Consider the following 60,948-nt stretch of genomic DNA (forward strand, 5'->3'; position numbering starts at 1 on the left):
GTCCCTGAAGCGACCCGGGGCAGCCACTTGCCTGCCCTCGCCTACCCCACTTTGTCGCCGATCGTCTGTCTGCACACACGCATTTCGCCCATCATAAAAATTAAAGACCTTCCGCCCCCACTCCGGCCCCAAATGCTGCATCTCTTGACTCCATTTCATGGCACTGACGCCCGAAGGAGTTGGTCACACTCGCTGTCTCTGGTCTTTTCTCACTCTCCTCCACCCGTTGCCCCCCCAGTGATGCTGGAGCCAAGGTCAGCTATGGGCCGCACAGGGGATGTTGAACTTGACCTGGAAGGCGCAGCAGGGGACGCCCGGTCGCTCCCTCCTGCAGGACACTTCCCTTTGCCTGGCTTGTGGAGACTCACCTGCCTGCCCCGCTGGCCCGCGTCCTCCCTGTGCCTGGGTCCACACTCATCTCCTGGGCCACGTCTTGGGGCTCCAGGTTTCAAACCACCCAAAAGCTGATGCCCACCAATCATGACCCAACTCTAGACTCAGAAACCTGAATGTCCACTCGGAATCACCAAGCTGGGTATCTAGCAAGCATCTCAAGATCAACACATCCAAAACCAAACCCCCAACCTTCCCCAACCCGCTCCATGGCCCGGGCCCATCTCAGCTGATGACAACGCCATCCTCCAGTTGCTCGGACCAGACCCCCGGAGTCCCTTCTCCTCTCCTTCATCCGTTCCACTGCACATCCGTCTCGCAAATTCTGTCGACTGTACCCTCGACATCTCTGGCGTTATCACCGCCTGGCCTGAGCCGTATCTCCCCTTCCGAGTACTGTCACGCTGTCCCCACTGGTCGCCCGGCTGCCGCCCCTGCCTGCACTCTTGTTCCTACCTCTGCCGCTGTCTCCCTTCCCACCGGAATGTCAGCCTCACCAGGCACGGGCCGGGCCCCTCTGCTCCCGAGGTATTGGCAGTGCCTAGAATGCCATGGTAGGTACACGGGAGCCACCGAGCCGATGCGGACAGCGTGAGAGAGAGAACTGGCTCAATGGAAGGTCAGCAGGTCCACCGACCCAGTGACCGTGGCGGGTGGAAGCACAGGACCCGTCTGGTGGCCTGGCCTGTGACGGGAGCGAGGGAAGGACAGGCGTCCGGCTTGGTACCCGTGGGGCCCGAGGTGCTGCCATGAAGACACACCTCACGTGAGGACAGAGCTTGACTGGCACAGAGATGCGCACGCTGGCAGGCCGTGCTGGCAAAGGCCAAGACAGACCGCGGGGCTGCCGGGGGAAGGGGACAGCAGAGCCCCCAGGGCTGCGGCTGCCCATGAGGACGCCAGCCAGGGAGTTGCTCACCCGTAAAAGGGCAGCTCGTGGCTCTTGAGGAGGTAGGCGCGGTAGTGGGGGCTCAGGGAGGCCCCGTGCTCACTGTCGCTGCCGACCGCTTCCTTCACTTGGCCGTAGGCGTTCAGCAGGCCCTGCTCGCCTGTCCCCGCCTTGGCCCCTCGGCCCCGGAGGGCAGCAAAGAGCCCGTGGCCCCGCTTGCAGAGGTGGGCGGGGAGGAAGGAGTCCAGCTTCTCCCTGCGGAGGAAGGAAGATGGGTGCCCGGCATGAGGAGGGGCTCCAGTGCTGGGGGCCAGGCCAGAGAGGCCGAGGGCTTCAGGGGGTGGCACGCTCCCGGGCAAGGGCAGGCGAGGCCCCGGACCAGGACTGTGGGCCCAGCAGCATGCCTGGTGGGCGAGGGGCCTGAAAGGCAGGCCAGGAGACCAACAGGGGAGCCGCAGCTGGGCCCGGCTCCTGGCCAGCCCGTGGCCAGAGGGTTTCAGCGCGGCGCCCGTGTCACTGACTTGGGAAGGTCTGGATTTCCGAGCTAGTGGAACTCCTGACAACGGGAAAAGGGTGCAGCAAGTGACCTATACCTCTCCACATATTTTCTGCCAAAGAGGGATATATTGAAACACAAACAAAAACGAAAACAAAACCCACCACCGACCCACAATCCGTCAGCACAGGTTCGAGAAGGAAAGGTTTCCAATCACGCAACCGGGAAGCAGGCAGCCGGGGTACCGCGCTGCTCCCGGGCCGAGCGCAGCTGGGGCTCTGTCTCGGAGCGGCGAGCACCTGCTCAGAGGTCCCCGCGGATAAAACAAGGACGCTAACCGCTACTTGCGTGGAAGGGCGACGGCACGGGCCTGGCACCAATTGTCACTGAGGATGCCATTCTCACCTCGGAGGGGAGGGGCTTTTGCTGCCCGAACGCCCCAGGCCACCGGCAAAGGCGGCCCGGCCAGCAGCAGGGCTGAGGCGGGGACGGAACCCGTGCTGGCCCAAGGCCCAACCGCGGGGCGGTGTGAGGCGGGGTGTCTAGGGGGCTGTCACCCTTCTCGGGGCTGCCGTGGGCACCTTCGTGGCTTTGTGCCCCCACATGCCTTTTTCCAGCCACAACTGTCACTTGTCATCTGGAAATCCAGGCTTCCCCACTCCCATCCATGGGGGCTGTACGGGCTCAGGGCCCGCCTATCAGCGCCCTGGCCACGGTGTCCCCTTCGGGTGGACCTGAGGCTCCAGCCAGGGGAAGGGGACGTCGGTGTGAGTCGGGGGACTCTGGTGCGTAAGGGGAGAGCCCTCTCCCTGCCAATACGCAACTGCTGTGGCTACCCGGACTGCCTGAGTGTGAGCCGGCCCAGAGGACACGGGGCCGGGCCAGAAGAATGGGGACTGTCCGTTGCTCGGGCTGACAGAGTCCCTGGAGCATTAAACACTTTGGGCTGCGTTTGTTATCAGCTGCAACAGCAACAGACACGCCCCAGGGCTGGGCCTCCTATGGCCACCAGCCCAGCCGGGGAGCCCTGAGGCTCAACTGAGCGGGGCGGTCCGAGCGGGGCCCCGGCTGCTAGTCACCCTTCTGCGCATCGTCTCCTCCAACACACTGTGTCCCCTGCAGTGCTGGGGTGGGGCGTGGGGTCTAGGAGACGGCTGTGCTGAAGTTCATCTCCACCGGGGCTATCTCTGAACCTCAGGATCACGGTTCATGGAGGTGCGAGGATGGCCTGGTCTGCTTCCAGGGCAGACTGAACTGACACAGCGAGGAGTCGGGCCTCTTGAGGGCGGGGTGGGTGGGCAGCACAGAGCCAGGGTGCTGGGGTGTCTGAGGAACGGGGCCTCGTCCCTGGAGTTTGGGACAAAGCTGGGCTGTCACTGGTGATGGGGGGTCAGTATGTGGTCAGTCCCGGGCTGTGACCCCAGAAGAACGAGAAGAACAAGCTCAAGCCCCTCCTGACCTCAGGCGGGGGCTGGGCTCCACCCTCACACACACCTGGGGCTCCTCTCCCAGATGTCACTTCACCCAAATCTCCCAATTCTCAGGCCCCTCAGCCCAGTGCAGATGAGGGCAAGGAGGTTCAGAGAGGTGGGGTGACTTGCCCAAGGTCACACAGCATCAGGGCCAGCCCTAGGGCCAAGGCCTCCTGACTCCCAATCTTGGAAGATCACCTGGAAGTAGGATTCCGGGGCAGCCCTCCCCACCCCAGGCCCCTGCCCTGGGTCACACTGGCCCTCACCTCAGGGTGCAGGCAGTGGGCTGGCCCGGCTGGTAGGGCCCGAGCTGCACGCGGCACACCAGGGCACCCAGGGCCTCACAGTCCTCCACGTCACACGGGTACCGAGCGGCCAGCACGTTGCCTTTGGCCTCCTCGTAGAGCAGCCGCAGGACCTCCTCATCGTGGATCTGTGGGCCGGTGTGGTAGGGAGGGGCTGCTCAGCTGGGTCGGCGCACTGGTGACCAGGGGTCTAGGGACACAGGGCACCAGCGATGGGTGGTCCCACCCGGGGCTCACGGCCTCACCTGGAGCTCCCGCCGCTTTGGGAAAAACACGTTCCTTCGGAACTGCAGGGAAGGCTCATCTGAGGAGAGAGGCTGGGGTCACTGCCCGGCCCCCCTGCCCGGCCGGCCCTCACCCCCAACGACTGACAGAACCTGAGGGCTGTCCAGAGAGTGGGACACCTGGCTCATCTTGACGTGCTTGCTGTCCCCCCCTCTCCCTCCCCCTCCCCCCTGGCCACCCTCTCCTGGCTTCCCCTCAAGGAACCTGTAAAAGCTGGTAACTGAGGCCCAGGGGCCCGAGGGGCTGCCCTCCCCCCGCCGGGCCGCACAGGCGGTAGCACTAACCCATGGCCACGTGGTCAGCGGGGGCATCCGTGAAGCGCAGCAGCAGTTCGGGCCACTGGCGGCCCAGCTTGTAGGGCTGGTGCTTGGGCTTCAGCTGCACCTCTGCAGAACGACAGGGCAAGCGGCCTGTGTCTGCGGCCTCTGAGCAGCACGACTGCCACCCGCTGACACGGCAACAGGGATGGCAGTCGTGGCCGATAGTTTTTTCTTTTTAAGATTTATTTATCTATTATTTGAGAGACAGAGAGAGCGCGCGTGCGTGCCTGCACGTGCAGGGGGCGGGGGGGGGGGGGGGGAGGGACAGAGAGAGAGAATCTCAAGCAGATCCCCCGCTGAGTGCGGAGCCCCGGGGCTTGATCTCACGACCCTGAGGTCACGACCTGAGCCGACACCAAGAGTGGGTCGCTAACCGACTGAGCGCCCCCCACGCCGGGCGCCCTAGTCACGGCCAGTATTAACTGAGCAGGTATAAGGTTCCAGAAGCACTTCCAGTGGATGACATGCATCTGCCCCGTGACAACAGTATCACGCATATGGAGAAACGAGGCTCAGAGAGGTTAAGTGACTTGTCCAAAGTCACACAAGCGAGAGAGGGTCGGACCCCAGGCAGCACCGGCCTCTGACTATGGCACCGAGGGTGGGCTGGAGCGCAGGCTGTGGCTGGCAGAAAATGCCAGGGATGGTGGTACAGACGAACCTCACAGGGCCTCAGTAAGCAGAACCCAAAGCCGGTAACTGAGGCCCAGAGGCCCGAGGGGCTGCCCTCCCCTGCCCCTAACCCAGCCTGGGCCTCCCCTTCACCAGGCCTGACCTCCGGCTGACCTTCATTCCATGCCATCCAGCTCCCCCACCTCATTTCCTTCTCGTTTCCCTCTCCCACTCTGCTCCTGCCATACCGGCCTTCGCCTTCGATTGCTTGAACCTTCCCAGCCTGTCAGTGCCTCAGGGCCTTTGCACTTGCTGTTCCTCCTGCCTCAGGCACTCGCCCTCCCCAGACCCTCACACGGCTGGCTGGCTTGGGGCTTGGTTCTAGTGTCCCCTTCCCCAGACCCTTCGCTGAGGCAGCGCCCCCATCATCGTCTGCCTCGCCAACTGCACCCTCATTTGGTTGCCTTTACAGGATTTACCACCATCTGATGTCACCTCCCTGTCGATGCCCCACTAGCCAGTGAGTCCTCAGGTCACTCTGGCAAGAGTGGCTTTGTCCCATCCACTGCTGTACCCCTGGCCCACCACAGGCCCTCACAGAGGTGGGCAGAATGGCCACGTGCACCACTCACGCCCGGCCCCTTGACTCTGGGCAGCCAGCTGGTCCCGGGACTCAACACCCTGGGCCAGTAATGAAAAAGTGCTTTCACCTCATGTGCCGGTGACCATGGCCTTTGAGAAGTCAGAGGCCATTTCCAAGCCATCAGTGATGAATGAGTGCGGCTGCCGGGGGTAAAAGAGCAAGGAATGGTAACACCTATGCCATCGACTGACTTCCCCTGCCTTCTGACCTCGCTTCTGAGCCCTTATCTCCCTCCTTGACCCCCCAGAGGGCCCGGTGCCGTATCCCGCCAGCTTAAAGTCAAAGGTCCTCATCTCTGTTCTTTGGGCTTCCATCTGGCCCCTGATGCTAGCCAAAACAGTAGCCACAGCCCCCAAACTGGCCTCCCTCCTGCCTGCAGCCTCTCCCATCCACCCCTGTATTTGGCTTCCTCACACCCCTTCTCCTCCGACATTTCTCAGATTTAGATTTCCCAGCAGCTCCTCAGCCCTCATTTCCAACCTAGATCCTTGACCACACCCATCCGTCGCCACCCCTGCCTCACCACTCCCTAGGAGGGGGACTGGCCACGCACCCCCAACGATAGTGTCCTCTCCCCTCCAGGAGAGGCTCCCTTTGCAACCCCACCAACCCGGCCACTCAGCGGGGCCTCCGTGTGCTCTCTGCCTGGACACTCCTAGGATGCCAGAGCTAGAGGGCACAGAGACCACCCACGGAACAGGTGGAAAACGGAAGCCCAAAGAGGGACAGTGCCTGCCCAAGGCCGCCAAGAGTTAGTGGCTAAACCAGGATCCGAGCTCCTGTACTGCACTTTAGACAGCGAGGTCCCTGAGGGCAGGACACTTTCAGTCCTGCTTCCCACTGTGTCCCCAGCGTTTAGATCACCGGCCAGCAAGGGGGTGCTGGAGGTGGCTCTACCTGACGAGCTGGGACCCCTGGAGACACTGAGGAGGAGAGTGGACCCGGGACAATGGTGCCCCTCCTTCTGCCTACAGCCCAGTCCTGACCCCGAGTCCCAGCAGCTCAGAGGACTCCCATGATCACAGCCGGACCTTGACCCTGTGGTCCCACACACTTTCGGGTGGGGCCTTCCCCTGGAGGTTTTCACCCAATGAGACTGGTGGCCCCTGGAGCCTGCTCCACGCAGACTGACAAGGGCACTGAGGACAAACACTCCCCAAACAGCCAGCTTGCAAGGCGGCTCCAGCAGGCCGTGCCCCGTCCCTGCCTGATAGCCCTGGGGCATCTGTCAATGCTTAACCCACTCTGGGTCGGGGGCAGCCAAGGGTTCCGAGGGACCCGAGTCAGAGCTGAAATGGCCTCTCAGGCTTCCTGAAACCCAGCCTGGGAACCAAGTGGGCGCTGACTTCATGCTGGGGCCTCTAGCCACCCTCGTCCTGACAGGGCAGTGGCCCAGGGTGACCCTGCCGGCCACACAGGCAGCCCATTCATGTTTTTGCGAGGGGGGAGCAGGAATGTGATGAGAAGGGAGTGGGGGTGGAGGAAGCGGGAGGAGGAGACAAGGGGCCCAGCTGCAGGGACAGGGAGCCTGAGGCGGCACCGGGACCAGCCACCCCCCGCTTCCCAAAGATACAAACCAAGGGGCCCACAGTTCCGACCAATACCCGGAGGGTGATAAAGGGGCAGCCGAGCTGGGTGGGGAATGGGTGGAGGAGACGTGTTAGCAGGAAGAGGGTGGGCGAGAGCAGCAGCTGTACAGGAAGCTTCCATGGGGGCGGGGAATGGACAGGACGGAGACACATGGGAGGGGCACTCCCTCTCCTACTAGGCTGGCAGAGATGCCCCCTCTAGGGTAGAGGCACAAATCTCGCTGGCCTCTAGAAAAAGGTAACTGCTAGGGGCCCTGAGGGACCAGTCACCCCCTTCTTGCCCCTGTTTCTCTACAAGAAAGGAGAGTATATAAGCTCAGCAGACATGCCTGGCCCTGGCACCTCCTGGGGCCTCCTCGCCTTTGACCCTCTTCCTGTGTGAGCCAGCAGGCTGGAGGCCCTATTTGGAGGCCCCAGGGACCTCCTCTGCCCCCACTCCTGCTCCATCCCCGCCTTGCGATCTCAGCCTGAAAGGGCAGGACACAGATGGTCCTGGACCAGAAGCCAAGCAGGGTTGCAGAAAAGGCGGGTTCCCGCCTGTCCTGCCCTCACCTTCAGGGGTGGCTGCTTCCCGGGCCAGGCCCCACCTTCCTCCCTGCCCCCAAGGAGCAGGATGCAGTTCCTGCTTCCATTCTGTTCTGAGTCCTACTACTCACTGAACCCACCACTCCAAACTTCAACTTCTTCATCTGCAACACAGAGCTGGGCCACTAGGGTAAGAAGAAATTCCGCTCAAGAAACGCCAGCTCAGGTTGTGGCACAGACCACGTGCTCAGTGAATGTGGATCCCTTCCTTCCCTGTCCCCCAGTCCTGCTCCACCTGATGCCCCAGGCTCCAGCACCACTGAGGCTGAGGGGCAGGCTTGACCCTCCCTCTGCCACCAGCAGAAAGAAAGAAGGTGTGGGCAGAAGAGCCAGGAGTCCTCTCGGGGCTCTGGGGCTGAAAAATGGAGGCTAGCTCCCGGCCAAACACAAATCCCACCTTCTCCTGATGCACAGTGGCCAGAGGTTCCGGAAGTGGCGCCCTCCCCCGCCCCTGGTCACTGCCCTTCCAACCCTCCAGCCTGGGCTTCTCACTGCCAAGCCTTACCCAGCAGAGGGGACACAAGCCAGAGTGCGAAGGCATCCAGGGCGATGTCCGGGAGCTGCAGGACCTCACGGACAGCCCGGTGCAGCTCGTGGGCACTGAGCGACGGCAGGTTCTCCACGGCCAGGGGCACCACTGTGTCATCCGCCAGGTACACCAGCACATCAGCTGCTGCAACGGAGGCTGGGCGGGGTCAGCTGGGCCCGCTACCTAGGCATAGGAACCCTCTACCCCCCACTGGGGCTGGAGCCCCCACCCTACACCCCTTGAGGTGATCAAGGCTACACTCCAGAGACAGAGGCCCAGCAGCCCCAAAGGACCCTGTGAAAAGTGCTGTTAAGACTTACTCGAGATCCTCAAACCACCCAGAAACCCAGCAACTTTGGCCCAGGGACCAGCCTAGCCCCACTCTAACTCGCAAAGGTTCAAATTAGGCTGGCCACTGCACCCCCGCACACTCTCCTGGCAGTACCAAGGACGCTGCTGGGCTTCTTCCTTGACAGAGAACAATCCACAGGTGGGGATGGAGGCAGAGATAGGCCCAAACCATCCTGAGATTATAGGAGTTAGTATATCAGGCTGGCAGGCAGGAGAGCTGCCAACCCAGGTATCCTTAGGCAAGTAGATGTCTCTCTCTGGCTCAGGCTAAGACCGGAATAGAGAATTCCTCAAGCTGCCCCAGGGTAAAGCAATTTCCAGGGCTTAGCTTCCATAGGATTGATTCTTCAAGCCTCAGGACTCAATACCATGGCCTTTCAGGGCTGTCTAAACAGGCCAGGAGAAATACAACCTAAAAAGTTGAGTGTTTACTTGTGACAGCCCATGGCATTCTTATTTGGAGCTTGGTGCCAAAGGGAGACCCTTGGAAGAGCAGCCAGATTCAAATCCCCATCCCTGGAGCTGCAGGTGCCGTGGAGGAGACCGAGATTGGAGGCCGATATACTTGGGTCCCAATCCCAGCCTGGGCCCTGGCCAGCAGGCTGACCTCAGCAAGTGTGTCAGCTGCCTCATCTGTAAAGCAGGGCGAACACCCCTCTCTCAAAGCGTGGCTGTGGATCAAATGGGGGTGAAGCCTACGAAAGGCAAAGGTGTAGTTTATCATTGACACAAGTGAAAGTGCATTTTGGATTTCCAGTCTGTTCTGCTATAACCGCTTTCTTTTTTTTTTTTTTATGATTTTTTTTATTTATTTGAGAGAGAAAATGAGAGAGAGGGAGAGCACATGAGACGGGGGAGGGTCAGAGGGAGAAGCAGACTCCCTGCTGAGCAGGGAGCCCGATGCGGGACTAGACCCTGCAACTCCAGGATCATGACCTGAGCCGAAGGCAGTCACTTAACCAACTGAGCCACCCAGGCGCCCTAACCGCTACTTTCTTGACAGACCATAAAATCATCTCCAGGAGGCTGTGATTCAGACTCACTTTTCAGGTAGGGACAACTGAGGCAGTGCGGGCCAGTGACTTAACAGGCAGTATCCAGTGACTTAACCTCTCTAGGGCCCAATTTCCTTCCTTATAAAGTGAAGATAATGATCCCTGCTTTCAAACCGCTGTTAGTGAAAAAGAAATCAAAGAATGGAAACGTGTCACCTTTCATTCATGAGATTTCATTTGAATTTCACAGCTCTGCAAGCCATGCTCCTTTTACAAATGAGAAACAGTACCCACCCTGGCCAACAGCCTAATGACAGAGCCCAGCTGCTCTTCTATCACTTCTCCACACCTCCACAGACCTTATTTGTTAATGAGTATATAAAATTCTCTCCAATGAAAGAGATGGCAAACCAGGGCCACTTCCCCAGGGCTGGGGCCCCAACTGCCTGTGCAGGGTTAGGTGATGGAGACAGGGACTCACCTCGGGTTCCCACGGAGGACACGCTGCTTCGATGGTACCGCTCAGCGGGGCCCGGTTGCCCAGCATTGCCTTCTGTCCCGTCCATCTGCAGAGGGAAAGAGAAAGAACGGTTACTGTGGGGTCCAGGGATGTAAGGGTTGGGTATACCCTCAAGCTCTCACTTAAGAAAGGCAGAGTCCCGGCTGATCTGCGAAGGTGAACAGTGTTAGTTGGAGGCACCGGTGTGCAGACTAGTGGGTCTTCAGCCAACTCGAGGTCGAGGCTGGTGGGAGGGGTCAGGGCGCCGATGGTCAGGAGCGGGGGGTCCAAGCTTGGCTGGCCGGGATGCCCGCGCAGGGCGTCGCCGCGCTCTCACCTCGCAGGGAGTCAATGCCCGCGGCTTCAGCGCAGGTCCCCGGTCTGACCGCGAGCCCCAGCTCCGGCTCCCGCCCCGAAGTGGGCCAGGATTCGGGCAACCGCTTAGGTTCCAGCTCCCGGGTCCGCGACGCGGAAGCTGGGGCGGAGGAAGCGCGACGCGCACGGCCCCGCCTCCCAATCCGCAGGAGCCAATGGGAGCCCGGGGCTGCGGCGCACGCGCCCTGCCCGGCGCCCGCGCGCTCACTCCTCCCGCGGGCCCGCGCAAGCCTTGGACGCCCCGCCTTGTGGCCTCGCGGGTTCACTCACGCCCGTGGCCACCAGGTGGGCGCCCACGGGCCTGCCCACTGTCCTGTAACAAGGTGTCGCGAAGGTTCGAGGAAGTCGAGAATGGTGGCCGACCTCTGGGCGCTCACTCGCGTGTGGTTTGGGGCTGGTCCCCTCACCTGTAGAAGGGAGATGCTTCCTGGGACGTGTCAGGGACCCACACCGTTCTGGGTGCTGGGTAAAGGTGACTCAGGCAGCAGCCTGTACTGCAGGCGCGCCTGGGCCATGAGGGGTGACAGACTCTTCGCCGTGGTCAGAAGACTGGGTCCTTGGCCGGACTCAGCCCGGACAAGCCCCTTCTCCTCGGGGCCCCAGTTTCCTATCTGTAAAATGAAGAGGTTGAACTCAATGACCTCCAGCGACTCTCAAATTATATGCTAGAAACCCAAGCCAGGCATACTTGATTTTTCAAGGGGCAGTCACATGAACCCTCTCTATCTTAAACACACAGTCTGGAGACCTTGAGCCATTCCCAGGCTGGAAAGAAACAGGTGTGAAACCACCTATCCCAGGGTCACGTCACCAACATGTCCTGGCAACACCAGCATGTGTATGCCTGAGGTGTAGATCTCAGGGAGAAAAACAGGTCCATGGGTCACCTTCCTGAGCCAGAAGAACCAGAAGTTGTTCTAGCTACAGCAATGGGCTGGATGATCAGGGATGGGGGTGGGGAGCAAGAGGAGGAATGGGCTCACCCTGCCTTTATTCCCTGGCATGGGAAGGCAGCCCCATCTCCTAACACAGTCCAAGTATCCTCAATATAAACAGCTCTTTTTTTTTTCAAAGTTTGATTTATTTATTTGAGAGGGAGGATGAGATAGAGCATGACAGGGGGTAGGGTCAGAGGGAGAAGCAGACTCCCCGCTGAGCAGGGAGCCCGATGCGGGACTAGACCCTGGAACTCCAGGATCATGACCTGAGCCGAAGGCAGTTGCCTAACCAACTGAGCCACCCAGGCGCCCTATAAACAGCTCTTTACCTGCCCTCCAGAATCCACGCTACCCCACACTTGAGCCCATTACAACATGTCTTCCTTGCATGAACTAAGGACTCAAAGAAGTTCAGATGTGAGCTGGAGAGAAGAGTGTGCAATAACAAGCAACTCCTCTAGGGGTGTTTGGGTGGCTCTGTTGGTTAAGCGTCTGCCTTCGGCTCAGGTCATGATCCCCAAGTCCTGGAATCGAGCCCCACATTGGGCTCCCTGCTCAGCAGGGGTCTGCTTCTCCTCCTCTCCCTCAGCCCGCCACTGTCCCTGCTTGTGCTCTCTCTGTCTCAAAACAAACATACAAACAAACAAACAAGCATCTCTTTCCAGGTTCTAAGCTCTGAGACCCTCAGACCAGGACACAATGGCTTGGTGGCCTCCCTTAACCAGCTGGATCAAAGTGGGAAACAGTTCAGTGCTTCCCGGGTGTGGGGTCTGGCCTAGGGCAGGGGACAGAGACCCAGGTGAGACACTGCCCTGCCCTCAGGAAGCTAAGTTATGATTTAATCAGGGAGTGGAGGTAGAGAGGGGGAAGAGGGAAGGCCAGGAGAAATGCATGGTTATTTTATTTTTTAAGTAATTTCTTTTAAAGATTTTATTTATTTATTTGAGAGAGAGAGACAACATGAGTAGGAGGAGCAAAAGGGGAGGGAGAGAGAGAATCTCAAGCAGACTTCACGCTGAGCGTGGAGCCTGATGCAGGGCTCGCTTCCAGGACCCTGAGATCATGACCTGAGCCCAAACCAAGAGTCGGATGCTTAACCGACTGCACCACCCAGTTGCCCAGAGAAATGCATGCTTAAAACTACATAAGATGACAGAATTGCCTTCAGAGCCATGAAAAACTACAAGCAGGAAGAAAAGGGTCCTCAATTCCTGAGCCCTACTGTGTGCCAGGCCCTTCCCTGTGTTTCCTCATGTCATCCTCGGGGTCCCTGTGAGTGGAAATAACAGTAATAGTAGCTGCCGTTCATGGTGTATATACAATGTGCCAGACTCTTTCCTAAGTGCTTTAATTCTTTTTTTTTTAAAGTTTTTTTAAATTTATTTATTCATGAGAGACAGAGAGAGAGAAGCAGAGGGAGAAGCAGGCTCCCAAGGAGCAGGGAGCCCGATGCGGGACTCGATCCCAGGACCCCGGGATCATGACCTGAGCCGAAGGCAGACGCTTAACCATCTGAGCCACCCAGGCGCCCCTAAGTGCTTTAATTCTTACACCACACCAGGAGGTGTGCAGTAGAGAAAACAGGATCGGAAAGGTCAAACCACAAAGCCGACGTCTGGCAGTATGTACAGTGGTAGTAAGGAGCCTGGAACCCAGGTCCAGTGAGGGGGGGCACTGGAAGAGATTCCTGAAGGTGTTCCGGTAGGGGGAACTGTGGTGAGGACCCTGGGGAAGCCCTGGGCAGTCAGAGCACAGCAGGCGAGGCTGGGAAGATGGGGTGGCATGGGGGCAGGGGGTGTGCGTGGTGGGTTTGGCAGGTGGCAAGGAGGTTTTGGAGGTTGTGAGCTAGAGGGGGGCAAGGTCAGAGCTCTGCCCTGCCAGGCAGATGGGCCTGGTGGGACTTGCAGGAGAGCCCAGCCCGGACTGGCGCTGCCCTTTGACAAGGCTCCAGGGAGGGGTTGTGGGTCTGCCTTGAACTGGGGTGGTGGGGTGGGGCGAGAGAAGAGAGTGGTACTCATTCTGATGTGAGGGCAGCAGGCATCAGGCCTTTAGAGCCAAGAGGCCTGAGACTCAGCCATCAGCCGGGCTGATTTCCTGCTTTTGTAAGCAGGAAAGGACCCAAGGCCCACAGAAGGGATTGCCCGCTATCCCTTGGGAGAGAGTGAGCAGCAGAATGAAGACTGCAGCCCAGCCCTCGGTGAGAAGCCATGCTCAGGAAGGTTCGCTGGGGCAGCCCAAGGAGCCCAGGGCGGCTCTAGGAGGAGGAAGTCAGAGATGAGCCCTGCTTCCTAAAACCCGTCTGCCCGTGAGAAAGTAGCGGTGAGTGGGTTCTACTTTGGCCACAGTGGGGAAGCGGAAGGGTGAGTGGGATTGGTCCTTGGGTATCTGACGGGGAACAAAGAGTTGCCACAAGATCAGGAGAGGCAGGTAGGGATATTGTTGGGACTTCACATTCTTTGGGGCTGTTTGGAGATGGGGAGAGAGAAGTGGAGACCCAGGGCTGGCTGCAGGGCTGCCCACTAATGTTGCTCCCTCGCTTGTCCACTCAACCATCCTTGCACCAAATATGTATTGAGAGCCTATTCTCTGCTATGTGCTGTGCTGAGCGTTCGGGATAACATCAGTGAACAAACAGCCAGAGATCCCAGCACAGACAACAAGTTAATTACTGGTACATCAGAAGGTCACGAGTGCCAGGGAAGAAAGAAGAGGAAGAGCCAGGGAAGGGGCACCAGGAATGCCCAGCAGGTGACAAGTTTGAATCCAGGCTAGACCAGGCCAACAAGGCCTGGAGGCAGGAGCCCATTTGAAGAAGAGAAGGAAGCCAGGGTGGGTGGGACAGAGTGACCAGGGTGTGCCCAGAGATGAGGTCAAAGGACTGGGGGGCTGCACCTTGAGGGCTCCTAGAGCCTAGGAAGGACTTCGGTTTTCACCCTGAGCAGGATGGGACCCTTGCAGGGTGTGCAGCAGAGCACAGACAAGGTCTGACTTAAATTTCAACTGCATCACTTTGGCTCCTGGGGAACAGACTGGACGGGGGCAGGGGCGGAGGCAGGGAGGCCGGCAGGAATCCAGGTGGAGGCCACAGTGGCTTTGGGCCAGGGCGGTAGCAGTGGAGAAGGCGAGGAAGGGTGGGATTTGGGACACGCTTCGAAGGCAATACTAACACAATTTCCTTACGGGAAGGTGGTGAGGTGTGAGACAGAGGGAGGGGGCAAGGGGAACTCCAAAGGTTGGCACCCACATTTGGAGCCTTCACGCAGATTTCTATGGGTGGTGGCACCTGCGCCCTGGATCTCTGTGCCCCGGAAAGAGGACCCCGCCCCGGCCCCACTTCTCAGCATACCTAAGAATAGAACCTGACAGAATATCCTGTGGCCGTGGATGTAGACAGCAGGTTACATCAGCAGCCCCCCTCCCCCCGTACACTCTGTTAATGTCGGGACGCTCATCATTTGCAGCAGCCTCAGCACTTGGCCTTGCCTGTGCCCTCATCCTCGGGTCTGCCCTGATGCTCTGCCCCCCCCCCACCCCCACCCCGTGTGCATCCCCGTCCATCCGCATCCTGTCTCCAAGTCCATGGGACTGCCTAGGAATCACTGAAGTGTAATGGAGATGATCCTGAACATGAACTCCCCCACCCCCCCGCCCCAGAAGCCCCCTTGGATGACCTCCAGAGCCTCCCAAAGGACATGGGAGAAAAGAACCTCAGAAGCATGTGCTTTGCCACAGATCACCGGGCTGGTGGGGGCAGAGCTGAGACTGGAACCCCAGTCCGGACGACACCAAAGCCCCTCCTGCCTCTGCTGGTGTCCACTGCCCCCTCTCAGGCAGAGAGAGAGAGAACAGGAGCAGGAAAAATAAAAGTACCAGGCAGGTGTGAGAAACACGGGGGCGTGAGCCGTCATCTGATTTGTAGAAAGATGCAATGAATTTATAAATGATGTAAAATATCACTTTCAAAACAACAGGGAAGAGTGAGCACATTTAACCAGACTCCGCTCTTAAGGAGCCGACGGGTGAGTGGAATCATAACTCACGCTCTAACACGCTTTGTGTATTGGCCCCAGAGAAGGTTGGTCGAAGGAAGCAGAGAGGAAGAGAGAGGGATGCAGGTCTCCCTGCTTTGTCAGCTTGGGTGATTGTCCAAAGAGAAATGGGCTTTCATAACCCCAGAGCTGAGACACCCCCACCCTTTATACACGCAAATCCCCAGCTTGTCCCCTGGCAGGGAGGCCCAGAGAAGAGAAGGCCGAGCGAGGGAGGCTGTTTGTGACTCACACAAGGGAGCTGCGGGAGCTGCACACCACCCTGGGAGAAGGCAGGGCTTCAGGACCGGGAGTCACTCCTCTCTGGGTTCCCACCCTGCCGGCTCTGGGGGTTCCTGGGGTGCGGGGACTGCGCAGGGCCTGCCCCCTGGTGACCATGCTCTATCTCTTGCTGGCCTGGCTGCTTGTCGCAGGCGGGCGGCAGCCTGGTGGGTGGCGCTGCGGGGACGGAGGGAGTTTGGGCCAGCCAGGCAGGGCAGGCAGGGTTAGTCATGGCCTTGCTGGCTGGGGCCTGGCTGCCCTGCCTGGTCCCGCTGCAGGGCTGCAAGGCCATTGTTGGCCGGCAGGGGGCGGGGCCACCCGGGCCATCGTCCCTGCCCCGAAGATTTCACATTCCGCACACACTTCCTCCAGGGTCAGGGCCACCCAAGGTGGCTCCCTCCCCTCTTCTGGTGCCGAGGTCTGGGCACCGGGCCACTGCTCATTCTCCAGGCCATGTTAAACATTAGTGGAAGGTTATCGGGTGGGCGAGGGGGAGGGAGATCAGGGACCGACAGACGCTCCCCAGCGTCTCCTCTCCGGAGCCACCGGTTCCCGCCCCTGCCAGACAATGCCCGTGGAGGAGTTTGTGGCCGGCTGGATCTCCGGTGAGACGTTTTTCTTCCTTCTGTCACATCCCCCCTAGCGGTCGGTCACTGCCTGGGGACATAGAAGGAGCTGAGACCAAAGCCCTGGTGGCTCTGGAGTGCCAGACCAGCTATCCCCATGCCTCCTGGCAGTTGCCTCAGGGGCGCGGGGCGGAAGGTGCAGGTCCCTAAGCCACGCTGTCCTCACCTGCAGGGCCAAGGTGAGCCCTCTCCCAGACACACCTGCACACCTTTGCCATGAACCCCACTCTCTAGGCCCACCCTGTGGGGCTCAGAAAGCAATTTCACTGTTGACCCCAGCAGCTGTCCTGCATTCCCCTCTGGGCCTCTGCCCTACCCGGCGATGGGCTGCATGTCCTGGCGCTGAGGCCTGCTGTGTTGTGGACCCAGCCCAGCTTCTGGCTGACAGTTCTCTCAGAAGAAAGAGAGGGACAACCCCCTCCTGGGGCTGTGACCCCGCCCAAGGCTCCAGGGCCAGCACTGCTATGGAGGGCAAGATCAGAACGTGGGGAGGTGGCCTGGGGGCTGGGCTCCCCTCCCCGGGTGCCAGCAAGACTGCCCACAGGGCCCCCAGCTCCGTACCGCTGGCTGAGGGGGTAAAGCGCTGGGAGGGCAGGGCCTGGTCTGGATCAAGGCCCGATACTCAACAGCAGTCGTGCGTGGAAGGAAGGAAGGAAGGAAGGAAGGAAGGAAGGAAGGAAGGAAGGAAGCAAGGAAGGAAGGAAGGAAGGAAGGAAGGAAGGAAGGAAGGAAGCAAGGAAGGAAGGAAGGAAGGAAGGAAGCAAGGAAGGAAGGAAGCAAGGAAGGAAGGAAGGAAGGAAGGAAGGAAGCAAGGAAGGAAGGAAGGAAGGAAGGAAGGAAGCAAGCAAGGAAGGAGTCGGGCTGGCAGGCAGGAGCGCTGGAGAATCTGCCCCACGGTCCCTCAGTTGGGTAAGCAAGCAGGATGGTCAGTGCTGGACTCTGTGGGGACGCCGCGTCTGGGGCTGGCTCCTCCCTTCTGCCTGGGTGTCCTCTGCGCCCGGCCAAGGCCGTCTCCACGGTCCCCCTGTCCTCACACCTCCCTAGCCCAGCGCTCCGTGTGGAGGAGGACGCAGAGGGGCTGGCTCGAGTTTCTTTGGAGGCTGGCGGGAAGGCCTGGCCTCATTTCCTCCTGCCCGAATCCCTCTCTCCTCAGCCAGGCGCAAGGGGCCTCACTCATAGCATCTTCTTCTTCTTCTTCTTTTTTTTTTAAAAAGATTTTTATTTATTTATTGAGACAGAGAGAGAGAATGGTAGCGAGAGAGCACGAGAGGGGGGAGGGTCAGAGGGAGAAGCAGACTCCCCGCTGAGCAGGGAGCCCGACGCGGGACTCGATCCCGGGACTCCAGGATCATGCCCTGAGCCGAAGGCAGTCGCTTAACCAACTGAGCCACCCAGGCGCCCCCTCATAGCACCTTCTTATTACACAGGAGCTCTGGGCTTGGTCCTGGGACACCCTTTTGACACCGTAAAGGTGAGTCGAGGGGAGGCACCCAAGGAATGAAGGACGTCACCTGAACCAGATGTCAGGATGCCTTGAGAGCAGGGCCTGGCTGATGGGGATCTTTCCTATCAATCCTGCCCTGCTGGCATCCTGCTGGGCAGAGGGAGGAACGGGGCTGGAGCCATCCCTGCCCGTCCCTACTGGGCTGCCTGCTCTGTCCTCCTCACCAAGGTGCGGCTACAGACCCAGACCACATACCGGGGCATCATCGATTGTATGGTTAAGACTTACCGCCATGAGTCGGTGGGTGTCTTGCTTCTTTGGGGCTTTGGCATGGGAGGCATCTGGGTGGTCAGTAGCAGCTTTCTTCTCCCCGGCAGGGCTCTCTGCCCCTGGAAGAGAGGAGACCAAAGTCGGGGCCTCCTGGGGGCTGGGTGGTAGCTCAGTGCCCCAAGGAGGGACCTGAGGCTGTCCCCAGCCTCAGCCTGCCTCAGCCTCCCTTTGGCAGGGCTCAGGAGTGGTTTCCAGCCAGAGGAGACCCTGCCAGAGATGGGAAGGGCAAAGAGGAGGCCCCCTTTGCCCTAGGGTCGCCATGTCTTTCTACAGCTTCTGGGCTTTTTCAAGGGAATGAGCTTCCCCATTGCGAGCATAGCTGTGGTCAACTCCGTCCTGTTCGGGGTCTACAGCAACACGCTGCTGGCACTCATAGCGACCTCCCACCAGGAGCGGCGGGCCCAGCCACCCAGCTACACGCATGTCTTCACAGCTGGCTGCACTGGAGGGTTCGTGCAGGTGAGGGGGAGGTGTGGGGGCATGCGTACACAGGTGCTATCAAGCACACACACACAGACCTCTGGAGGGGTCTGCCAGCCTCAGTGCTGTCCCGGGTCGGCGGGGGGGGATCCTACTGCCCTGGAAAACCGATAGCCCTGCCAGAGCCCCGAGCCCAGCCCCTCCAGTCCCGGTGTGGTCCTGGCATCTCTCCAGCCCACGCCCTGCTCAGCTCCTTTGCCTGCAGCCTCACCAGGCCCCAGTCCACAGATCTCGCTGGGAGAGACCCAGGGTATTAATCATTAAATAGCTCCCATCATTTAGTTTTGGTCTTTGTTCTCAGCACTCAAGTATCTGGCTTTTGATTGGTGGGGTGGAGGAAAGAGGGGCCTCCAGGCACCAGGGGGAGCCCCAGCTGATTGAGGGGCACGAGCATAGAGGCAGAGGGGCCCGTGTCTGGCTTCACCCCACACCCCAGCCAGGTGCCTGAGGTCACCCTCTATTTGGCACCTGCCCTGATGCCCCTAACACACTTTCTGGGGCAGAGAGCAAGGACAAAAGACAGAATCAGGTGGCTCACTCCAGTGAATTAATGATTCATGAGGCCCCCAAAAGGTCCTGGCTTTTCTTCTGCCCCTTCTTGTACAGGGCACACGCTCGCATATTTCCCAAGCCCTGAGACCTGCACCCCACCAAAACGAGGAAGCAAACTGAGACTCCATGCTAGTGGCCGGCCCAGCCAGGCCCAGCTCCTAAGTCACCCTCCCCTCCAGCTCATTGCAAAGCCGAACAGATAGCAGAAGTGGGGACTGGGCTCAAGGACCAACAGGAACCCGGTTTGCCATCAAGCCCATGGATTTGGCTTAACAGGTCTGGGAGCGGAAGTTGTGTTTTAGTGTGGAGATGCGGCGGAAGAGGCAGGATGTGACTCTGGCCAGCCCACGGCAGGGAATGACCACCTGTGAGGTGCACAGAAGTTGCTTTTGGCTCAGAAAGGCTGACGCTGTCAAACACTGGCAGTGTGTGCCATCCCCACAGCGCCCACGGGCAGGATGGGGAGCCGAGGGGCCCTAACCTGCCCCTGCTAGCCACCCTATCTTTGGCTCAGCCATTTCCTCACCGTCGGGAGCCCTGGGCTCAGGGTCACGTCCCCTGGAGAAGCCCTGAGCTTGGCGCTGCCCACAGGCTCTGAAGGATGACATCAGGATCCCGCCTTATAGGGAGGAAGCCCAGCGCACCATCCTTCCAGCAGGGGAGGAAGCAAGCAAAGTTGGCCCGCCGCCCTGGGAACATCATCGCCAGAGCCAGCTTCCAGGGCTGAGGGACTAGGCTCGTGTACTTTCCGCCAAAGAAACAAAATCCACAGAAACCCCTCGCAACACGCTAACCTCAGCCTGACCTCAATTCTCATCTGAACTCTAACAGCTGACCTTGACCTTAGTGCCTCGTGACCCTCACATTAGCCCCTGGCCCCAGCTTCCCTCCGCCCCCACCCAGAACCACCCTCAGTTCTAATACTACCCCAATTGTTTGTCCCTTCTACCTCAGCCGGGTGATAAGAGTCCTGGGACACAGATCCCACCATCGCCCACCTTCTGTTGGGATCCTAGTAGGTGGGGGTTTGCGGGAGGCAGGAAAGGCTGGCCCAGCGCTTGACCCCCTCAGGGGCCTCTGAGAGGTGCCTCGCAGGAAGTAGGGGGAGCGAGACTCTGAAGTTGAGTCCCCAACAGGACTGAGGTGACCTCCTTCACTGTGGGGAGGGGTCAGACCTGTCTCACGGGCAGAGACTGAATCCTTTCTTCAGAGGTCACTGCAGGTGCCTGCTCACCCCTGGCTTCTGGGGGCTAGAACCTACCGCCACTCTTGGAGAAACAATGCGGGATTGTTTCTGAGCTCCTTGCACGGGCCAGGCAAGTTCGGTGCTGTTGCCCAGAGAGACGGGCAGTGCCGCCGGCCATCAGGGGCCGATGCTAAGGGCAGCGGTCTGGCCTGTGCTCAGCCCTGCGGGCAGCGGGAGTGGCGAGGCCCCGCGGGCAGATGCGGCCCTCTCTGCCCGCCACCTTCCTCTTGTTAGGGTGGGCCGCCGTTCTCGCCCGGAGCCCCACCCAGGCTCTCCGTGCTTCCTTCCCTACAGGTCTACTGCTTGGCCCCTTTTGACCTCATCAAAGTTCGGCTACAAAACCCGACGGAGCCGAGGGCGCGGCCGGGCAGCCCCCCGCCCCGGTACCGGGGGGCCTGTGCACTGCGCAGTCTCCATCTGCCAGGAGGAGGGGCCCCGGGGTCTCTTCCGGGGAGCCTGGGCCCTGACGCTGAGGGTCACCCCCACGCTGGGCATCTGTTTTGTCACCTGTGAGTGGCTCTGCCGCCAGTCCACGCCGGACGGCCAGAACCCCAGTAAGTTGGGGATGCGTGAGCGGGTGGGGGGACAGAGAGCAGTGGGGGAGGGGAGCTAGCCCTTGCCCTGGAGGTTGGGGGAGGGACCCTAGGGATGGGGTGGGGGCTCTCTGCTCCTCGGTCTGACACCCGCCTGGGCTTCCTGTGCCCCGGGCTTAGCCACAGTGCTGGTGGCAGGGGGCTTCGCAGGCATCGTCTCCTGGGCCGTGGCCACCCCCTTGGACGTGATCAAGTCCTGGATGCAGATGGCCGGGCTGAAGCACAGGGTGTACCGGGGGCTGCTGGACTGCATGGCAAGCAGTGTCCGGCAGGAAGGACTGGGGGTCTTCTTCCGGGGGCTTATGATCAACAGCGCCCGCGCCTTTCCTGTCAACGCTATCACCTTCCTCAGCTACGAGTACCTCCTGCGCTGGTGGGGATGAGCGTGGCCAGGTGGTGCCCGCAGCTCCCCCGCCAGACCCCCGCCCGACCGCCCAGCTGGGAGGCCAAGGGGAAAGCACCAGCTTGCCATTCCCATTCGAGAGGCCCGGCCCTTCCTTATGGGCACGCAGATGTGGGGGGCAGGAGGCCCGGGGTCCTGGCCTCGGGAACACAGGGCTGGCTTCAGCCTCCCAGCAGCACTCAGTCTTGGCACCTGTGCTCCCCAAGTCTGTGAGACACACTCACGGCCCCTGGTGCTGGTGACATTCTGGCCTCCACCCGTGACTTCACCCCTCAGCGCTCTCAGGGCCTGCCCTCCTGGGTGCTAGCCACCCCCTGGATTCCAGCAACGGTCCTCACTGCCCCCCACCTTGCCTCCTTCCAAACTGCTCCCGGCACGACCCCGCTGGAGAGCAGCCTTCTGTCTCCTGCTGGTCCAGAATCCTTCAGTGGCTCCCTTGGCCTGTGGGAAGAAGCCCCACCTCCCCCACCTCCTGGGCGCTCTCCTCCCTGGGGGCTTGGGCAGCACGGCCCTGCGTGCTGGGCTGAGCACAGGCTGGGCTGTTCTTCATTCCCTCCTGCCCAGCAGAGGGCGGCACCCCCAGGGTGACTCCATCACCCCTTGGCTAAGCCGGCTCCTCGGCCCAGGCTGAGCACTGTCCCCGGAGTCGTTCCCGGCAGGCAAGGGAGTCCCCTTGGTCCCCCACTGGCTGCGGGGTTTTCATACCACCCCCCAATCCCCACCCCGCCCCTTCCCTCCCACATCCCCCACATGTGTCCTTGATCACAGCCCCCCCCCGCCCCTTCCCTCCCACATCCCCCACATGTGTCCTTGATCACAGCCCCCCCCCCCCCCTTCCCTCCCACATCCCCCACATGTGTCCTTGATCACAGCCCCCCCCGCCCCCTTCCCTCCCACATCCCCCACATGTGTCCTTGATCACAGCCCCGCCCCCCCCGTGCTTTGCCACAGTTGTTGATTCACTTCTCAACCTAGCCCCGTGACACAGGGAGCTCCTTGAGGTCAGGGATCAGACTTCTGATCTGCTCCCCCGCTCCAGCCACCACACCTGCTTCCTTGGTCCTGTCCTCCCATCTTTCCACTGAGAGGTTTGGCCTGCCCGGCCCCCCTCGGAGTCTCCCGGAGCGGTTCTAGAAGTCGGGGGCCACTCCCCCCGGGGGTGTGCCCCGGCCCACCCTCACTGATGGTCATGGGCCTTGTTTTCTTTGCCCACCCCAATTGCTAAGTGGCAATTTCAAGCTGGCTAAGAAGCTTTACTTAATTGGCAATAAAGCTGAGCTGAGTTTGTACCCACTAATGTCCCGACCTGGTCTGAGAGCAACCTGGGGCTACCTCGTGGTGACCCGAATGCCCGGAATTCTTGCCATTTACTGGGGGGTTCCTCTAAAAACCATCACAACAGGGGCACCTGGCCGGCTCCTTCGGTGGAGCAGCCGGGCAGCCCCCCGCCCCGGTACTGGGGGCCTGTGCACTGCGCAGTCTCCATCTGCCAGGAGGAGGGGCCCTGGGGTCTCTTCCGGGGAGAGATGATCTCAAGGTTGTAAGTTCGAGCCCCACGTTGGGTGCAGAGATTACTTAAAAAAATAAAATCTTAAAACAACAACAACAACAAAAGCCATCACCATATTATCACAGTTTATAACGTTACAGCTATTTTCACAGCCTCAGCTCAGAGACAGGGTTTACCTTGTCCAAGGTCACACAGCCAGAATACCACACATTCTGGACACATCTGAGCCTCCAGCTCCCAGAGCACAGTTACTCAGCTGCTCTGCTCTACCTGGGGCCTGAGACAGTCTCCCACCAAAGTTCAAACATAGCCGCCCCAGCCAAGGATATTTTTTAAAACCATGTGTTTTGGGGCGCCTGGGTGGCTCAGTCATTAAGCGTCTACCTTCGGCTCGGGTCATGATCCCAGGGTCCTGGGATCGAGCCCCGCATCGGGCTCCCTGCTCGGCGGGAGGCCTGCTTCTCCCTCTCCCACTCCCCCTGCTTGTGTTCCCTCTCTCGCTGTGTCTTTCTCTGTCAAATAAATAAATAAAATCTTTAAAAAAAAAATAAAAGCCACGTGTTTTTATATCAGAAAGGTCTCATAATACTCATGTTAAATTCCTCAGGAAATTAACATGTTGTTAGAGGTCATCATTCTTTTTGAGAGCTCACTGAGATCGAAGGAATTCCTAAGAACCAAACAGCAAATGCACCTGCTTTGAGGCTGACAATGGGGCTGGTGTCTGAGCCTTGCCCATAGGGAGCCTGTGACTTGGCCAAACGTGAAAAACATCGCGCTGGTTTTCGTGCTGTCAAACGTGACACTTATTTTTATAGCAGTGATCACAGTAGGAGAAATTACAGGAAGCTAACTGATATGGACTCCACGCGAGCCGGATAGGGAGAAATGACACACCGTGGGACGATTCTGGCTTAAATCCCTTCTTCCAGACTCACTAAACAGCTGAGCCAGGGGGATGCACTTTGCGAATGTGACTTCATTGGTGTTTCCAGCCTGACCACTGCTGGCTGTCTCTTGAGCCTCCCAAAAGGGCCTCGCGTTCCCCCGCAGCCTGCTTCTGCTGAAGTCAGTGCTCTGTGACCCAGGAATGTCCTCAGGCCAGAGGTCTCAGAGAAGCTCCCCTCCTCCCACATCAAAGGAGTCCCCAGGTCCTGCTAACCCTGCTCCCAAAGTTTTCTAAGACTCACTCCCTCTTTCTCAGTCCTAAAGCCACAGCCCTGGTCCTGTCCTGATTCTGGACAAATAACTCAACTTTTTCCTACTCTCCTTGTCCCCCTTGATGGCTTTCCATTACTCTGAGGAATCAGGGCAAGCTCCTTCTACAACCTTCATGGCCCTCGGACATTCCTCTTCTCTTGGTTCCTTAAACAACCATGTTCCCTCTCACCACAGGCCATTTGCATGTACAGTTCTCACTGCCTGTGCACCTCCCACTCATCCTTCTGCTGTCATCACCACTTCCTTAGGGAAGCTCTCCTTAGCCCCTCTGTCTAGGTCAAGTTCCTTTGGCTTATGCCAGTGGTTTAGAATCACCTGGGAGGCTTGTTCAAATACAGATTACTGGGTCCCATGCTGGGGTTTCTGAAGCAGTAGGTTTGAGGAAACTCCAAGAATCTGTGCTTTCCTAGGTTCCTACTGATGCTGCCGGTGTGGGCCGCAGTTTGAGAACCACTAGCTTGTGCTCTCACGTAATCCCCACTTCATCTGGAATCACAGGCTTTTCTGTGTGTGATTCCTTTATGGTAATTGTCTTTCCTCTAAGCTATGAACTCCGTGAGGCAGAGACCTTGTCTGTTTTTGTTTATCATCAAAACACTAGCGGGTACACAGAGTTGCTCAATGAAGAGCTTTGAACAAATGAATGAATGAGTAAATGAAAGAAGGAAAACCGGTCTTCCGGACATCCCCTCTGGCAGGCTGGTGCTCTAGGCTTTACCTAGAGCCCTGCTACTACAAGGCAGCGACATTCCAGATCTGTTATTACAAATGCGATCTTAAAACCATTGCTAACTTTTCAAGAAGTAAGGGAACTTCCCAAGCGCCCCTTCAAAACAAGGAAGTACATCTCGGCTCCTTCCAGTTTGGCTATTGCGGACATTGCTGCTGGGAACCTAAGGAACAGTATGGAGGACGCTAGGAGAAGGAAGGGAAAAATGAAGCGGGGGGGATCGGAGGGGGACCAACCATGAGAGACGATGGACTCCGAGAAACCAACTGAGGGTTCTAGAGAGGAGGGGGTGGAGGGACGGGTTAGCCCGGTGATGGGGATTAAGGAGGGTACGTACTGCGTGGAGCACTGGGTGTTACACGCCAACAATGAATCGTGGATCACCGCATCAAAAACTAATGATGTACTGTATGGTGACTAACATAACATCATAAAATTAAATTAAATTAAAAAAAATTTCCTCAGATGAAAAAAAAAAACCAAAAACCCAAGGAAGTAAGTGCAAATTGGGGTGTTGGAATTGGAGCTGCCCCTAGGGCTCACACTAATGCTGAGACCTGGGAGGTTAAAGAACTTCACAGAGCTGAAGACTAGACTTTGAGTCCACCACACACATGGGACATGAACCCAAGACTCAAAAACCAAGATCCTGGAAAGGCATACACCTTTAGTGAAAGCGTAAACCGGCAAACGTCCACCCACCCACCAAAAAGGGTATTTACAAAGAAACCCTACCACTCCCTCGTGGTGGACGGAAGTTAAGAATAAGAGTCTCCTCTGTGAACCAGGAACTGCGTGCCTAACTCACGGCACTTCAGGTCTGGAACATCTCTCCGGGAGAAATTTAATTTATCACGGCAGTAGCGCCCTCTCGTGCCTGGTAGGAGTAATCACACATCTTTTGATGCCTAAATCAGATCTTCCGGTGTTCCAGAGGTGAAAAATAAAAAATAAACTAATAAAATATCTTAAAAAATTATTCCCACAGCCGGAAATTAAGAGACACACAAAGAAAAAAAGCCACCATGAGTTAAAGCATCAGCAGAAACAAAAAGCAACAGAGAACCCTTCCTTGGGACCCAGAGGTGCTTCCTTACCATTCGCGACTCAGCCCAAAGGCCTTCTACCTAACTCCCCCCTCCCGGCCTGTCTCGAGGGCATCGTTATTTTATTCTCGTCTTGGCACTGATTGCCATCTAAGATGACCCATGTTTATTGGTTTACTTGTCTCTTCTTTATCTCCCTCTACCAGAAAGAAAGGGCTTGGAGAGGAGGGATCCTTTCTGTCTTGTTCTCTACGAGCTGCAGGGTCCTGGAACAGGGCCCGACCCACAAACAGAAAGGTCAGTAAATACTGCTTGAATGAGCCAACAAAGTCTCCTGCAAACAGGCAAAGCATGATATAGGACAGCAGTGCACGAAAGGAAGGGGTTCCTTGTGGCTTTAAAAGAAAAGCTCTGGGGGCGCCTGGGGGCTCAGTCGTTAAACTTCTGCATTCGGCTCAGGTCATGGTCCCAGGGTCCTGGGATCGAGCCCCGTGTCAGGCTCCACACTCAGCAGGGAGTCTGCTTAAGACTCTCCTCGCCCTCTGCCCCTCCCCCCGCTCGTGTGGCTGCCCTAGGCGCCGAGTCCTGGACCGCAGTACCCTCCAGAAAGCCGCACCACACTGGCTTGTGATGGCCTATTGCCTTTTAGGCCACAGGAGGATTTTGGCCTGAGCTGGACTCCTCACCAGCCCAGGTCTGTCTGTGTCCATGGCCCATGGCCTTTCCGGGTAAATCCATCCTCTTCAAGTCCTACTCCCGATCTGGCTCAGGCTGCCCATCTCTCACCTGGACCACTTGGCCTCTTTCTGCCGGTAGCTCTCACATCTTTGTGATGTGAGCTCTCACCCTCCGTGTCTCGGTCGTTCTAGGACCCCCACGAATGACCTTCCCCATCCTGACTGAGACCCTCAGAGCTAAACAGCCCTCCTGCTCCCCAGGCCTCCCCGTGCGCTCTGGAGGGACCACCTGCTTCCCCCACCATGCTGTGCTCCTTCCCTCCGTCGGCCCCTGCGCCTGGACTGTCCTTTCCTCTCTGCCCGCTGTCCTTCGAGATGCAGCTGGAAGCGCACCCCCGCCAGGAGTCTCCCCAGGCTCTGCGGGGCCACGGCACTTTGCACGCACCTGGGTGAGAGCCTTGAATCACGCCGGGCTGTCACTGTTTGCAAGGTCCTGCCCAGTGGGGATGCCATGTTTGCCACCTCACCACGCAGGAGGCTTGCGGAAGAGATGCTGTGAAATGATCAGATGAACAAATGACTCTTCCAAGTTCTGGCTCCTTTTGGTTTCTCTGGACTGTCCCTAGCCTGGGCCCCCTCCTTCCTAACACCACTGCGCAGCCGCGACCTGAGAGCAGAGTCCTAGAGCCGCGGAATGTCCCAGGGCGGTACTCGGGATCTGACTGTCGGTGGGTAAGGAGTCCCCATTCCCTGGGAGCCCTTGCTGCCGGAATTCTGGAAGAGGGGGAGTCCTGCTGGTCATCTGCCCAGACAGCTGCGCTGCGGCAAGCCTCGGCAGCCAATTTAAAGAATCTGAGTTGAAAGTGTTCGCCCTCCTCCCAGGAAATTAACACCCTGACCTCTTTTCTGATTAAAAACTTTATTTCCAGAAGCAGAACTGTTTCAAACACAGAGTTCGAGGGATCGGCCTGTCTGTAAAGCCCCAATTCCACCTTCCCAAGTCCCAGCCTCCCTAGAGGTTTGGAAACTCCGCGCTAGCTCGCGCCCCATCTTTAGACCCCTCTTCGCAAGGCTTGGACAACTTTCTCTCAGAGCTTAGCCTGGGTCTCCTAGCTTGTCTCCCTTCTACACCTTTCACAAGAGCTCCATTTCCACGGGAAAGAGGCCAGCCTCCAGTCGGCCTCCCTCGAGAGGGCGTTTCCATGGGAAACAGGAGAGGAGAGGCGCTGGCGAGCGGGAGCAGCAAGCGGCCCTTTACAGGCAGCAGAGCCTCTCCACCTCCTCTTCACAGGCGTAGAATTTTTCAAATAGCTCAGGGGAGGTGCTGTTGCACTCCAGCCACCTTCTCAGCGTGCCCAGAGCCCGGAGGGCATCGGCTTTGGTGGGCGGGGGCTGGAAGCCGTCCTCTAGGGTCCCCTGCCCGTCCTCAGAGCCCATCTCCTCTTTGCACGCTCCAAACGCGGGCTCCTCGCCCTCCAGGTCCACAAAGCGGGCAAACTCCTGGAGGCTCAGACCGCTGGGGACTGGCGGCATCTGGGAGGCTTCGTCCGGGCACAGGGGCATCTTGCAGGGAGCCAGCCCTTCCTGAACAAAGCTGCTGACAATGAGCTGGGGGGGCACCTTGGCCCAGGCCGCCGCCGCCATGTGCAGAGCATCGAGCACCGTGATGCCCGCCCCCGCCTCGGCCAGCGAGATGCCGGCCCTCTTGCTCTGGACGGCGGCCAGCTTGCCCAGCAGACGGTGCCGGTAATGGGTCTTAAAGGCCCGGACCACGGAGCCGGGCAGGGCTGGCGTGCTGCCGGCAGCGGCGGCGGCGGCGGCAGACAGAGGCAGGAGCCTCACGTGGCAGAGTCCGGGCAGGCTTGCCAGCTCCTCGAGCACCCGGGCGGCCAGCAGCAGGGTGACCTGCCGGCCCTGCTGGCCCATGTCCCGGTCAAACTGCGCCAGCCACTCGGACCAGGGGATGCCCAGGTCAGGATGGTAGGAGGCAGGCAGAGCCTCGCTGCTGACTCCGAAGAAGCACCTGGGCGCGGCCCGGAGCCCGCTGACCAGCACCCGCCGCTTCTCTGTGCCTCTGCTGTTGGCACACAGCAGCACCCGCACGCGATCACAGGCACCCCCCCTGCCGGGCACGGCCCGGTACAGCAGAGGCACTTCGGCACAGCCGAAAACGTCCTCTGGGGAGAAGTCTTCAAGAGAAAGAGGAGGCTGGGCCCGGGACGTGGGGCCCGGGGGAGGTGGCTCAGGGGGGAAGGGGGCGGCCAGTACATGGCGGGCCCCGAAGCCTACATTATTACGGCGCTTCCAGCGGACCAGCCAGCCGATGCTGGGTACAAAATCCTGGCCCATGATGTCGGCCAGTTCCTTGGCTTTGTGGAGCAGCATGGGCCCCGTGACGTCCCAGGCCTTGGCCCGGGCAATGTGGTACCAGCAGAGCAGGGCCTCGTCAATCCCGCTGTACTTGGACTCCCGCTTGCGCTTGCGCTCCCGGTTGGCGGTGCCGCTGCACCAGTCCGCCAGCAGCTTCTCCTTATTCTTGCAGATGCGCGAGATCTGGGGCTGGGAGACTTGGAAGCGCCGGGCCACCTCCGACTGGGACATCTTGGACTCGTCCAGGAGTTCCAGCACCTGGATCTTCTCGGCCAGGGACAGGGCGTGAAGTTTCTTCTTGCTGCTCAGCTCCATGGCCTCCCCCCGCCCCGGGGGAAAAGGGGGGGGGGGGGGTCCAGATGGCCAAGGCCGGGAGGACGGGAAAGGATCACAGGCAGGGAACGAGGATGTATGAGGACAGGGAAAGAGGCTGGTGTGTGGGAGAGACCAGGGAAGACTGGGCCAGCTGGGAGAGGGTGAGAGGGTGCACTGGGGTGGTGTTCAGAGGGCTGGGCTGGAAGGAAGGGAATGGCTAGGTGGAGGGAGCAGTGGGCTGGGCCCGGACCAGGAGGAATGCCCCAGCAGAGCTGGGGAGGGGGTGGCTCACTGGTCAGAGGGAGAAGGAGTCTGGCCTGGGGTTGGGGGGGAGAAGGAGGAATAAAGCCAGGGGGACAGCTGCAGAGACAACAAAGGAGTATGGATGGGGGAGGACAGGGGACTGGGACTGAGTGGGGCAGGTGTAGGAGATAATCGGGGGGGGGCCCGGGGAGGGGGCGGGGGACGATGGCCTGGGCTGGGTTTGGATGAGGTTGGGGGGGGGGTGGCGAGTGGATGAGCTGAGTTGAGGTGACAAGTATACAGACGACAAAGAGGGACAGATGGGGGCAGAAGGAGCGAGGCTAATTTGGTGCTGGGTCCTGAGGAGGTAAGACTGGGCGGGGGTCCGGCCTGGCGAGGGAGAGGGAGTGGGAGCACGGGGCCGAGATGGCAGGTGCACAGGCGACAAACAGCAAGAGGGGTGAGGAGGCCGCGGGCAGCAAGAGGGACGGGGTGTCCCCAGAGGGGAGGGAGGTAGCCTGGGAGGGGTACTAGAGCGCGGGCACGAGCGCCTGGGACCGAGGCAGGCCGGAAGCCGAGCTCCACAACCTGGCCGGCCTCTCCCCACCTCGACGCGGGGTCCGTCGGCGGGGTTGTGCCCAGGCGCCCGCCCGCCCGGCCTCCCCGCCTCCCGGCCTCCCGCTCCGCACCCACCTCAGGCGCTCGTCCCGCGGCTCCCGCCCCTGCCCCGGCTCGGCTCGGAGCCCCTGTCCGGGCGGCGACGAGAGAGCAGAGGAGGGACGGGCGCCACGACCCGGAGGGCGGAGTGGGCCGAGGGGCTCCGCAGGCGGCGGGTGGCGGGCGGCGGGCGCGCGCACAGCAGGGGCCCGTGCGCGCCGCCCGCGCCGGGCTCTCTCCCGGCTGGGAAGACCGCGGTGCGGCCGCTCGGCTCCCACCCGCCGCAGCCCCGCCCAGGCCCCATCAGATTGGCCCTCAATGACGTCCCGTCCCGCCCCCAGCTAAGTCTCATTGGACGCCGCAGAAGTGGTGGCGCCCTCCTGGGGGCGGTGCTTCCAGCGAGACGGGCGGTGAGGCGGAGCCAAGACCCCGCGGGGAGTCCCGAAGGCGCCGCCAGCAGTTGGGGCCTGAGGAGCCTCGGGGCAGCGCGGGGGCCGGAGAACAGCCCGGGCTTCTTAAGGCCTTCTTGGCCGTGACCTGAGCAGTCGCAGCTTTTTCATCTACCAAACAGGGCTAATACCGCTCACGGAGTGGTTGTGAGGAACATGGACGAATGAAAGCTTTAAGCCACACAAAAGCTGTTACCATGGACAGCGCTGGCCTCAGGTAGATCTGTCCAGTTAGGGATAAGGGACAACTACCTGCCTGGCGCCCGGTTTTTTGTTTCGTTTTGTTTGCTTGCTTTAAGTAGGCTCCATGCCCAGTGAGGAGCTCCAACTCACGACCTCAAGATCAGGAGCGGCATGCTCTACTGACTGAGCCAGCCCGGTGCCCCATGGCCCGTTCTGATTTAGGGCGAATAAGGACTAATGTTTATTAGTTTTGGTAACTGGTGGCAAGATTCAAGTTTCTTTTTCTTTTTTTAAAGATCTTATTTATTTGACACAGAGACAGAGATGGTGAGAGACAGCACAAGCAGGGGGAGTGGCAGGCAGGCAGAAGCAGAGGGAGAAGCAGGCCCTCCGCTGAGCAAGGAGCCCGATGCTGAGCTCGATCCCAGGACCCTGGGATCATGGCCTGAGCCGAAGGCAGCTGCTCAATCGACTGAGCCACCCAGGCGCCCCCCCCCCTTTTTTTAAGAGAGGGAGAGAGAGAGACAGGGTTGAGGGAGCGACAGAGAGAGAATCTTAAGCAGGCTCCATGGCCAGTGCAGAGCCGACTTCAGGCTCCATGTGGGGCTGGATCTCACAACCCTGAGATCATGACCTGAGCCGAAATTAAGAGTCTGATGCTTAACCAACTGAGCCACCCAGGCACCCCACAATTCAAGTTTCTAAACTCAAGATCTAATACCAGTCCCTTCCTTAGTAACCTTTAGTCCTGCCTGTTCTTAGCAACTGAATGTAGGCACCTTTTTTTTTTTTTTTTAAAGATTTTATTTGACAGAGAGACACAGCGAGAGAGGGAACACAAGCAGGAGGAATGGGAGAGGGAGAAGCAGGCCTCCCGCGAAGCAGGGAGCCCGATGTGGGGCTCGATCCCAGGATGCTGGGATCGTGACCTGAGCCGAAGGCAGACGCTTAACGCCTGAACCACCCAGGCGCCCCTGAATGTAGGTATCTTAACCTGCGGTCGAGTGCTCCCCTTCCTGAACTTCAGCCTGCTTTTCCTCCCCAACTCCCAGCTCTGATGGGAAGCCCAGGGCCACAGATGAGTCACCATCTCTCTGCCTTTCTCACAGGCTTTCCTCCCCAACCCAATCTATGGCTGGTCCTTCTTCCATCCTTCTATGTCCCATCCTAAACCCCAACTCCTGCAAACCCTTTCCAAAGTTCTTCTCACTTATGCCTACTACGGCATCTTTTATTTTTTAAAGATTTTATTTATTCATTTGAGACAAAGAGACACAGAGGGAGAGAGAGAGAGAGAGAGAACAAGGGCAGGGAGAGAGGCAGAGGGAGAGGGAGAAGCAGGCTTCCCGCTGAGTCAGGAGCCCGACGCGGGGCTCAATCCCAGGACCCTGGGATCATGACCTAGGCCAAAGGCAGACACTTAATCATCTGAGCCACCCAGGCACCCCAGCATCTTTTACTTTTTTTACATTTCTTTTTCTTCTGACTCCTAGACTACTCAGCCACCAAGGATCTTTGCTTTACTCCCTCTGCTTCTGGCCTACTTCCACGTAAAAGCCTGAGGACAGGGGATATGCTCTGTTACTAACAAAATACCCAGCTCAGAGCACCCTGCTTATTTATTGAATGCAATCGCCAAGGCCACCGTCTTTCAGTGGCTAACAGTGGTTTTCAGACTGTTTCAAAAAACCCTAAGGATACCTCAGGGGGTTCATAATTGAAATCTTGCAAAGTTTAAGAACTACAAAACACACTTTCAAGTGAGATAGAGAAGATCCATTACGGAAGCTGTCAACAACAAAATGTTGGCTCCAAAGAAAGGAGTCATTTCTTGTGCACATAAACATTCCCTGAGGAAGGTGGCCGTGCAGGTGGAGTTTATGCACATGGTAGGTAAGGGAAGGAATGCCAGGCAAGCAAGGTCGAGGTGCCTCTATGCTCCTCATGAACAAAGCTTTCACATGTCCCACCGTGATACTTTCTCCTGTCATTCTTTTGTATTTATATAATAACTAACCTTCTGAAATCCCAAGATCAACCATTAGAAAACTGTCACCACTTGCACATACAAGTCTAGCAGAATTACCTTCAAACCAACCAAAATATAGGAACAGGATACTAAAGTTGATTTTAACTCAAGTTTTGTATTAATCAAAACAACTTCTCTTTTGTAACAAGGAATTGTTAGAACATGAACTTACATGAAGAAATTAGAATAGGGACACCTGGGTGGCTCAGTCGGTTGAGGCTCAGACTCTTGATTTTGGCTCAGGTCATGATCTCAGGGTCATAGGATCAAGCCCCGAGTCCGGCTCTGCGCTAAGTGTGGCGTCCGCTTGAGATTCTTTCCCCCTCCCTCTCCTCCAACCCCCACTCATGCTCTCTCAAATAAAAAAATCTTAAAAACAGGAAAAGAAATCGGAACAAAGTTCTCAATTTTATATCTGCTTTACATATTGGACTTCAGCAAAAATTTTCATTTGGGATTAAAAGTTGTATTTCAAAACACTTAAAAACCACTGCCCTAGGGGCGCCTGGCTGGCTCAGTTGGTTAAGCGACTGCCTTCGGCTTGGGTCATGATCCTGGAGTCCCAGGATCGAGTCCCACATCGGGCTCCCTGCTCTGCGGGGAGTCTGCTTCTCCCTCTGATCCTCCCCCCTCTCATGCTCTCTCTCAAATAAATACAATCTTTAAAAAAAAAAAAAAACAAAACACTGCCCTTCAGTTTTAGGATGAAATGACTTTCTCAATCAGGAAAGGCAGTCAGGAGATAAACGACCCAGCAGGGAATTCTGTGTAAAAACGTTTATTTGTACTAATGTTTAGAATACAGGAACTAAAGAAAGAAAGACACCTCAACTCCAAAGCGACAGTGAATTAGGACCTGCCCACAGCCAAGGGGAAGGCCACTCCAGGGGGTCCTGGTATGGACTATCTCCCCCCACTACTTCATGTCAGTGTCACCAGACAGAAAACTGAGGAATCAGGGTGTGAAGACCTTACCAGCTGCTAGCGAGCGTGCAAGGGAAGAAAGGGATGTCTATGTGGCTTCCCTGTGACCCAGGGGCCAGGATACACCGAGCAGGAGGCAGAGGCCCCCAATTCAGTCAAGGGCAGGAGCTGAATGTCCAGGTCCAGGAAGAACAAAAAGGGGATTTCGGAGGTAGGCTTTTTTCATCGAGTTAAAAAACAGGCACATTATCCAATGTCTCCCTGTGGCCCCCAAGCTGCTGGCCTGGCCCCGATTCTTCCCCTCTCCCCACAAAACCAAAGGGAATAAGGAGGGGAGGCAGAAGATAGGAAATTTCAAGGACGGGGAATGCTTCGGTCATTAAGAGACCACCTGTGAGCGAGCCAGGTGAGCACAAGGAAGAATCAGGTGAAGCTGCGACTCCCCCTGGGGTGGGGTGGGGTGAAGTGGGTCAGGGCAGAGTAAGGAGAGTGACCAAGAGCATCCTGGCTCGGGCAAAGGATCCTGGGTAGCAGGAAGAGAGGGCTGCGGACAGCCGCTCTGGAGGAAGGAGGCAGCGAGGCTAAGCGGCACAAAGGGCCTGGAAAGCTCCTTGCAAGCGCTGCCTCAGCTTGCTCAGTTGCTCACGCCCAGCTGCTCCTGGCAGAGAGGCCCTGGTCTGGCTCGCCTCCAAGGGAAGGGAAAACCCTGGGGACCAGAGTGGAGGCAGAGCTAAGAGAAAAGTGAGCTGCTCTCCCACTCTTTCTCGGAGGACACTGTTCGAACCCTGTGATCGCCAGGGCCGGGGCCCAAGGCAGGCAGAGTGAATGCACTTCACGGAGAGCAGTGAGAAGCTGGGTCACAGGTATGCCTTGGGGCAGTGTGCTGCTCCATTCTCCCTGAGGGCCTAGGCCAGAGGCGGTCAGAGCTGCCACCTCTGCTTGGTGCTGCCAAAGGCGGATCGGCACGACCACCCGCGGTTGTCTGGACTTATGAGAGAAGAGGAGGGGAAAGGTGGGTATGAAAAACAAGAGAGGAAGAGAGAAACAGCCCTAGATGTATGGGGGGAGCGAGGGTGGGGGGCACATCAAGAGGAGTTCTGGTTCTGGTAGATGGAAGCTTTCTCCTTCAACAGGTCCAGACACAAGTGGCAGCTCCAACTTCCTGCAGAGAAGCAGAGAGGGGTCAGGACGGATCCCGCACCACCCTACCGTGCTGCCCTTCCACTCCCCACACCTTGCTTCCCGTAGCAGGATCAGCTACAGGAAAGCTGGGAGACGTTCTGCAGTAGCCAAGTTTCACGGTTATCCTGAGCTAGAAGAAACCTTTAGGGCTTCAAATGTCATGAAAAATAATCCTCAGTGGTGACGAAAGAAAGAATCACCTGGAGGCCTACTTCCAAACACAGACTCCTAGACCCTCTTAAATCAGAATCTCTAGGAGGGCCTGGGCAGATAGAACTTTTTAAAGCACCTCAGCTTTAGACTTGTGATTATAGAAGAACCAGACTTTGTTCTCACGGCCCCAAAGGTCAGCATGAAGATCATGAATAGTGGTTCTAGAGAAACCAGTTTTGACTCCACATAAGATAGCTTTCTGGGAAAACCATGGAAAGATGAGATGGGCTCTCCACCATCACTAGGTATTTGAGAAGAGGCTGAGGACCAGTGACAGGAAAAGGGGGTAAATTCTGACATCCCAGTATGTTATGATCTATTTTTAGAATAACTGGGGAAAATGTCCCTTGCCAGAAAAATAAGTGTTTCATACTTTGCTTATTAATACTTATTATGGTTGCATTCTTCTGTGTTTCTTTTTCTTAAGAAACAAAATTAACCCTCAATGCCTCAAAATTTTAAGTGTAACTGTACATCTGTGTATGTAGACGTGTATGGGGGAAAGAATCCACCCCTCTTAAAAGCTCTTCAGAGACACAGGACTCTCAAAATGTAAGAAGGTCCTTTCTAACCCAAAGGTCAATACCCCAGGGGCTGGCAGGCTTCTCTGTAAACAGCCAGCCAGAATGTTAAATATTTCAGGCTTTGTGAGCCACATACAGTCTTGGTCCCGTGTTCTTTTTTTAAATCTCCTTTAAAAATGTAAAAACCATTCTTAGCTTATGAGCTATACACACTAGCTGCGGTTGGATCTGGCTTATGAGCTGTAGTTTGCTGACCCCTTGACTTAAGAGCCTAGACCATCACATGGCTTCTAGAGGATTCTCCCTCAGCTGCCTGCAGCTCTTCACTACCTCAGCCTCTGACAGTACTTCAATAGGAAGGCCCTTCTACAGTTCACGTAGAATTTTGTCTGCAAATTGGTATTTTAGGGTTAAAAAAAAGAGAGAGAAAAAACAGAACACACTACTTCTCCCCAGAGTAGATTTATAAACTGGGCATGACAGATAACAATAGCTGTGTGCTCGCCTGCAGCTTCCAAAGGACTCTCAGACTTTGCTCGTGGCTCCTTCCCGGGTGGGGGACGACGACGACACAGCAGTGTGACCTATATTACAAGTCAGCCTAACCCCACAGTGAGGCACTTTCTCTTGTCTGTAATGCTGGCCCACATCCTTTGTGTACAGGAAAAGCCACTGGGCATTCACATTCTCCTGAGTAAGCTCCTGAATTTCCGTAAAGAAGGGGTTTGGGCACAGAGACCTGGCTGGAGGGGGACGGGCAGAGAGACAGCCACTTTCTGGTGCCACCACTGGTTTGGCTGAAGAACTTCTGCAAACTTGGGAGCATTATTAAGCACACTACTGGAGGGGCAGACTGACCCATTCAGGCTCCAGGTTCCATACGTTTCCAGGCTGGGCAAGGGAAGAGGGATGAAACGGACACTCAAACCGGTCACATTCAAAGAGCTGATACCAAAGCCTGACATCAGACAAACTACAAACTGAGTTTCCTGGACTGGCTGGAGGAAAGCAAACCACTCCTTGGTAACTGTTTTCCGCTCAGCACCAGTTTTCTCTTTGGCTGTTGATTTTCTGCATTTCTAAATGTACCTAATGTGCAAATGTTAAACCCTCCAAGCTGAAATACTAGGAAAGCATTTCTGAGTGAAGGCAAAGTGTCTATGCCCTAATTTGGAAGAACACTTAAGAGAACTTACTGTACAAGTGATTTTCCAAGTTACTAATATGATACTTGTTCTGTGTAAGAGACCAGGGCAACCTACCTTCAGGAGGCTCAGACATGGACGGGGTGAGACAGTACATATGGTAGCCACGGTCACAGTCGTCACAGAAGAGCAGCTGGTCCTAGAGAAGGCAAGATGGAAGAGGAAGGGGCAGGTGAGCGACCAGTGGGCCTCAGGCAGCCCATTGGGGGAGGGCAGGGATGGGAGCTTCTGTAGACACTGCTACTCTTTCCAAGAGGGGCGGGGCAGGTGGCAGGCAAGAGCAGACTCAGGAATTTCTGGAGGAACTTCTCCACCTGGACCAAGTGAGTCACTGTCATTCCACCTGAACCCCAACAGCTTCCAAACACGGCTCACAGCCTCCACCCTTGCCCCCTACGTTCTATTCTTCACAGAGCAAACTTCTCTTTTAAAAATGTTAAGACAGAGCACGTCACTCCCAATTAAACCCTCAGACCTGGCGACGCCTGCCTTCCAACCCCTTCTTGTGCTGTGCTCCTGCTGCAGGGAGGCCCCGGCCGGCTTGTCTGCCTGAAGGCCCCTGCCCTCGTTGCTCCTCTCCCGGGCAGGCTGTGCCCGCAAACCCTCTTGGCCTGGCTCCTCCGCGTCATCCGAATCTCGACCCCAAGCACCACCTCCTCGGAGAAGCCAGCTCTATCTACGTCAGGTATCCGGCGACCCTGCCACACCGCTGCTGTCCTTCTCCTCCTGGCGCGCCTTTCCTTGCTCGCTGCTTGTTCCCCGCAGGGCAGTCCGCCAAGGGAGGGACCCCCGCTCGTCTGGTCTGGCGCCCTGAGTGCCCGAAACGGCGTCTGACGCCGAGCTGGTGCTCCGGAGACACCTGCCAGGCCAGTGCCCCCGGGGGCGCGGGGGAGGGTCTGGCTCCCCTCTGGGAGGCAGCTGCGGGCCGGGGGTGGCGGCAGGGGGCGGGGGGGGGGGGGGCGGCGCAGGGACACGCACATCGTTCTCGGAGGTGCCACAGATGTTGCAGCACTTGCACTCGATGCACTGCCAGCGGTAGGTCTTCACGGCCGCCATCATCACTGGGGTGAACTGCAGGCAAGATGGGTGCCCTGCGGGCGGGGGAGGGGGTGTCACACAGGCGGCGGGGGACTCCTACTGGGGGGGGCTCTGGGCCCTGAGGCTGGAGGTACCTGAGCGGCCACAGTCAGAGCAGGACACCAGCTCCTCGGGCTGCCCCGTCTTCTTGTTGATCTTGGAGTCCCCCAGGCAGAAGTCACAGTAATTGTTGGGCAGGGCCAGTCCGTCGGGACCCTTCTTGGCTATGGAGAGGAAGAAAGCTCCGACGAGGCTCACGGGGGCCTGCAGGCACCCAGCGGCCCCGCGGGGAGGGCGCGCCTTGAGCAGCCTGACTCCCCCTCGCCCCGCCTCCGACGCGTCAGCTTACATTTCTGCTCCTCCGACCTCTGGGAAACCGGGGTGGGCGGCTGCGAGTCTTCCTTGTCCTCACCCTCCTCCTCAGCCAAGTGGGAGTGGGCATAGTGGTAACTGAGGCCCGGTCGGTTCTTGTAACGTTTTCCACAAACTGAGTGGGAAGAAGATGACAGAAAAAGGCGTTAGGACCGGAGGTGTGAGCGCCCGAGGTGTCGGGACCCGAGGCGTTAGGAAAGGTGCCACATCCCCGCCGCCCCCTCCAGCTACGGGGCTCCGCCGTAGCGACCACCCCTGCCCCCATCGGCTCTGTCTGCAACAGGCCTTCAGTGCCGGCCACCTGCCCTCCCCTCGGCGAGGAGCATCAGGCCCTGGGGCTCTCCAGTTTCCGTGGCTCTTGCCTCTGTTAAACCCCAGCCCCTGGCCACCTCTGCTCTCCCACACGGGCTGTGTTGGGAGGCCGAACCCTGGCCCGGTTACCACTTGCCCTGGGAATAGTCTGGGGAGCTCCAGGTCAGGAAGGGAGGGGACTTTCTAAAATCTTATTAATATGGCAGGAAGGAAAAAAAGGTAAGGAAGAGACTCCAAACTTTTTTACCTCTCAGTCAACGTGGGAAGCTCAAGCTATTCCATGTATACCACAGAGCTCATCTCTGCCCAATGAGGATAAAGGAGTAGGGAGTGGATCACTTGGGGGATCACCTATCAATAAGTCTGTTGGGGTCTCTGGCCCCCAAGGCAATTTGAAGACACTCCCACATCAGTACCCTGCTCAACCCCCGCCAACTAGCAAGGAATGCAGATCCCCACGAGGCATCTTGTACTCTTAAGCAGTGATACTGAGAAGAGCAAGGCGGCCAGCAGGAAGGAATGGGGGAAGGATGGGAGGAGGTGGCGGGATGGTGAGAAACATTAGCTGACCACCGAGTGTCTGTTCTGGGGAAGGGGAAGCAGAGGGATCTGTCTGTAGCGGGTTCCTTCGAATGCTTTTGAAGCCACCCCATGCAGCGGGGCCGAGCAGCCCTAGGAGCAAGTCTGTGGGAGACAAGCGGTGGTAAAGGCAGCTTCCAGGACTGTGAGGAGTGGAGTACAACAGAAAGCCCATTGCTCCTATCCCCATGCCATTCCAGAGATTTTTATACTAGCATCACAGGAAATGAGAAAGGTGGGAGAAACAAGGGAGGAGGGAAAAGGGATAGGAAAACCAAAGTCTGAAAAGTTGAGAGAGCTACCTCTCTGGGGCGCTTTCGAGGTATGCTTTTGTTTGAAACTATCTGAAAGACAGAAAGAAAAGTCATGAGAAGAAGGCCTTGATACACTTGAGACAGGAGCGGCAGCAGCAGGAAAGCGGAGCAAACGAGAGAGAAACCAGCGGCGATGGTGCTCCCAGGGTGGAGGGACAGAAGTGGGGCGAGTCAGAGAAAAGGGGGAGAGCAGACATTGAAAAACTCGGTGCTGGACTCTGGGGGCCCTGGCTTGACTGGGGCCAGCAGACCTGGATGCGGTCTATCAAGGGGCCGATTCTGCCTGCTGTGTGTGCCCCTGGCCCCAGCACCCCACCCCAGGGGACAGCAGAAACCTCTCCCAGAGCATGCAGGTCCCACCCTTTGGGTAGCAGAGGCTGGGGCCTCCCAAGGGTCTCAGAGGGAACCAGTGAGCAGGCAGGAGAAAGCATTCAGGCCTTTTGTTACCACTCTGAGCAAGAACACAACCCTCCCTCCTCTCAGATCCTGAGCAGGGGCTGGGTCCAAGGCAGGGACTACCCACCCACTTGTGAGGCACTCACTGTCACAGGCATAGGGCTTGTCCCGATCCTCCAGGATGGAAGCGTCAAGCTTCTTACGGGCACTGCCCACACCTTTACCCTGCCAAAAAAACAAAAAGATGCCCTTATTAAGATGTCTAGGTCTGAGGAGTAAACTCTCCGGGAAGTGGCTGCTAATTTCACTCGAGAGGAAAAATGGCAACAAGCAACAGCGCAGGGGGCTCTGTAGGCTCCCCCGTAGGCAGCGCCTTGCCTCCTCACCTTGGATTTCCCCTTGCCCCGACGCTTGGGAGTGTCCTCTTCATAGTCCTCGTCATCCAGGTCATCGAGGAAGTCATCTGGTTCTAGGATCCGCTGAGTGGACAGGAGGGTTACGCTGGGCAGATACAACGTACGCCCAAAAGCTCCCCCACGATGGGCCTGGCCAGGCCACCCAGAACCTCCTCCGTGAGATGGCCCCTCCACTCTGGCCTCACTCCTCATTGCTGCCCTTCAACACCCTAGAATCCCATTGCTTCTCCCTTCAATGCTTTGGGTTTTCCTTCCTTTGTGCCTCTCTTCCGTTGCTCTCCTGGACTGCCTTCCCCACCATCTCCAAGGGGCCGACTCAAATGCCATGTTTTCACAAAGTCTTCCCTGGTACGCCAAGTAGCCATGCCCTCTCCTGCCTCTCATCTGCTGCCCTAGGAACACACTACAAGTGGTTCCCTTCTTTCAACTCATTTCTTAGATTACTCTTTAAAGTCTATTTATTTTTTTTTTAGTAATCTCCACACCCAGTGTGGGACTTGAACTCACAAACCCGAGATCAAGAGTAGCATGCTGTGCCAACTTAGCCACTTCTTGGATTTAAATGAGAGCTCTGTGTGACACCTAGGTGGCTCAGTTAGTTAAGTGCCTGCTTCTGGCTCAGGTCATGATCCTGGAGTCCTGGGATCGAGCCCCACATCGGGCTCCCTGCTCTGCGGGGAGTCTGCTTCTCCCTCTCCCACTCCCCCTGCTTGCTTGTGCCCTCTCTCTCTCTCTCTCTCAAAAAAAAAAAAAAAAAGAGTTTTGTTGCTTACTTGTGTGGGCTTATGGGAAGTTTATTTTTCTAACTTCTCTGCTTCAGCTTCCCCATATGTGAAACAGGGGCCACGGTACCTACTTCGTATGGTTTAGAGACTTAGAGAAAATGATGGAAAAGTACTTAGCCCAGTGCCTGCCATATTTTTTTAGCTCTTATTATTTCTGTGTATAGTTTTATCTTCCCTCTATGGTAGGGACCAGGTCTGCTTCACCCATGTAACCCCAGGCACCAAAAAACATCTATGACAAAAGAAGATGAATGAGGGAGAGTCTGCACTTAGAAGGAAAGGAACAGGAACAACTGGATGCTAAGAGCAAAGCCAGTGAGTACTCAGTGCTAATTAGGGAATGAGCACGAACAGAACCCCAGGGGCCTGCCTCCTGGCCCAAAGCTTCTGCTTCCATTCTGATTACTGGGTGGCCTCTGATAAAGAGGAGGCTGGTTTCCATCAAAGCTCCCTTAGCCACAGTGTTCATCTGATACCTTCCGTGCTCGACTGTTGGTCACAGGAAACTCGCCCAGGCTGTCATCATCCACTCGGGGATCTGGGGCACCTCGCTTCTCCAGGGGGTCGGTGCGCAATAGAGCCTCTAAACTACTGCCGTCTTGAGAGATCAGCCCCTCTTTCTTCAGGGTCTGGTCTGTGTCTGCAGGCAAGGTCAGGATGAGGCGAGGCTCAGAAGGGCTGAAAGCAGACCGCTCTGGGTCTACACAGTGCTAGGCCAGCTATGGGCCAGTCACTGTCTTTTGATCCCTGGCTGCCCAGGAACCAAGACACCCCAGTTTACTTGGCACCGTAACTTATCTGTTTACCTGTCTCCTCTATTAGACTGAGCTCTTTAAAGGAAGGAATGGCATCTCATTCATTTTAGCATCTTCAGGATCTAGCATTGGGCCTGGTACCTAACAGGTGATTAACAGGCCTTACATGCAGCAGGCCATACCCCTGATCAAGGAGGGGTGTGCTTTACCTGGTTTAATAGACGGGAAAGAAAGTCTTGGATCCTCAGGAGGGTGGGATCGCCGCTTTTTCCGCCAGCGCCGGGCAGGGTAGGAGTATAGCTGCCCAGAGGCCAATCCTGTGGAAAAAAGAGAGAAAAGTCAAACCCTAACCCAGTCCTAGGCAATAATACCAAATACTTTATCTAGAGGAGTAGCACCCCTCTACCCACTGCCCACTGAGTTCTACAGTGAGGGAGGAATATGGACAGTGAGGGCCTGGGGGTAGGAGGAGGGACAGTTTATGGAAAAGAAAAACATATGTAAGCTTGGAGCCTTGGCTAACACATAGCTCCCCAAAAGCCCAACAACAGCCTCAGCAGGGCAGTCCTGCAGAAAACAAAAATGCTGGTATGAACCTGTCTGCTTCATCCTCCTTGGGCTTCTAATCAAGGCAAGACTATATTCATCCATGTGTGTGGAAAGCAGTAAGGAAAACTCTCAGCTGGCTCATCACTTAAGATGAGGAAGCTTCAGGGGCGCCTGGGTGGCTCAGTCATTAAGCGTCTGCCTTTGGCTCGGGTCATGATCCCGAGGTCCTGGGATGGAGCCCCATGTCGGGCTCCCTGCTCGGCGGGAAGCCTGCTTCTCCCTCTCCCACTCCCCCTGCTTGTGTTCCCTCTCTCGCTGTGTCTCTATCAAAAAAAAAAAAAAAAAAAAAAGATGAGGAAGCTTCTTCCTTCCCTGTGCTCCTGAGTCTGAACCCTCACCTGGACCCCGGTGTCGCTTTTCCATCCAGATATAACAGTTGCTCTGGGCTACTCCAGTCTGTGAGTCCAAGAAAGGAAGGCGCACACTGCGCTCAGCACAGAGGCGGGCATTATAATTGTGGCACTGCTCCATGGCATCTTTGTAGTATTGCTCCCCAAGGCTGCAGGAGAGACAAAGATCAGGTGTGTGTGTGTTAGTGTAGGGCGGAGCTACCCCTCTCCTTGCCATCTGCTTCTTTAGAAGGCTCAAGGGACCGGGAGACTGTGGCTTCGGCCCTACTTGCCTCCATTTCTGCCTCATGGGACACCACACCCCTTCACTAAGCCATTATGAGGAAAGGCACTTTATAAATAAATTACCATCAGGAACACATGATCTCTCATGTGCCTACTCAGACTTAAGCCTAACCTACCACAAAGACAGGGAGAAACTAATGTTCATTCTGTGCCTCTCTTGAGTCCAGCCCTGTGCTAGTCAAGATGCTGTTTCTCTTAACCCTCATGACTCTGAGAAGCACACGTTAGCTTTTTTTCACAAATGAGGAAGAGTTCAACAAGGTCTGGGGCCCTTACTAAAATATATTTAACAAACTACGGCACGTCTATACAATGAATTTCTATTAAGCCATAAAAAAAGAAGGAAGCTCTTCATGTGCTGATATCAAACAATCTCCAAGATGAGTGTTACAGGATGCTACCATTTATGTAACAAGAAGTGGAAAAGAAACTCCCGGCCTCCAGAGAGAAAAACTGGGTGACTGGGAGGGAATTTCTCCCATATGCCATTTTATATCTTTTGAATTTTGCACTAGGTACAGGTTTCTCCCACTATCTGATGGTGTACTTTCTGCCACTTCGCTTTTATAAAAGACCGACGTTAGCACCTGTTTTCACTAACCAAAAGAGATCCAGAGAGGATTTTTGCTTTTAAGAAGTGGCAATTGCTTCTTTGCTTTATGCCATGTCGGCTTATGAACAGTTTCATAAGAACACTCTACTTTTGGATAGTGGGGGGAGACCTGTATTTAGCCAACTAATTAATTCTATATGCTAATTTTAAAGTCAATGGAAACCATCTGAAAATACCTGAACTTCCTTGAAGCCTACTTTTTTCCTGAGTGCCATTAGACTGATATAAAACCTGCTTGCTCACAGGCCCATCCGAGGCCCTTTTCCATTCTCGCACCATCAAATTATATAGGAAAGAACCCTCTTTCACTCAAAAGACTCGGTTTGAAATCTAAATCAAGAGTAAACCTTTAAGTGCTTTAAAAAGCTGGAAAACTACGCAGTGCCAGGAGTTACCTGGTTCTAAGCAGCATGTATATAGAACCAACCTTGTTCTCATCCTCAGGGTTGAACAAGCACATTAGTACTGGAACTATAAGTGATTCATATTTACATATTCAGTCAATCTTAAATAAACTGAGGGCAGAGGTGGTTTCTTTCCCACAGTATCCCCAGTACCCATGAAGGTGTCTGGGACATCCTGACTTGACTTGGGAGTAAAAAGACCTTGCACGGCTGCAAGTCACCACACGAATGTGGACATTTAGTCAGCCCATGTGGAGCTCAGGTTCCTCTGCTAGACTGAGGAAGCCGGACTAGATAAGCTCTAACGACCCCTAGCATGAGAAGCTGGACAGTGAGTCTCTGTTGCTTATGTCCGTAACTCAAGCTACACTGACAAACCACGCTCTGGAATCGAGGGAGGCTTTCACAGAGCAGTCACAATAGACCACTTAGGCATAGCTTAGTATGTTCCCAAGCAACTGAAAAAGACACACCACACACAAGGCGATGACAACACAAGATGGCCTAGCTTGATTCAAGGAGTGGTAATGACTGTAATTTGAGGTAAGCATGAATCTTGTGTTGGAGAGTGAAAAAAGGGGAACAGGCTCACATTAGCTGGCCTTTAGGAGGCAGCCATGTCCTCACCACACAGAGGAAAATTGGATAAACAAGCCCGAGTGCAGCAGCTCCTTTGTTTCTGCTGATGGGAATGGATACTGACACTGTAAGTCAAATGGAAGGAAGGGGGAGATGGGCTGAGGGCTGCAAAGTCAGAGCACGGAGACTAGAATTGGTTTTGGGGAGAACAATGAGAGACGTTCTATCACAGCACTTGGGAGTTAAGTGGGATTTCAGAAGGTGATGCAAACTGTCTCGTAGGAGAACTGGGAATGAAACACATAGGTTAGCGGGAGAGAGGATCTAATGAGAGACTAAGAGAGAATGAGAGAGAATTTATAAATAGGAAAATTCTTCTCCCAGAACAAGATGCAAGTCAGAAAAGATGAGCTAGTAGTCCTGACCTCAATGTATTACCTCAGCTGTTCAAAAAGCAGGCACACCACGATCAAGAGAAGCTCCAGAAAAGTATCTCTCTCCTGGGTGAGAACGTTACAGGAAGAATGGAAGCCCCTTCTTAAAGGGCAAGTTCTGTAGGGAAATGTATTAATTGTGGTCCACAGCCCTCTGCAGCTAGAACTGAGGAGAAAGTTGGTTTCTCACTACTAGTACTCAGGAACCAGTGACTGGTGACCCTCACAATCTCTGTAGTTCCTTTAAGAGAAATAAGTCGTGCTCTGTTGAAAGGGGCAACTCCTCTTTTCTAGCACTACATGAAAGGTTTGGCAACTCTATTTCCCCGAAGAAAGTCTTCCAACATAAAGTCTCATCACCTGTTAACTCTCAACCTAGGGAAGTCTGACATTCCCCCAGTACAGTAAGATTTCCAAGGTAGGAGCTCTGATTCTTTTCCGGGAAGCATGAAACCTGTGTAAAACCTCCCTTTACAATGGGATTGGGGTGTGGGGGGGCTAGTCAACAAAGAGAAAGGCAGGGAAACAAAGAAAGAACATCTGAGTCAGGAAGGATAACTATATAAATGGTAGATCAACAGCGACATTTCTAAATTGAGGGAAATGTCAGCCTGAAGAGAGAGCTGGGGGAAACTGGAGTGGGCAGATCAGAGAGAAAGATAATAGTGTTGGGAGGAGGGGTAGCTGAAAGAGGCAGCAGGATGGAGCTGAAAGCAAGTTTAAAAAAAAAAAACAACACACAAACCACAAGAGGAGAAGAAGGCACTTAGCTTAATGGAAGTGGGAAGGCATTCTCAAAAGAAAGGGCTCCAGGCGGGGAGGGGGGGGCTGTGGGCAAAGCAATGTACTCTTTAAAAAGGCTCTTGGGAAGAGTGGGGGCTCAGCCCACCACAAAGGGAGATGAGAAGCTCTAAGTCCCTCAGAATAGTTCCCAAACCTTTATCTTGTCATCCAGTCAAAATCCAAAAGCCCTGCCTGGACAACTGGTCACCTCTCGATTTTCCTACCTCTGCACCACAGCCCAATTTACCCACTAAAAAGAGCGTGCTCTATTCGCCCACCAGGCCTGAACCCACTTCAGTCTTCTTCAGGGAGGAGGCTAGGCTGAATCAAGTCCCGAAGCATCTTTAACTCACGGCCAACAGACCACTCTCCATTTTTCCCAACCACCATTAACTTTAACTTTGCTCGAAACCTGACCAGCACAAGGGGACTGCACAGCGCGCAGCATGCCGACCTAGATGCCCCTCTAGGCTGCAGAGGCGTCCTGGACCGCTTCCGTCCAGTTCCCGTTTTTTGGTGGCTCGACTGACCGGTGCAAAGGCCCTCTCCCCTGAAGTTCTTTCCCTTCTGTATCTGCTCAACAAATTCCTCCCAATAATGTTTTTGGTCCTGGGAAACAGATACTCAGGACCCCCACCCCCCACCCCGACGTCGAGGGGCTGTTAAAACAAAACAGACCCGCGGTGCTTAACCGCACAAGGGCTGCTGAGCCTGTTGCTCCAGGACCGGCCGCGGGCAGCGGTTTGGGAGGGGTCGGCGTCGGGCTTCGCGGGGACGCGGGTCGGTGCCGGGTCCGCCCTCCGCCCGGCCCCTCCGGACCGAGGCGTCTGGTCTTGGGAGCGCACCCAGACTGTTTCTCATACGCAACGAGGGCGCCATACTCAGGCCGCCGTAAGCCCGAAGGACCGCTCTGACCGCACAGCCCCGCAGGGAGGCTGCCCGCAAGGGGCTCCCGTGTGCCCCCCTCAGGGCCTCCACAAGTTTCCAAAGAAGCGCAACGTCTTCTTGGAGTCTCCTGTTGCCCTCCCTACTAGGAGTCGCAACAAGGCCTTCTCAGGTCCGTCCTTCCCTCCGCCTCGTCCCGTCCCGCACCGTCCCCTACTCCCAGGCCCATTACAAGACCTCCCGGCCTAGGAGAGAAAGAAACGACTACTCACAGCTTCACTACATTTTCTACCACAGCCGCCATCTTCCCTGCTCCTCTCCCTCAGGCCGGGAGGCCCGGAGCCCTCAGCGCGCAGGCGCCGGGACCCCACCGGGGAACCGGTTTCCTCGTTCCTCTGCGCAGGCGCTGCCCGAAGGCGCGCGCCCGAGAGCGAGGCACGGAGAACAGGCTTCGTGACTGCCCCCCGGGCCAGGGAGCCAAGGGGGGCCGTTGCGCAGGCGCGACGGAAACGGGCGCGCGCCCCGAGGCTCTTGCGGGAGCCCGGTGTCTTCCATGGGGAGGGCGGGGCCAGAGAGGGAGGAGCTGGCCTGGTGCAGAAATGAGAGGATTGATGAAATGAAGATGTTGAAAACTGGACACCCAGAGATGGGCTAGATGGAGCATATAGGATCTGCTACCTCACCGACCTTTAACCTTGTGGTTTAACCCTTTGCCGTCACTCATGGGCGCGGGGAGGGAGCTGTTGGTGGGTAGCAGAAGACAGGAGTGATGCACGATCCACCTGGGGCCTCAATGGTGTGCCCATTCAAGGAGAGGAAGATTAACGTCCTGAACTGGGCAGTTCTTTGGCCTGAATATTGGAGCCTTGGCAAAAGTTACCACCCCTTCCTGCCACCAAACCCAGCCACCAACCTCAGTGATATCCACCTCCCTTGCTTCCTACTTTTGTCCCTCCACTTAGGCTCTGAAGAACTTCCCTCCTGCAACTATCCGTGAATCTTTTGTACCACTCATTTCTCCCCCACTGTTGAATCATGCAAATTCATGTACAAACATGGCTTAATATCCTCTTAAAAAATAAGAGCCCTTCCTTCAGGCCTTTCTGCCCAGTTTAATGGCAATTTTGTTCCCACTGGTTCATTGAAACCGGTCCTAACCAAGACACCATGACACTCTGACCATTCCCTCCTTTTTCTTTTTTTTTTTTTAAGATTTAATTTATTTATTTGAGAGAGAGAGAGAGCATGCGCAGGGGAGGAGGGAGAAGCAGAGGGAGAGGGACAAGCTGAGCGTGGAGCCCAATGAGGGGGTTGGAGGGGGTTGGATCCCATGACCCTGAGATCATGATGTGAGCCAAAATCAAGAGTCCAATGTTCAACCCACCCAACCACCCAGGTGCCCCACATTCCCTCCTTTTTCAAGCTCTTTTCAGGGTCTCTGAGATGAGCATTTTCCTGGCTGTGCTCTGAACACACTGGCAGTTCCTTCAGCCTCTTTTGCTGATTCTGTCCTTTGTTCCACTTTTAAATGCCACAGTCCTCAGGGTGTGGTCTTTGGTCTTTGCCATATACCTTATTCCATCAAGTCCAAGATGCACATATTCCCTGCCCCCCTCCCCTCTTTTAATATTTCAGAACCAGGGGACATCTTTTGCCATCACTGTGGCAGATGGGAGTTGTGGGCTATTTGTCACTGCCTACCCTGCACTAAACTTGCAGAATAGGTACCAGCAGCTTGGAAGAAAAACCCAGAAACAATACTGGTGCACTGTTTTACCCCTAGGAACCAAATGATTGTGGGGACAAAGAGTATCAGAGGTGACTCCAAAGCAGGAGTCAAAAAAAGTACAATATGTGGGCGCCTGGGTGGCTCAGTTGGTAAATATCTGCCTTTGGCTTAGGTCATGATCTCAGGGTCCTAGGATCAAGCCCCACATCGGACTCCCTGCTCCGCGGGGAGCCTGCTTCTCCCCTTCCCTCTGCCTGCCACTCCCCCTGCTTGTGCACGTGCGTGCTCTCTCTGTCAAATAAATAGAAAATAAAAATAAAAGTACAATATGTGTTGTGGCCTGAATGTTTGTGCTTCCCCCCCCCCCCCCCGCTTCATATGTTGAACCACTAACCCCCAATATGATGGTATTTGGAGGTGAGGTATTTGGGAAGTGATTAGGTTTCGATGATGGCTCATATGAGGGTGGGGCCCTCATGATGGGATTAGTGCCCTTGTAAGAAGAAGACAGATATCTCTCTCCCTGAGGAAAGGCCAGGTGATGTCACAGCAAGAAGGCAGATGTCTACAAGCTGGGAAGTGGGCTCTTACCAGCCACCAAATCTGCTAGCACCTTGATCCTGGACATCCCAGCCTCCAGAATGGCGAGAAATAAATGTCTGTTGTTTAAGCCACCCAGTCTGTGATATTTTGTTATAGCAGCCCAAGCTGACTAAGACAGTATGCTAGCACTAAAGCTGAACATACAGAGTTCCTGTGATCCAGCAACTCCACTTGTGGGTATATACACCCAAAAGCATGTGCAAGGATGTACACCACAGCATTCATTGTAATAGTTCCAAACTGGAAAAAACCCCAATGCCCATAGCAGTAGAATGGATTAAACAAAGTGGAAAGAACAAATTATTGTTCTACAGCAATATGAATGAATCTCAAAAACGTAATACCGAATACAAGAAGCCAGTTTCAAAAGACGACATATTGTATGATTCCATTTATATAAAGTTACACCAACAGACACACTAATTTCTGGGGCTAAAACTCTGGAGAGTAGTTATCTTTGGAGAATAGTGGCAAGAGGGGGCATGAGGTGGCTACTGAGGTGCTAGTAATGTTCTTTTCCTTCATCTGGGTAGTGGGTACATAGGTTTGTTCACTTTCGAAAAATTTATTGAACTACACAAAATTTGGGCACTTCGCTGCGTATATATATTTCAATAAGAAATTTAAAATAAAAACTATTCGAAATAATACACAGGCTAGTTCTATAATTGGAAAGGTAGCTTATGGGCCCAGAACCAATGCCTTTCAGTTCTTTTAGGATTCTTTTAAGAAATGCCGCATCACTGAACAACGGATACTCGGAACCAGTGACCAGTATATAGTGTTTCTCTTACCGGAAGGAACCAAGGAGTGGAAGAGGGGTGCAGCCTTTCGCAATCTCAACGAATGACTCTTGCAAAACGTTTCCTATTGCTCTGGGGTCAGCCTGATCCAAGGGAGGAATGCTTCCACCAGGGGGCACAATAACGATTTCTCTAAATTTGGAGCTAAGATTACCAACGGGCCATTTTTTTGCTCCACTTGCCACCTGGCGAAAAAGTAAAAAGGGAGTACTACTTACTACTGGCTGGGGTGATTGATTTTTTTTTTCCTTAAGATTTTATTTATTTATTTGAGAGCGAGCACAAGCCAGGGGAGGGACAGAGGGAGAAGCTGACTCCCCCTGAGCAAGGAGCCTGATGTGGGACTAGAGCCCAGGTCCCTGAGATCATAACCTGAGCTGAAGGCAGACGCTTAACTGACTGAGTCACCCAGGTACCCTGGGGTGATTGTAATTGTCAAGGTTATTGTTGTAAAATAGGATTGTTAGTACCCAGTAGGGGCAGGGAGAAATAGAAATGAAACCCAGGGGATCTCCCTAATATTAATTTCGGGTAGTTAATGGGAGACAAGCTCCTAGTTAGGTATTTAATTCCAACCTTACCAACTGAACAAACTAAAAAAACAGAGGAAATGAAAAAAAAAAATCCCTGCAGGGGGCAAGTACTTATTAAGAAATGCCACAACAGAATTTTAAAAGAACAACACAGAACTTCTCAAACTGAACAATACGATAATCAAAATTAAGAACACAATGAATCCTTTAAGCAGATTACCCATAGCTGAAGAGAGAACATAGAAACTAGAAGCTGGATAGGCAGAAATTGTCCTTAATACTGCATAGAAAGACAAAAGAACAGAAAATACAGAAGTAGAGCAGAAACATAGTTATATAGAGAGATCTAACATACATTTAAAAAAAGATGTTTTTATGAAATCAGCTCCATGCCCAGTGTGGAGCCCAGCGCAGAGCTTGAACTCACGACCCTTGAGATCAAGACCCGAGCTGAGACCAAAAGTCAGATGCTTAACCAACTGAGCCACCCAGGCGCCCCTGAAAGATGTGAATCCATAGATTGAAGAAGCCAAATAAGACTGAATTGAGCTAAATAAAGACTTCATGCTGGAGTATTTGGGATGAAGTGTTACAATGTCTGCAACTTATTTTCAAGAGGTCAGGATAATAATTTTTATGGGCAAAGAGATAAAGCAAATGAGGCAAAATGGTAAAAATGGGCAAATCTGGATGAAGGTATATAGATGTACCTTGTACTTGTCTTTCAGTATTTCGGTAGGATTAAAACGTTTCAAAATAAAACCTTTGGGGAAAAAGTCAATTCTATACAGGGAGATCCACTAAAGACTCAGATTCTTTAAAAATGGAGGTCTGGGATGATCTGGACCTGGTAAAGAACCCTGAACCACCAAGATGCAGGCTGAAGGCAAAGGGAAGGGGCCCCTGGCTGGCCCAGTCAGTACAGTGTGCGACTCTTTATCCTGGGGTCATGGGTTCAATCCCCACGCTGGGGGTAGAGATTACATTAAAAAAATAAAACCCTTAAAAAAAAAAGTAAAAGAAAATCTTTGAAGGCAAGGGGAATACGAACTGGATAGTGAAGGAGTGGAAGTTATTCATACCAGCTACATTTTGTAGAAAAAGTCTGTCGCTTTTACATATATTTCTCTTCTTGCTGTGTCAAGTATATTCTTACATATTTTAATTCTCCCATTCTTCTCTCCTTCTTTCCACTCTTGCATATAGGGTGTATTGGTGGTAATTAACTTTACAGCATAGTTCATAGTTTGCAAAACATTGAGATGGGTTGGTAAAAAAAAAAAAACTGCAGGAGGGAGGAATGAACATCCGAGAATCCTGGCCTTGCAAGTGGGTGTGATCATGAACAAGATTTTGAGTTGTCTCCCTTTGGAAGAAGAGTGAATATATTTTTGACAGAAAGAGGAGTAGATGCATTATACTAGGGAGGCTTATATTATCTTACGTTTATAGGAAGTAATGCACGGATGTTGGGCATCTCAAACAGCGGATGGTTGGGGACACTGGTCATTTCTTTGGCTGCCCAACAACTTCTTCTATTTTGGGGAATTCCTTTTTGTGGGTGGTGTTTGGAGGGCACGGTGCCTGAGCAGCATTATACAGGCTGAAGAGGAAAGATCCTTCTCTTCACCCATGGCTACTTTGGTGCAAGCAAGTATTCCCAGTTTAGTGAATCTGACGCTTCAGGTGCCCTGCCTAGTTCCCTTTATCCAGCCTGACACAGTAGCCCCGAGTGGTTTTCCAGGGCCCTTGGGCAGGTGCCAGATGCAGGGTGGGTGGGGAGCAGTTCCAACGGACCCAAGACAGGCATGGCTTCTGTGACCTCAGCTCAGGTCCAGGGTGAGGTGCGGCCTTCCAGCTGGGCAAAGCTCTAAGGAAGGTTTGCTTTTTTTCTTGTCTTGCCTTTCCAAGGCATAAGGTACAAGCTTTTCAAGCACAGAGAGGGAGCCTGCAGGCAAGGAGCTGGGCTCTTCCGCTCCTCGCCCTTTGCCTTCACACTTTACCAGCGTCTGGGGTGGAACCCGTGTTGGGGGAGAGGGTTGCAGTCGAGTATAGGCTTCAGGGTCTCACAGACCTGGGTAAAATCCCACTACTGATAGTGAAACCCCTAATCTCTAATGATGGCAAAATTTTCCGACTAAAAAGACAAAGTTTAGTGGGGATGTAACATGATGCAGCTTCTGTGGAAAATGAGGTGGTGGTTCCTCAAGAAATTAAACATAGAATGACATAGTATGATCCAGCAATTCCACTTGTGCATATATACCCAGAAGAATGGAAAGCAAGGATTCAGGTATTTGTGCACCCATGTTCACAGCAGCATTATTCACAATGGCCCAGAGGTAGAGGCAACCAGGTGTCCACTGATGGATGCATGGATCCACAAAATGTGGGATTGCAGACAATGACATATTATTCAGCCTTTAAAAGAAGGAAATTTCAACACATGGATGAACCTCGAAGACGTCAGGCTAAACGAAATAAGCCGATCACCGAAGGACAAATAGTGTGTGACTCCACTTACATCGGGTCCCCAGAGTAGTCATGTTCGTAGAGACAGGAAGTAGATGGTGGTTGCCAGGGGCTGGGGGAAGGGAGAGTGGGGAGTTAGTGTTTCATGGGTATGGAGTTTCACTTTGGGAAGATGAAGAAAGTTCTGGAATGGATGGTGGTGATGGTTGCAGAATAACATGAATGTATTTAATGCCACTAAATCATACACTTAAACATGGTTAAAATGGTCAATTTCATATTGTATATATTTTAACACACACACGTAGCCCTGTGGCCAAGCAAAATGCCTCGGGGTCCAATTCAGCCCCCACTCTGGAATCTGACACAGGGAACGGAGGCAGAAGAGGCTGGGGGCGGGGTGGGGGTCTGGGATCCGCAGGGTCAGAATGATGCAGAAGAACCAGCGGAGAATGGTCTGTACCAGACACAAGCCCCACCTTAGCCCTCTCCCCTCCTCTGTCCCCACGTCGCTGCCCCGCCCAGGCCTCCTCATCCTGCAATGGTTTCTTCCTCTCCGACCTCGGTCCATCGTCCATTGGCCCGGGTGGTGACCCTCCTCAAACCTGGATCTGACCACGTGTCTCTCCTGCTTAAAACCCTCCGCAGCTCCCCGTTGCCTCTGCTCAGCCTTGTAAGCAAAGCTGTTCCCAGCTGACTCCAACCTGTTTTCACAGTCCTGCCTCTCCCGAGCTGGGTTCCTTTGTGTCCATAGCCACTTTTGAGTACCTTCCATGTGGCAGTTCATAAACCTTGTCCCTAATTTTTCCCACAACCCTGCAAGGTAGGTAGTCAACCCATTTTAGAGATGGAGAAACTGAGTCTCACACAGACTATGTCAGACCCAGAGATCTATGCTCTTCTCACCACTTGGTGGCTCCTCTGTCATTCACTCTGGTGCCTCAGTGCCTTTGCTTATGCACCAGCATATCTTAGCCTTCAGGTTTGGCTGAGAATCACATCTGACCATCTTAATGGGCCCTGACACCAGCGGCACCTCCGCCCCAGGCATTCTCGATCTTGTTTTCTTCATAGTTGTTCAACATGGTAGGAAATCCTCTTACTTGCTTACAAATTCAATATCCTTTTCCCACTAGAATCGAAGCTACAGGAGAGCAGGGATTGCATCTGTCTGATATCCCCAGCACCTGGAACGCGCTGGAGTGCCCTGTAGATGCTCATTAAATAGCGCTGACGAGCACCGTCGGATCCCTCCCGGCCCCAGGCCGGGCCCTCCCTCCTGCGTGCTCCCTTAGTTCTCTGAAGCTGGAGAAGCTGCTGGTCCCTTGCACTAGGGGTTATTCTTTCATTCTTGGGTCTCCCCCAACAGACCCCCGCAGCCTGGGCATGGCGCCTGGCTTACACCAGTGCTCAGCCACCTCTTGTAAACGCCAGAAGCAATCTTGCAATATCTCTCTCCAGTTGGCATCTGGTTGGTTCTTACTCCCAGATAGAAGCTTTCAAAGGCACGAAACCTTCTGGGAGTGGGGTCCCCCCCGCCCCCAGGTCAGCCCAGTTTGCAGAGACCGGTCTGTCTGCCGGAGGGGACCTAGGTCAAGGGTGCAGGGAGCACAACCACCAGCAGCAGCAAGTTTTATTGCGACCAGAATCTCCTGGTCATGTGAGGGGGATGGGCTGAGGGACATTCGGTCATCGATGCCATGTTCTCAGTCCAGGACACAGAGCCAAAGGTCTGGCTGGCTGTGCTGTGCCTCCACCCCCCCACCCCCCCAATCAGGGCATCCCACAAGGATGAGGCAGAAGGCAGGTGGAGAGAGGAGTCCATCTTGGCAAAGCCTTCATCCAAGGGATGTGAGGGAAGGAGGAGCGGTTGGTGGTGGGGGTCCAGGTGGCCCAAGATGCTCAGGGCCCTTTGGGCTGACTTCTGCAGGTGTCCTTAGTGCGTTTTAGGGGAAAGCAATGAGGCACACTCTGCCCCTAGGGAGGTGCTGGGAAGGAGGGAAACAAAGGCTCAAAGAAAGAAATCACTGGCCAGCGACCACACAGTGGGACCTTGGGAATCCCGACTTCTAGACCAGGGCTGCATCGCTCCTCTGCCTCCCAGCATTCGCTCGATCCTGAGCACCCGGCCTGACCAGCCTTGGTCCTACGTGGGGATCTGCATGTGGCCCAGGTCCTGGTCCATGATCTGGAGGACGTCATCCAGGATGGAAGGCCCCAGGTCCACGTGCAGGGAGAGCAGGGAGCTGGCATGGGACAGGAAGGGCTCCTCAGCCCCTGACTCGGGGGTCAGCCCGTTGTGGGCAGAGCCAGCCTCTGGAATTCTCCAGATGTCCACACTCCCTGCCTCTTGCGGGGAAGGCTGTGGGGAAGGCTGTGGGGTCTCCAGGTGCAGGCGAGGGGGTTTGGGTGGGGCCTGGGCTGTGGGCAGGGTGAGGGCCTGGGGCCCACCGATGACAGGGAGGGAGATGGCATTCTTGAGCAGAGGAGACGGCCCTTCGGGGAGCTCCCGCCCGCACAGCGTGGCGGTGCGGGTGAACTGGAAGGGGAGGTCGAAGGCGCCATCCTCCTCAGGTCCCTCGACCGCCGTCCCTGGCAGGAGGTGAAACTTGCCCTGCAGGAAGGAGATGTCACCGAACATGTCGCTGCCCCCGCCGCTGCCGATATGGATGGTGTGTCGGAAGTCCCCCAGCGGCGGGCTGATCATGTCCGACGACAGCAGGTCCCGTAGCTTCTCCTTCTTGCCCTTGCGGCTGCCGCGCTTCAGGTAGATGGGCACCTTGGTGGACATCGTGACCTCAGCACCCAGGCCTGGCTGCCGGCGCTGGGGAAGGTGCAGCCGTGGGGACCGCGGCCTCCTGCTACCTCCTCTCACCGCCCTGGCCAGAGACACCAAAACCTCGCCGAAGGGCGAAGACTGCCGGGTGGGGTGTGACCGAAGTTGGCCCGAGGGATGAGAAAAAGAAAGAGTAATGATCAATGAAGTCAGAGGACTGGGACAACGGAAAGTACTTTCTCCCGAAAGAGTCGAAAACGCTCTGGAAAATTAGCAGCCGCAAGGTGGAGGTCTCGCAGGTAGCAACGCTCTCCAGTCTTGTCCTCGTGAGTGTCTCCCGGGGACTGAAGAGCTGCAACACCAAAGGTCTAAGTCAGGGACAGAAGGACGCGGAGGCATCCGCGCCATTCCTGGGGGCCCTGCGTCGGCCCCGGGAGCCCAGGTGGGGCCACTGTCCCATGGAAAGCCACGTTGGAAGAAGTGCCTGTTCGCTTACAGACTCACTGCCCCTTGGAGCCTGGATCACTAGCGCCGAGCCCCTCTCTCCTGACCAGTGGGGAAGCTGAGGCCCGGGAACCTGGGTGACAGGCCCAGAGTCATATCCCAAGTCCTGGCTCTGGTCTCCTGCCCTGGGTCTCTGGCTCTGCTCTTCGCCGTTGTCTGGGTGCTCAGCCCCTACTGCACATCAACTGTGCCCCAAGACCTAACAAGTGTCAAGTTTGTTGGCCGGGGCGGGGGGAGGGTCTCACAGACTCGTCTCTATCCCCTAGTTGACCAAGGAGAGAGATCTCGTAACCTCTGTCTCGCCCACCTGTCTGTGCCAGGCCTGGACACGCGGCAGGTGTTCAGCCAACAGGGCCGAATGTAGACACCTTCTGATCGGCCCAATCTCGTTCCACCTGGAAGCGGGGTCACATCGGAGTTCCCCCTTTTTCCTCCGGGTTAGCAGTTTCTAGCTGCCGGACCGAGTCTGACGTAGTTGCTGTCCCTCCACCCCACCCAGCACCTGAGTGTTAGATGGAGTGGAGGGTACAAATATCTTGGGGGGCTCTGCTCTGTGCCTGGCATTTTGCTGAGTTCCTTGCAAACACATCTCATTTAATCATTGCAACCACCCTCCTCTCATCCTCATTTAAACATCGCAGTCAGAACACATTTTGGAGGGATTTGCACAAGGCATTGCCGAGGGAGAGAAGAAAATGCAAAAGCATAGTCTGGAAGATTCCATTTCTGGGGCACCTGGGTGGCTCAGTCGGTTAAGCGTCTGACTCTTGGTTTGGCTCAGGTCACTATCTCAGGGTCGTGAGATCGAGCACTGCGTTGAGCTCCACGCTCAGCGGTGGGTCTGTTTGAGATTCTCTCCCTCTCCCTCTGCCCCACTAGAGCGCTCTCTCTCTAAAATAAATAAAATCTTAAAAAAAAAATTCCATTTCTGACAGCAGTGACCAACTCCCCTCCCCCTCTGCCCCTTCCCCGTATATGCATGCATGTATGCATACCTACAGACACAGGTCCGCATAGGATTATATCTTACATAAAAAGAGAGAAGAATCTGGAAGGCCAGCACTGGGTTGTCATATGAGCTATGTAGACTGGGGTGGGGGGCAGGGAAGGGGTGTGGGGTCAGTGACATGGGAGGAAAGGTGTCCTCGATAAAAATTACCTATAATATTTGGTACTGTTACTATACAATGATATATGTAACTGTGAAAAGGATGGTTGCCAAAATGTTGGTGATGGTTCTCTCAAGGTAGCAGATTCAGATGACTTTGCCTTTTTTCTTCACACTTTTATAAGCTCAAAATCTTAATAATAAGCATGTGTTACTTAGGTGCACATATTATTTATGTAATCAGAAAAAAACAAAGCTATTTTTAATGTGGAAAAAAATAAGTGCACTCTGGCAGGGTGTCATACTGGTTTAACAGAAAAAGGAAGCGTTGCAGGCCCTCCTTGGGGTTCCCACGGTGAGGGACGAGCCTCATACGTGGCTACGAGAGAGCCCAGATGTAGAACCTGAGCACAAAAGGCAAAGAAAAGAAATATGTCCAAGGTCATCCAGAGGGTAACCAGATGAGCACCCCTCCCCCACTGCCCCCTCCTCAGGCCGCCAGGGGCCGAGCAGGTAGGAAATTGGCCAGGAGGGGTGGAGCCAGCCACAGCTGGGAGCCCTGGCAGGTCCTAGCCCCCATTCCCCATCCTGGGCAGGGTGAGGAGAGAATGAGGGGCTGGCAGGAGGGAGCAGGAAGAAGGAAGGGGGATGCAGGAGAGGCAGAGTCCCAACTCCCAGCCCAGGCCCTCATCAGGAAACCCCACCCCAGGACCGGACACCCCAGGTCAGTCACACATAGCCACAGAGACCGGACATCTTGCCCCTCCCTGAGCACCTGCAGTTTAACAGGAAACAAAGGAATGACTCTCCAGTGGCGGGATTCCAGCTAAGCTTGGAAGGAGCTGTGCGCAGGGTGGGGGAGGCAGTGGGTGCTGCGAGGTCCTGGGATCCCATCCCTCACTCACGGAACAGACCTTTCCCCGTCACCACCATGCCAGACCTGGGGGCATGCCAACACACACCCTACCTGACTCCTTGGTAGGCGAGCAGTCCTGGGGCAGCTTTCCTTCCTTTCCACTCATGAAGAGTGGGGCAGACTGGTGGGATTTGTCATCCCCCGCCCCATCACACAGGGCGCCAAGACAGCCTGAGTGTTTCCACAACAAATTGGGCGTCCCTGACAGCTGTCTCACTCTGAGCCAGATGTACCCACCCAGTTCCAGATGTGGGGAGAACTGGGGCTGGGGGGAAGGGTCGGGCCAGCGTCAGCCACCCAGGGGAGAGCTGGGAATTGCACTCATCAAGCCCCAAGCATTCAGATTTGGCAAGCGTGAGACCCCAGGCTCCAGCTGCCCTTGCACGGTTCCCATTTTAAAGCTCCCAGGCACAGCACGGTGGGCGTCACCACCGCCTTTTACAGAGGCAGAAGCTGAACCTCAGAGACCTTAATGTTGCTGAGGTCGCCCGGCTGGGAAGAGGAAAAGTGGGCCCTAGTACCCAGCCAGGTTCCTGTGGCTCTGATGCAGTGGGCCACCGAACCTCTGAAAACTGGGGAGCAGGAAAGAAACAGGCTCCCAGCTAGGCTGGGGCCACTCGGTCCCCAGGCCTCCTCCATTTAAATCCAGTTGGCTGCCCCTCTCCCCCAACTTGCAAGGATCCAGAGATATAAGAATGAGCTCTCCATGGGGACAAGGCTATGGGGGGCCGGAGGGGTGGCTTCCCCCAGAAGTGGGAGGAGCAGATGGGAGCTTGCCCTGGACAGGAGCCGTGGGCCTCCTTCAGAGAGAATGACTTCCGGGAGGCACAGCCCCTTCTGTCGCTAGGAGTACTAGGCCACTCCCCACCAACGGTGTTCAAAGAGTCACCCCTTGACCTTGAAATCAGGAGCCGGACCTTGAATCCATCTCCATCTGGGACTCACTCTGTGAACCTGGGCAAGACACTTCTCCTTTCTGGCCCTTACCTTCCCCATCTATAAAATTGGCTGACAAAGCCGTCACCAGAGGGCTCCTGGAAGACCCTACTGCCACAGTGCAAATGAGAGACGTACGACAGACAGGGTTGGGGGGGGTCCCTGTCAGCCCCGTCATTCACTCAGCAAATAGCTGTAGGGGCTTCCTCAAGCATTTTGGTTATCCGGGGACACTGCTCCGAACAAGACCAAAAACGAAAGCCTCCATCCTCCAACAGACCGTCTTCTCCCGCCTGCCCTGGAGGCAGCCTGCGCAGAGTCCCGCTCACCGGCGGCGGCGGGGAGTCTCCCGGGGTCCCTGAGCGGGGCGGCGCTCGGCTCGATGACCGCTAGGTGGCGCGCGCGCGCGCTCTGTCGCCCCGCATCTCGGAGGAGTCCCAGCGCGCATCGAAGTCTGGGGCGCGCTTCGGGCTCCGTCCAGGCAGGGGCCCCCCAAGGAGTGGCACGTTCGTGTATCAGATGCGGATCGTCTGATCTTCTTCTCTTGGGGTGCTCTGGTCTCACAACCAGACAGTAGGGGGGAAAAGGGACGATCGGGGATCTTGCCAGGGTCTCCAAGCTCTGGGAGGATCCTCCCCCGTGCTTTCCGGCCTGGGCGATGTCCGAGTGTCCGCTCGGCGCAGGGCCAGAGCTCGGACGAGCAGTCCCCCACCCCTGGCTCCCGCGGGTCCGGTTCCTCCGCCCCAGCTCGGGTTCCGGCGCCGACCCCTCCCCGCCCTCTATCCGAGGGCCCAGCCTGGATCCGTTTCAGGACACTCGAGGCCGCGGCTAAAGATAGGAGGACACCTCACCATCGACTAAAAATACGACCCCCAGCTCGGGCGTGGACGCTGGGCGGCTGGAGGGCGCTCCCGCGTCCCGGGTGTGGGGCGGAGGCGAGGGCTCAGGGTGAAGGGCGGGACCACGAGTTCGGGTTCGGGATGCGCTGCGCCTCGCAGGCGGAGGGGGCGCGGGCGTGGCCGCCTGGACCGAGGCGCGGGCGGTTAACACCGTGGAGCCCGAGGCTCCCGGGAAAGGAACTGCGCGGGGGTGGCACGGGGGCCAGGACACAAGCCGGGCCGGGGCGCCACGGGGATGGGCCTCTCAGGGGGCCCCCGGGAGTCGCGGACTGGCTGCAGAGTCCCGGCCCGAACTCACCTTGAGGCGCGCAGGCGGCGGACCCGCGGGCTGCGAAAGCTCGGGAGCTGGACCGCGCGGCTCTGGGACGCGATCCCGGCTGTGAACTCACAGTGAGGTCCGTGGCCCCTGAGGCCCCGCCCCTGGCCCGCGGAGCCAATGCCCGGGCAGCCCCCAATCAGGCCCCGCCCACACCCCCGCCCAACTCAGGGCCTCGCCTGTGCTCCCCCTTACGTGGCGCGGCGCCCAGGTCCAGCAGCCGCGCGGGCGTGGGGTCCAGTGTAGGCTCGGGCGGCTGCAGGCCGGCCGGTTTCGGGTGCCCGGGCTGGACTCTGAGGACTCCGGCTGTGCCTGTCGGAACCAGAACTCTCAGTGTTCGAAGGGCCAAGGGGGCGGCAGCCGGAAGACCGAATTGTAGTTCTTCAGAATTCACCGAGCGTCCTTGGACCCGTTCCCTCCCTGGAGGGCTGGGTCTGGGGAGGCGCCGGCACTAGTGTAACTTCGGCGGCCACTAAGGGAATGAATGAGGCCCTGGAGGCACCCGAGTTAAAATATTAACAAACTTGCGAGAGCTTCAAGGAGTTTACCGCCCCCGAGCAAAGAGGGCGCGGGAGGGTGTGCAGGGAGAGTGGCCTGGACACGCCCGTTTGCCATCGGTTTAGGTGGCTTCCGGGGCGGGGGTGGAACCCATACTTAGACTCCTTCT

General features: G+C 55.9%; 5 protein-coding genes across 16 annotated transcripts in view; 1 reads left to right on the forward strand and 4 right to left on the reverse strand.

Annotated features, from left to right (window-relative positions):
- The window catches only part of FRMD8 (FERM domain containing 8), a 21,197-nt gene extending 10,742 nt beyond the window's left edge, over positions 1–10,455 (reverse strand). For 4 of the 7 annotated variants that reach the window (XM_025878518.2, XM_073883484.1, XM_073883483.1 and 1 more), the window contains exons 1-7: positions 10,301–10,455; positions 9,946–10,030; positions 8,095–8,274; positions 4,125–4,226; positions 3,801–3,859; positions 3,517–3,683; positions 1,313–1,537 (exon numbers count right to left, since the gene is read on the reverse strand). In XM_025878518.2, the coding sequence (XP_025734303.1) occupies positions 1,313–1,537; positions 3,517–3,683; positions 3,801–3,859; positions 4,125–4,226; positions 8,095–8,274; positions 9,946–10,030 (818 nt within the window). In that variant the 5' untranslated portion in view covers positions 10,301–10,455. The remainder of the gene's footprint in view (positions 1–1,312; positions 1,538–3,516; positions 3,684–3,800; positions 3,860–4,124; positions 4,227–8,094; positions 8,275–9,945; positions 10,031–10,300) is intronic. The other 3 variants (XM_025878519.2, XM_073883485.1, XM_073883487.1) reach the window with 2 other exon arrangements.
- A 5,699-nt stretch (positions 10,456–16,154) lies between these two features.
- Positions 16,155–21,591, forward strand: SLC25A45 (solute carrier family 25 member 45). Its single transcript, XM_073883316.1, is given in 7 exon segments — positions 16,155–16,191; positions 17,640–17,683; positions 17,885–17,956; positions 18,260–18,445; positions 20,559–20,654; positions 20,656–20,818; positions 20,978–21,591. Coding segments are annotated over 7 exon segments (861 nt in total). The 3' UTR covers positions 21,241–21,591.
- Positions 21,592–27,308: 5,717 nt separating this feature from the next.
- Positions 27,309–29,135, reverse strand: TIGD3 (tigger transposable element derived 3). The gene has a single exon (XM_025879350.2). It carries the CDS (start codon positions 29,127–29,129, stop codon positions 27,699–27,701), a length of 1,431 nt encoding a protein of 476 aa, XP_025735135.1. The 5' UTR covers positions 29,130–29,135; the 3' UTR covers positions 27,309–27,698.
- A 4,317-nt stretch (positions 29,136–33,452) lies between these two features.
- Positions 33,453–47,091, reverse strand: DPF2 (double PHD fingers 2). Of its 2 annotated transcripts, XM_073883488.1 has the most exons (12): positions 46,959–47,091; positions 42,692–42,852; positions 41,954–42,061; positions 41,466–41,629; positions 40,175–40,267; positions 39,935–40,013; positions 39,381–39,422; positions 38,165–38,302; positions 37,911–38,039; positions 37,717–37,829; positions 36,796–36,877; positions 33,453–34,776 (listed from the first exon to the last, which is right to left on the reverse strand). In XM_073883488.1, the coding sequence occupies exons 1-12, from the start codon at positions 46,988–46,990 to the stop codon at positions 34,700–34,702; spliced, it is 1,218 nt and encodes a 405-aa protein (XP_073739589.1). In that variant the 5' UTR covers positions 46,991–47,091; the 3' UTR covers positions 33,453–34,699. The 2 variants fall into 2 exon arrangements, with proteins under 2 accessions (XP_073739589.1, XP_025734297.1); XM_025878512.2 differs by lacking the exon at positions 39,381–39,422.
- A 5,995-nt stretch (positions 47,092–53,086) lies between these two features.
- CDC42EP2 (CDC42 effector protein 2) lies at positions 53,087–60,361 on the reverse strand. Of its 5 annotated transcripts, none has more exons than XM_073883492.1 (4): positions 60,264–60,344; positions 59,396–59,620; positions 56,414–57,618; positions 53,087–55,954 (listed from the first exon to the last, which is right to left on the reverse strand). In XM_073883492.1, exon 4 carries the CDS (start codon positions 55,615–55,617, stop codon positions 54,973–54,975), a length of 645 nt encoding a protein of 214 aa, XP_073739593.1. In that variant the 5' UTR covers positions 55,618–55,954; positions 56,414–57,618; positions 59,396–59,620; positions 60,264–60,344; the 3' UTR covers positions 53,087–54,972. The 5 variants fall into 5 exon arrangements, with proteins under 5 accessions (XP_073739593.1, XP_073739591.1, XP_073739594.1 ...); XM_073883490.1 differs by having other exon boundaries at positions 59,396–59,894; positions 60,264–60,323; XM_073883493.1 differs by lacking the exon at positions 59,396–59,620 and having other exon boundaries at positions 60,264–60,282.
- Between the last annotated feature and the right edge of the window lie 587 nt (positions 60,362–60,948).

This window comes from Callorhinus ursinus, unplaced genomic scaffold (genome assembly GCF_003265705.2).
Source record: "Callorhinus ursinus isolate GAN/ISIS: 27379988/994484 unplaced genomic scaffold, GSC_fseal_2.0 scaffold51, whole genome shotgun sequence".
NCBI classification, from domain to species: domain Eukaryota; kingdom Metazoa; phylum Chordata; class Mammalia; order Carnivora; family Otariidae; genus Callorhinus; species Callorhinus ursinus.

Bases quoted from the DNA above. Each gene is read 5' to 3' on its own strand.
- DPF2 (XM_073883488.1), bottom strand. From the start codon at position 46,990: ATGGCGGCTGTGGTAGAAAATGTAGTGAAGCT. The intron at 39,423-39,934 runs GTGAGTGCCTCA...TCTGTCTTTCAG, and splicing joins CAAGCCCTATGCCTGTGACA to ATAGTTTCAAACAAAAGCAT. The intron at 34,777-36,795 runs GTAGGTTGCCCT...GCTTCTCTGCAG, and splicing joins CATGTCTGAGCCTCCTGAAG to GAAGTTGGAGCTGCCACTTG.
- CDC42EP2 (XM_025879089.2), bottom strand. From the start codon at position 55,617: ATGTCCACCAAGGTGCCCATCTACCTGAAGCGCGGCAGCCGCAAGGGC.
- TIGD3 (XM_025879350.2), bottom strand. From the start codon at position 29,129: ATGGAGCTGAGCAGCAAGAAGAAACTTCACGCCCTGTCCCTGGCCGAG.